At 33.6% G+C, this 62,263-nt stretch overlaps 6 protein-coding genes and 1 non-coding gene across 21 annotated transcripts; 3 read left to right on the top strand and 4 right to left on the bottom strand.

Moving 5' to 3' along the window:
* Positions 1 to 2,309: 2,309 nt before the first annotated feature.
* On the top strand, positions 2,310 to 8,150 carry LOC129886165 (autophagy-related protein 18a). Its single transcript, XM_055960737.1, has 4 exons — positions 2,310 to 3,364; positions 5,374 to 5,581; positions 7,463 to 7,589; positions 7,708 to 8,150. The coding sequence occupies exons 1-4, from the start codon at positions 2,459 to 2,461 to the stop codon at positions 7,796 to 7,798; spliced, it is 1,332 nt and encodes a 443-aa protein (XP_055816712.1). The 5' UTR covers positions 2,310 to 2,458; the 3' UTR covers positions 7,799 to 8,150.
* A 2,551-nt stretch (positions 8,151 to 10,701) lies between these two features.
* LOC129886164 (histone H2A.1) lies at positions 10,702 to 11,486 on the bottom strand. The gene is made up of 2 exons (XM_055960735.1): positions 11,194 to 11,486; positions 10,702 to 11,094 (listed from the first exon to the last, which is right to left on the bottom strand). The coding sequence occupies exons 1-2, from the start codon at positions 11,395 to 11,397 to the stop codon at positions 10,858 to 10,860; spliced, it is 441 nt and encodes a 146-aa protein (XP_055816710.1). The 5' UTR covers positions 11,398 to 11,486; the 3' UTR covers positions 10,702 to 10,857.
* A 3,669-nt stretch (positions 11,487 to 15,155) lies between these two features.
* Positions 15,156 to 29,187, top strand: LOC129886163 (ATP-dependent DNA helicase Q-like SIM). 3 transcript variants are annotated; one of them, XM_055960732.1, is made up of 16 exons: positions 15,156 to 15,338; positions 16,152 to 16,760; positions 16,851 to 17,070; positions 17,166 to 17,276; positions 18,940 to 19,129; positions 19,663 to 20,008; positions 20,817 to 21,043; positions 22,327 to 22,383; positions 23,785 to 23,865; positions 24,120 to 24,183; positions 25,090 to 25,189; positions 25,267 to 25,350; positions 25,833 to 25,920; positions 26,017 to 26,109; positions 26,990 to 27,082; positions 28,669 to 29,187. In XM_055960732.1, the coding sequence occupies exons 2-16, from the start codon at positions 16,184 to 16,186 to the stop codon at positions 28,966 to 28,968; spliced, it is 2,631 nt and encodes an 876-aa protein (XP_055816707.1). In that variant the 5' UTR covers positions 15,156 to 15,338; positions 16,152 to 16,183; the 3' UTR covers positions 28,969 to 29,187. The 3 variants fall into 3 exon arrangements, with proteins under 3 accessions (XP_055816707.1, XP_055816708.1, XP_055816709.1); XM_055960733.1 differs by having other exon boundaries at positions 16,146 to 16,760; XM_055960734.1 differs by lacking the exons at positions 26,990 to 27,082; positions 28,669 to 29,187 and having other exon boundaries at positions 25,833 to 25,924; positions 26,017 to 26,106.
* A 340-nt stretch (positions 29,188 to 29,527) lies between these two features.
* TRNAG-CCC (transfer RNA glycine (anticodon CCC)) lies at positions 29,528 to 29,598 on the top strand. The gene has a single exon. It is a non-coding gene; the product is annotated as a tRNA-Gly (tRNA).
* Positions 29,599 to 43,062: 13,464 nt separating this feature from the next.
* On the bottom strand, positions 43,063 to 43,792 carry LOC129884669 (rapid alkalinization factor). Its single transcript, XM_055958955.1, has one exon. The coding sequence runs from the start codon at positions 43,561 to 43,563 to the stop codon at positions 43,219 to 43,221; it is 345 nt and encodes a 114-aa protein (XP_055814930.1). The 5' UTR covers positions 43,564 to 43,792; the 3' UTR covers positions 43,063 to 43,218.
* Positions 43,793 to 46,843: 3,051 nt separating this feature from the next.
* LOC129886162 (pentatricopeptide repeat-containing protein At5g14770, mitochondrial) lies at positions 46,844 to 53,969 on the bottom strand. Of its 13 annotated transcripts, XM_055960728.1 has the most exons (8): positions 50,651 to 53,969; positions 50,038 to 50,371; positions 49,326 to 49,386; positions 49,078 to 49,248; positions 48,821 to 49,002; positions 48,574 to 48,616; positions 47,993 to 48,045; positions 46,844 to 47,256 (listed from the first exon to the last, which is right to left on the bottom strand). In XM_055960728.1, exon 1 carries the CDS (start codon positions 53,923 to 53,925, stop codon positions 50,818 to 50,820), a length of 3,108 nt encoding a protein of 1,035 aa, XP_055816703.1. In that variant the 5' UTR covers positions 53,926 to 53,969; the 3' UTR covers positions 46,844 to 47,256; positions 47,993 to 48,045; positions 48,574 to 48,616; positions 48,821 to 49,002; positions 49,078 to 49,248; positions 49,326 to 49,386; positions 50,038 to 50,371; positions 50,651 to 50,817. The 13 variants fall into 13 exon arrangements, with proteins under 13 accessions (XP_055816703.1, XP_055816694.1, XP_055816695.1 ...); XM_055960719.1 differs by having other exon boundaries at positions 46,844 to 47,345; positions 47,935 to 48,616; XM_055960720.1 differs by having other exon boundaries at positions 47,935 to 48,616.
* A 1,383-nt stretch (positions 53,970 to 55,352) lies between these two features.
* LOC129884668 (ferritin-like catalase Nec2) lies at positions 55,353 to 56,792 on the bottom strand. Its single transcript, XM_055958954.1, has 3 exons — positions 56,393 to 56,792; positions 56,008 to 56,233; positions 55,353 to 55,937 (listed from the first exon to the last, which is right to left on the bottom strand). The coding sequence occupies exons 1-3, from the start codon at positions 56,743 to 56,745 to the stop codon at positions 55,512 to 55,514; spliced, it is 1,005 nt and encodes a 334-aa protein (XP_055814929.1). The 5' UTR covers positions 56,746 to 56,792; the 3' UTR covers positions 55,353 to 55,511.
* Positions 56,793 to 62,263: the final 5,471 nt, after the last annotated feature.

The following is a 62,263-nucleotide window of genomic DNA, read 5'->3' as shown; positions in this document are numbered from 1 at the left end:
TTATTAGTAATATAATAATATATATTTATATGAGTTGTATATATAACTATATACTTGTATTTTGTTATTTCTTTTCATAAATACCAAATAATGTATCAATACCAAAATATTTTAAAATGCATACCAAATATAATGGCTAATAGCATAATATCGAAATCGTGATATAAAAAATATCATACCAAATATCATAATATTAAAATTACGATGTCAAAAAATTCAATTTCAATATTAATATTCAGTATCTATCATACCATCAAAGACCGATCTATATATATGGATAGAGGTGCCGGCACCTGAACATCTTTGTTGTGCCACTGCTTAAGGATCAAGTTTTAGTGTTACAAACGCTAGTTTGATTTTGGTGAAGCATACTTCGTAAAATAAAGCTTATATTAATTTTGCATCGTTAGGGGAAATTCTGCAAATCTCCTATATTGGTTCCTATTGTGGAACTACTAAAAAATTGATGTTAAAAATTATGGGACAATGTAAAAATGTCAATATATTTATGGAACGCAGTTATAATTTTAAAAAATTATAATAAATCATTATATGTTGTTTTTATAGCAAATTCTTTTTTCGATCTCGCTCGCCTCTCTCCTCCTAATATGTATTCATTTTGATACAAATCAGTTTGTTTTTGTATTTTTTTCTCCAAAAGCTGTGGAAAAAAATATAAAAATATAAATGAGTAACAAACCAAAGTGTACCTACGAATTGTAAGGAAAAATTATTTGATTGAGTGTTTTTTAAAAATTAATTACTGATTTTAACAATATTTTTTATTTATTACCATTTATAGCAATATATAGCAATATTATGATAAATCTACACTTGTATTAAAAGTGAATTATGCATACAATATAAATGTATTATAAGCGTTTTAAAATATATATTATGTTTGTGTAGTAAGAAACTGACATAATGTATTATAATTCTATTAAAGTATGTGATAAATGTATTATCTATCTATAAAATTTGTAATATATATGTTTTATAAATAGTTCTCTGCAATATGTATTAAAACTGTATTATAAATATTCAGTGATTTTTTTTATTGATATAGATGATAAAAATATTTTCTTAATATTGTATATTTATGTAAGTTTCCCGAATTGTAATTAGTGAAATTGTTGCTAAGGAGTCTTATTTAAGGCCTACTATTTGCTCTTTTTTTTTTGAAAGTTTCCCAATAATTAGTGTGTTAGCCCATGGGCTCACAGCCTCACAAGATAACCAAATGGCCCAATTCACAAGCCCGGGAAGATTGGAGTTGCTTAGAAGCTCAATCTTGTTGATTCTAATTTAGAGCCCAGTTTAAAAAAAGTAATTTTTATGTATAAAGTATTTTTAGAACTTTGAATTGCTGAAAGTTATTTTTATAAATAAGAAGTGTTTGGACAAAAGTGCTTATGATATGAATTTTAGGATTAAAAGAATAAAAAAAGATAGTTTGGGAATTTAGTTAAAATATAAGGGATATAAAAGTAATTTCCATGGTCAAAGAAAATAACTTTAAGCACTTTGGAAAAAAAATTAGGAATTCTAACTTTTCATTTTTGACTGACTTTAAGAACTTTATGACTTAAAATCAGCATTAGACAAACACGTTCAAAAGCTAAAAAGGGGCTTTAAGTTGGTTTTGACCAACTTAAAGCCAATCCAAACGGGCTCTTAAAATAATATATACGATGACATAAATAATAGATTGTATTGCTGATGATTAATTTGCATCTAATGCAAATGAAACTTATAAGATAATCTAAACTTGTATTTTCAAACATGCGAACTAATTTTGGAAAATGATCTTTTAAATTTTTAAATGTAAATTTTATTTATCGCAACATTAGATGACAAATATTATCAAATTATGAACCCAAATTTTAAAATACCTTAAAATGGTAAGAGTAAATAAACAAAAGAAAAGCTTATTTGATCATTCCATATATTAATGACACTATTTAATATACGTAAATGGTAATCACTTTTAATGAGTAATTAAGCATTATTTTGATTCATAATTTTAATCCTACAAACAAATATATCGTATAAATTGATCTTGTTATTATTAAAAAAGTAAATAAAAAATAAAAATATCATCCAAATCTATCTCGTAATACATGAAAAGAAGTTTCTTCCCTCGGTAATAAATAGATTAATTAAACTAAAGATTATCTAGAAAATCTTAGAAACTAAAATATAGTGAAAGTTACTTAAAAAAACTGAAGAGGGGCCTTTAAAATTTAATAATCTAATCTAGAAGAAGTAAGACAACAAAAAAGGAACCTTCTGTCCGTAAATTTTCTTCTATCTTACACTTACACCCCCTATCTTTCTTCAATCATTTCATTCTCATCCTCCTTCTATCACCGCCTCTCTCTCTCTCTCTCTCTCTCTCACCCTCTACGCTGTAGCACGCAATTCCTCCGCCATCTGCAGCCGTTCTCCGATCTACCTCATGACCTCTACCCTCCCTTCCTCCTCTCCTTGGCCCGATACAAACCCTTTCGTTTCCCCTCACATGTCGGAAAATTCTCCTCGAACTGATTCCGATGATCGTTCCTCTTTCTCTGACCTGTCCGATATCTCAGCTGCCGTAACTGACGCCGTTGATGATGATCGACGTTCTCAAACCTCGGTTACCTCCCCCACTACTGCCGCCGCCACTAGCGTGAACCCTAGCCCTAATTCTATTTCTCTTCCCGTTGATTCCTCTCCTCCGAATGTCCTCTACCTCTCCTTCAACCAGGATTACGGATGCTTTGCGGCGGGCACCGATCGCGGGTTCCGGATCTACAACTGTGATCCGCTCCGTGAGATTTTCCGCCGCGATTTTACCGGCAATTCTAATGGTGGAGGTGGAATTGGTGTTGTTCAGATGCTTTTTCGGTGCAATATTTTGGCGTTGGTTGGCGGAGGTCCGGAACCTCAGTATCCCTTAAATAAGGTGATGATATGGGATGATCATCAATCTAGGTGCATCGGTGAGCTATCGTTTCGATCCGAGGTGAAATCTGTTAGGCTTAGAAGGGATAGAATTGTGGTTGTATTGGCCCAGAAGATATTTGTTTACAACTTCTCGGATTTGAAACTGTTACATCAGATTGAGACAGTGGCAAACCCCAAGGGTTTGTGTGAGGTGTCACAGGTATCGGGATCAATGGTTCTGGTTTGTCCGGGTCTACAGAAGGGTCAGGTGAGAGTGGAACATTATGCATCTAAGAGGACCAAGTTTATAATGGCACATGACTCGAGGATTGTGTGTTTTGCTCTCACAAATGATGGGAGGTTGCTGGCTACTTCTAGCAGTAAAGGGACTCTTGTCAGAGTGTTCAATACTTTAGATGGATCTTTGGTCCAAGAGGTATACACTTGCTCTGAATTAATGGCCATACTTTGTTGAATGGTTTTGTTTACATGGTTAATATGTTGATGCCAAATTTCCGGTAGAGAAAGTAATCCAAGGTGTATTGGGTATAGGGAAAAATGCTTTTCATGGAAAATGTGTTCCTAAGAAAAAAGTTTTATCTGGATAGTTGTCCGATGTTTGGCTGGGTAATAAAGTATGTGACAAATGGTAATTGTACAACAAAGAGCAGACGGTGTAAGGATAGTGTTTTGGTACTACTTTTAGATACTATAGGTTGACAATAATGTCTTAGTATTATTCAAGCAACTGATGTGAAGTAGGAACTAGGATATTACAAAAGAAAAATGAAGTCCACTTGTACCTTCTTTTGGTGGGTGACAATTTTCACAACGGTAGGAATACATGCAAACATTTTCTACATTTCAAGTAATCAAGGTAGCCAAACATTGAAAAGTTATTTCCAGAAAAGCATTTTCCGTCATACTCCACAGACACCATAAGATTGACGGTGCTTTCTTCCAAATGAACTGCTGCCTCTACATTTCTTACATGGGGATCTCAAGTATTTTTCTTGTAGCCCTTGGACCTCTCATAGGCATGTTTAGTGAACTTAACCTTCTGCAAAGTTTTTAGAAACCATGACATACAGCTAGGGTAGTTTTTCTGGCTAATAAGCTCAACACGTGTGGAGTTTATCCGAAATGGAACTTGACTGGTTTTCCAATAGCTGTCTTATGGGTGCAACATCAGCAAAGATCGTTGAAATGAAACTATTGCGCTCATAAGCCAGATATTGATTGCCTTAACATACATGGGTCTCTTAAGTCTAGATGTTTTGTCCTTTTGTTAGATGGTACTATTGCTTCCCTGTGAATGGTAAGGGCAGTTTTTTGGACTTTGTTAGCTCCCTGATTTTAGTTTAAACTTTACTGTAATGGAGCTTAACATCTTTTGTAACCTTTTGCCCACATAACATCTTCCTGATCCTTTTCAATGATTACTATTTACTTCATCAAAAAAAAAACTTACATGGGATGGTTTTAACTGTCAATACTTTCCCTTTTTCCCTCACGTACCTCCGAAGACTGTAAAGTTACAGTTTTTCTAGGTACTGGTTCTGTTATAGTCTCAGCATGCACCTTGATTCTATCCCTTTGTTTATCAACTACCAGACCTATCAACTGGCAACTAATGTTGTTCTCTGCTAAGTAAAAAGATAAGTGAGGAAGTGGATTAAGGTTGGTATTATTTCAAGGAGTTACTTTTCAATCTCATGATAATTTTATTTTAATGCATGCATATCTTCTAGTTTCTAGATAATCAGTTTTCCTTTTTATTTCTTGTGATGTAAAGATTTCTCTTTACGGTGTCATATTATTTGTAGACTGCTTTACTATATGAATAGAATTACAAAGATGATGTATTTTCTAATTTTCTAGAGAATCAGTTTGCCTTAGTAGCTGCTTGTTTTTGGCAAAACCAAATAATTTGTTCATTGTAAGACTTTCCTGAGATTTGGTGTTTCCATCTTCATATATATGTTTTGATGAAGTTAGCCTATCAAAAAGGACAAGGAAAGTTGCCTCCATGTACTTGAGAAAAATTTGGGCAACTTCACAACCAGTCTACCTAAAAGTATGAAAAAGATGAAAAGTAGGTTGATGTCTTACTTAATGCTAGTTACACAGTATTCATGCATGAATCATCATCAAAATATTAGTATGTCCTTCCAATGCTTATGGTCTCTTCCTCTTTTGAAGAACTAGCAAGTAGCAACTATGTCAAATTATTTGCACTGAGACTGTGCATCAGGCATAAATAATCATTTACATGCATTGCTTATGCCTTCTATTGATACCATTTCACTGAAGATTTTGAATGCCATTTGATTTCCAATGAACGGCCTGGTGTGTTATTGGCTTATTGCTAACAACTGCCACTTTGGAAATGGAATGTAAGCTCTGGTCTTTGATCTTAAGCATGTTTTTTGTTGTTTAATACAGGTCAGGAGAGGCGCAGATAGAGCAGAAATTTATAGCCTTGCTTTTTCTCCAACTGCACAATGGCTAGCTGTTTCCAGTGATAAAGGAACTGTCCATGTGTTCAATCTAAAGGTTGATTCAGCAGCTTTAGGTGTTGATAGACCAAGAGGGGCATCTGAGTCAAATGCTACATCTCCATCAGCTGTGTCTCATCTCTCTTTCATAAGAGGTAATGGCCCTGTTATATTCTTGTCTTTAGTTAGTCGACTCTAAATGCAAATCTTCCCGAGGAAGTGTATGATATTTATAGTATGAAAGGTGAGTTTAGTTATTCAGAGAACTCCATGAAGTGCAAGCATCTGTTTGTTATAATCGCCTACTTTCAGTTAAACTCTTTCACAAACATGCATCAAATTTTCCATAGAGGCCTTCTGTTGCTTCAACTTCCGTGTGTAGCTCTGATATGTTATTATAACATTTTCTAAATTTTGACGCACAGAAAAAAGGGTTAACTTTCCTCCTTAGATACAGGATTGCCACCAGTGATATCAGTTGAACATTTTAATCATAAATGAAGAGAAATATTTGTTTTTGGCCTACAAAAATGAATTGAAGTGTCTCCTTTTATAACATATTAAGGTTTTACGTGACGTGGTTCACTCAATTCAATATTGTATTAGAGTAAGTTGAAATCTTGGGTCTGAGTCTTACTACCACTCGCTTAACAAGAATATATCCACGTTATTGCCACAAAGAAGGAATCAGGTTGCACGTGAGGGGGCATATTGCAGACCTATATATTAACGAAAAGTATCCCCCCTCAAAAAGTTTTTAAGTTATTTGGTTTTCATAAATTAATGGTATGGACTATGGAAAGTATAAAATGAGCAATATTATGTGTAGTAATTCATCATGGAATCTTTCTTGGAAACAATGTGTGGAATCACTCATCCAGCTCTGTTTACTGATTATCTTACTGTTCAGCTCCTCATGGCATATGCTCTTATTAAATTGGAGGAGGAATAGGTGGCTTCAGAATGTTGTTAAAGCTGAATAAAAGAAATATGGATGGGAACTTTTTCCAAGTCTTGGCCTAAAGTTCCCCTTTGGCATCGGAAGGTTGTGTATCTTTGGAATGTGTCCTAAAATCCCTGTAATGATCAGCCAGCTACCTGCCCACTAGAGACTAGGAAATGAAGTTCCTCCTTAGGGTGTGTATGGTATGGAGGAAATTTTCATATTTTCCCATGTTTGGTTGGACAAAATTTTTGGACGGCATTTTCTCTAGGAAAACAAGTTCCTTAAAAAATGAGGAAAATGACTTCCTTAATGGAAGTAGGGAAAACAAGTTCTATCAGTAACATTTTGTGTTTATGGTATCCTCCTCACCCACTCGACGCCCCCAACCCTTGGATGGACGTTCCTTTGTGTCACATGGAACTGTTCACTTAAGTATAGTTCCCTGCATTTACAATTATTAATTCTCTGCTATAGCTGCGATGTTTCAACACAAGGAATTTTTAAGGCAATTTTTAAGAATTGGACAGAAGACACCGATGCTATACCTGTTTGGGTCTAAAATTTGTTCGAACTGGAAATCTGATAGGGGTTGTTGGCCTCAACAGTTGAATCGTGCTGTCTACTAGAAAATGTAGGAATTTGTTGTTTTAAGTATGATCATTTCAAAGAATTTGATGAAAGGTAAGTAATCTGAAAGATAAATAATGCTTAAAAAACCAAGCGTTGCATGAAATTCAGCATATTTGCAACCCTAGAATACAACATCTTTCTTAGTTCGAAGAACTTTCAAATCCTAGAGCTGAAGCGTGTGCAGTTAATTTTGAAACATATTTTGCTGCCGTCATATGGTTCAGATTCTAGGAAGAGGTTCTTGCAATATCAATCTTTTCTTGGTTTATTTTTGAGATGACACTGACTGTAGGTTTCTGTTGAACAGTCTGAATAGGTCCTTCGGTTTTGTAATTTTGTCGCCCAATATACTCGGGACAGAATTTCTTGGAGAAATTGCAAATGAACTAGTTGGAGAGTTTTGTCAGTAATTCAATATTTTAAGCTTATTGACAGACCTTTGTGGTGTTTTTCCATGCAGGTGTGCTACCGAAGTATTTCAGCTCTGAGTGGTCTGTGGCGCAGTTCCGCTTGCAAGAAGGTCTGCAGCACATTGTGGCCTTTGGTCACCAGAAGAATACAGTTGTGATTCTTGGAATGGATGGCAGGTAAGGTTGTCGATGTGTAGTCTTCATGTCTTTTTTTAATGTAGTCCCAACTTTTGTGACAAGTGAATCACATATTTGGAAGTTCAACTATTAATGCTTTGATGAATTGGAAATGCAGTTTCTACCGATGCCAGTATGATGCAGCAACTGGTGGGGAGATGTCCCTGTTGGAACATCATAGTTTCTTGAAGTCTGAGGAGAATTTCTAACTTGGGAAGCTAGCTTGGTGCATGCTACAGTTCTCTTTGCTACCCTATTTCTTGTGTGGCTTTTGTTTTTACTGTATCTATTTATAAATTCGCAGGTGGACATTGGTAATGACTGTAAATATGCATACATCATCCCAAAAAAAAAAAGATGTACATATATAAGATGTGAACAGGTCGACTTTTGTAACAACCTTCTGGCTGTATATAGGTTACTGCTGTGTCATCGTAGAACTGAAGTATTGTTATGGGCATGTCTGTCATCGTAGTGCTGAAGTATCTATTTAGTTATTTGTCTGGCTCCCTACTTCTGTTTTTCTATAAAATCTATGGCCAGTAATGGTTTCTGCCGACAGATCATCGTACACACTTAATTTGACACTTCCTAGAAGTTTAATACAAACATGGAATGTTGACATCAGGGAATGGCTGTTTAATACTACCGTCAATTATATAGTGACTGCCGGTCCAGCGAGTTCCCATTTTTTTATACATCTCAACTATGAAATACCTTCAATTTTCTAGTCTACAATCTCGGAGAAGATGCAAACTTCTTACATTTTAGCCGGAAATAAAGGTAGAGACGTCTATAATCCCAAGGGACTTATTAAACAGGAGAGCTAAAGCCTAGTGAATGAAAATATAGGAAGGTGATGACTAATAATTTTAAACCAAACTGGACTAGCAGTCATGACAGATCTACCAAAAAAGTGCCTCATGTGCTTAGAGGAGCCAACTTTAACAAAATAATAAAATCCATCTCTGAGTGTATACCATACAAATGGCACTCTAGCAGAAATACTAAGCAGGAATTGTTTGGAAAATTGTTCTTCACCTTCTCTGCTTGCAACAAATTAATGAATTGTGTTATTTCTTCTCTTTTTCTCCTTTTAGAATGTACTTGGTGAACACTAACTTATGGCTCTGCAAGGAACTTTGTACCACCTTTATACCACCAACAAGCATCCCATAAAATAAAATTGGATGGAGTTGCTAAAGATGCCTCTAGTGGCAGCCTTTTTTCTGTTTTCACCACTTTGGAAGAGGCACCACCTCTTGTTTCGTCTATCTTGGCAGCTGACCAACGTGGAGAAGCAAAACAAAGATGCATACCAGCTGCATGCATGGTTTCTAATAGCATAGGCTCTAGTAATGCTACAGTCGAACATAGTAATGTCGCTTTTTGCGCTGCTCCAATTACTAACTTTTTGTGTAACAATGACCTATTGGGTCAGGACAGGCAACAAGAGCCCCAGAGTAAGAACCTGGCAATAATCCATGGTCTGATTTACAAGATCAGATTAATGGTCCAAAAGGTGCTAGATAAAGGATCTGCACTTACAGACAAACAAATTGAAGGAGTGCTACAAAAGGGGTCTAGCATAGTTCTTTCATTAATATCTACTCTAACTAGCACATCTATAGCAAAACAGAGATATGGCTGGCACTTCGTGATACAATAGACGTATCTGTACTGCATACTTATACGCTTCCAGACAGATACTTAGACGCATATGAATCTATTTTATACAGGTAGCAAATGGTACTTCTTAATCTAATATGTATATAAGGACAGTTACATACTTACATTGTTCCTCATATTTAGAGTGCAATAGCATCTAATTTCCAAGATATAGAGGAGGACAAATTATTCAAAATAAGCAGCAGTTTAGCTCCTCAATAAGCTTGCCTAGGAAGCAAAAGAAATGCCTCCACAGTTGCATTGGATGCGAAATCTTCTCCAGAGAGAACGTGTTCATTTCCTTTTTGCTGATTGCAATGCTGGTATCTTGTTAAGAAACGAAGGATCCTCCGCAATAAGGTCTTTCAGTAACTCTATTGTAGTTGCATCAAATGAGAAGTTCGTCCCAGGAAATTCATTTCCTGCAAGAAAGCCTTTGTTTCACTAAATTTCATATCTTTAGCTTCATCAAATAACCCTTCACAAAATCCATTGATCATTATATTACTCCATTTGTTATCACATTAGGATGCAAACCTATAAAAATCTTCGTTGTAATCCCCTGCCCCCAACTAAAAAAGATAGAGAGAGAGAAAGAGAGACAATAGCAATACAACAAAGCAACTATAGAACTCACTTCCTGCTGGAACATTCTTTTATCCAGTTAAATATCCCGACAAATAGTTGCTTTTCAACTAAGAAATATATCTCCCCAAACGAGGGATGAAATAAACATCAGAGGGCACTAAGATTCTACAGGGGATAGGCGAAAACAAGATGGTAGTTGCGTAGAGCAATATTATCTGTTATGGTAGTTTGATCATCAAAACTTGCACTTTTTAAGGGGATATCACACCTGGATAGAGGACCACAGAGAAGATGCAAACAATGATAAGGAGGTTGCTAGTGTTAATGGAATGCCCAAGGCCACAACATTGTAACAAGCATTCCTGCAATGGAAGGGAAGGAAGAAATATCAAGGAGCAGATATCACTCTACTCTGTCAAGGAATATTGTGGTTTCATAAAAAGTAACTGATGAGATTGGACTAAATGAAAAACAGCACTCTACTACATTTTGCTGTCTAAATTACACCTTTACTGAGGGTAAACTGAGCAGTGCTAGAAACAACAATGACACACTATTCACCTACAACTGACCTTCCATCGTCAAAAACTCTTCAAAAAAAAATGAAAGAGCAAATTCACATTAATTCTAAGAAAAGCTAAATTGGACATATGAATCCGCTTTGTGTACAAAATTAGAATGTTCACCAAACTATCAAATCAGCATCCATGCCTTTTACTTTTCCATTTACCATGATTTTATGACTTTCGATGTTGTAACCTTGACAAGCCACGGCAATACAGAAGTTTCAGCTATGTGTAAATACTACTACCAAAGCACACAATGATTAGGACAAAAACGAAAAAAGACAGTAAGATAGAAAAAGAGATATTTTCTATTATATTTCCAAGCACATTACACCAAAGTTTTCAAAGCATAACAGAAATCTACGTCCTACTACCAGAAGTACCGATAAACTAGACAAAAGATTGGTGCATATTTAACCGAGCGATTAAACTTCTAAACGATAGCCTTATGCCTTCTTTGGTGACTTTGTTGCCCTGGGTGTAGATGCCTTCTCCTCGGAAGCTGTAGATTTCTTAGGCAACAGAACTGGGTTAATGTTAGGAAGAACACCTCCACTTGCAATGGTAACACCAGCCAACAATTTTCCCAGCTCTTCATCGTTCCTCACTGCCAAAAGCACATGCCTAGGAATGATTCTGGTCTTCTTGTTATCTCTTGCCGCATTTCCAGCCAACTCCAACACCTGTAAAATAAAAACCCCACAAATCAATACAAAATCTACAGAAAATTACGGATCTGAGAAGAAACAAATTAGGTTTATCATTTTATATTATTTTAGTACCTCGGCAGCAAGGTATTCAAGAACAGCAGCTAGATAAATTGGAGCACCAGATCCTACACGCTGGGCATAACGACCCTTCTTCAAGAAACGAGCAATACGACCAACAGGAAACTGAAGACCAGCTTTGATTGATTTGGTTACAGACTTCTTCCTTGGGCCACCCTTTCTTCCTCCGGCACCTTTGGTTGTCTTAGTAGCATCCATTGCTCTGAATTTCTGTGTGAATAAAAAGCTTAAAGAGAAGAAGAAGCTTTGAGTATTTCGATTGAGATTTGAATTGCTGATGAAAGAAATGAATCAAGGAGTTTATTATTTATAGGGAAGATATGAGATTGCCACGCTGGCGATCCGCGTGAGGAGCATCTATTTTTAACGATGCCGATTCATTTCTTTCAATTTGATCTTACGGTTATAAAAAGCTGAAAGGACAGCGATCCTTGGTTAACGCGAATAGCCAATCATTTATTGACACGCATTTGTGTTTAGTTGAGTTAGCAGACTAAGAGATAAAACCGCGCCCGGGGAATTTGAATTTTCCTGAATTTTTATTTGTGCTACTAGTTGCGAATTCGTGAAAACTTTCTTATTCCTAAATAGGATAATTATATTCCTAATAAGCCCTATTCTATCTAGTTACACATTTAATTAAGTAAATCCTAATCAATGATCATGAACTGATCTTCAAGAAAAGCCTCGAAATGTGAATCTAAATCATGAATTAATTTATTTTAGGTGTTTTTAAGTTAAAATAAATTTTAAACCTGTTTTATAATATTTCGATAAAATAAATCAAAATACATAAGTTAAAATTTATAACTTATGACTTTTAGCTTATAAATTCATCCAAACATGCTCCTAACATGTTATGTAAATATCGAACCTAGTTGGTTGTTATAATATTGCTTCTATTTTTATTTATTTAGTCTGACTATTATTATTATTTGATAGATAGTGAATTTATTAACAACATTCAAACAGGTTTTGATAATGAAAAATGAGAACCGGATTTACTTGATGGATGGTGCAGTAGGCCGACGTGGAAAACTGGACAAATCCTTATAGGAGTCAAAAACATAGAAATAAGAAAAGATGGCACAAGATAAATCCTTATACGAGTCAAAAACGCAGAAATAAGGAAATAGGGCACAGTAGGACTCCTATAAGGAGAAGTAATAAAATTAAAGTTACACTTTACTTGAAGGACTCAACTAGGTCCTCAAAAACCAATGTTATAAAAGGAAAAGGCCGCACAAAGAATTACTTGGCTTTGCAAATCCGAAATCGAATTTCTCAAGCAAAAGGCAAGGCAGAGTCCAAGAGCAAAACATCGAAGAAAGAAAAACTAGAGTTGGGTTTTCTTTCTGAAAGATAATTCATGTGTTTGAACTCTACTTAAAAATATTATTGAGTTATAATTTTCTAAGGTAGAAAGTGAGGCTTGTAACAAGAAGTGGGTTTGACTTTCTTGATTATTGAGTTGTAATTTAAAACCGCTCTTTGAAAGTTAATGAAGTTTGGTGGAAATCTTACGTGGTGTAGTTTGTGTTTTTTTTTTCTTGAGCAAGAAGGTTTTCCACAATAAATTTTATGTCTTGTGTTTACTGTTTACGTTCGTATTAATCATTTAAGAACCTGATTTTTGAAATCGTTAGGTGGTATAGATTTCTATAGAATTGAATATCTAATTGAGCAATTTAGCTCATGCCTTTCAAATAGTGGGGGAGAAGAACTTGTTGGTTTACATTATTTAGTTTACTTTACTAAAAAGATTGAAGTATTAACATAGTCTAATATAGTATAATGAAAAGAAAAAAAAATAGATACAACTCAACATAGATGGAACCATCTAATGTCTAAAGCCTCTATCGCAGGAGAGGTGCTAAAACATGTCTCTAGTTATATCTAACATAAGGAATATAAATCTGAATAGAGTTTAATATGAACGTCCTCGGAACATGAGGACTGACAAATACTGTGAAGCTGATAAAAGTCTGTACTAACCATGGATCTAAGGAGAAGTGTCGTGACCTATATTATGAAACAATATGGAAAAGGTATGCGATCGGTATTCGAAATGTACTAATTATGAGAAGAGATGCATAAATATGAGGAAAAATAGCATAATAAGTCTGAAGCATGATAATGCAATGACCAAGCTAAAATATGATAATTAATCTGACGAATCTAAGTTAAAAACATAATACACGATCAATGCAACAATCGCGAGAAAATCATAAGCTTAACAGAACATAAGTGAGAATCATAGGTCTTTTTGAGAGATACTGTTAACCGACATAAATTATGTGAGCTATAACATGAAGTCTAGTGTCTTCCCGTTATCAAAAAGAGATTGTCCTGCTTGCTAGGTAAGGACCATGAACATGATCTATTTGTGGATCCACTAAGTTACTAAGGAATCACGCCTCGACTAACGTGTGACCCTTTCTCCTATGGTGGCGCGTAGTTATGGGACAAAGGGATTGCTACTAAAGAACTCCGTCTCTATTAACGAGTGTACCTTCATCCCAAAGTCTTCTCGGTGTTAAGTAAACTTTCAATGGAATATCATACATAAACATATAGTAGTCTTTGCAAATGGTAAGAATCTAGTAATACCAAGTTCATCCTAACATATTTGAATCATAAGAATAACCCCTTTAACATATCATAATTTCATAACATCTTTATAAAAGACACTTATCTAAAGCATCTAGATCATGATAAACTTTTCATATAAACCATGAAAATCCTTTATGATTAACATATTTCAATTTGAAACAACCTTGTTTTCATAAAAACATACTTGATACTTTATCTAAAAGCATCTTTAAATCACAGTTTATTCAATCATGATGCATCATAATCTCAAAACATAATTTATAATAATGCATAGGTTCATGAGAAAACCATTGAAAACATGTAATTTAGATTGAATCATGCACACTGAGATCAATGAGAATGAATGAACCCAATGCATGCTCATGAAAATCCTAGGTTTTTGGAAGAAATCATAAAGAAAATTTGAAGATTCTTTGGGGGCTCCATGGATGAAAATTCCACACACCACAACTCAAAGATAGCTCTTCAACGGAGACTTGAAGCTCGAAGGACTCTATATTACCTTGGGAGAGAATCGGAGAAGAAGACCTTGAGAGAGTTTTGAAGTTTTTTCAATGAAAGAGAGGGAACGAGGGAATATTGAAAGGTAAAAATAGTTATAGGACTTAGGAATAGTATAGAAACGACATAATTCAGGGATTAAAAGGGTAGAAAACGATTGAAATAACCTCAGAAAATAACGTCCGGAGTAACTATATGGACCCACCTACGAACCATAGGTCCTCCTACGGACTATCCCGATCGTCCGTAGGTCATTTAATGAGACCCCAAAATTCTAGACCAAAACCACGAACCCCTCTACGGTCCGTAGATCTCTCTACGTCCCATAGACCCTTCTCGTCTTGTTGAAGCCCAAAACGTGGGTCATTTAATGAGACCCCAAAATTCTAGACCAAAACCACGAACCCCTCTACGGTCCGTAGATCTCTCTACGTCCCATAGACCCTTCTCGTCTTGTTGAAGCCCAAAACCAACTCTCTAAATTTCAGTCTACGAAACAATTTCTCTGACAATGAAGATTAATTTCACGCGTATTGCCACTAATCTTAAAAGAATTTTGGGAGCGTGACATTCACGTGATACGTCTCTCCCCCCTCTCCCCGTGGTGTTTCAATATGAAAAGATTATAATTCAGAGGTAACACAAAGTCCCATGTATTAGTATAAAAATTACAAAACATATATACTTTAGAGGTGGATTGAATGACGTTTTTTTCAAAATTGAAATCAAATTTAAAACTGAACACACATATTAATTGATTAATCATAAGTAAGCGATATATTGAACACAAATATACATTATTTAACTATGTTTTAATTATAAAAATTTTTAGTAATAAAAAACGCTTGTTATGTACACACAACCAGCAAGAAGATCCACAGTGGATAAATTTCACAATTGATCACTTATACATGGTGGCAAAAATATTTCCCTTGAAACCTTTAATTTAGGCGGGGCAAAGGAGGAGATCCAATTTCCGTTTCTTTGACACTAGGGTTTTCACTCTTCTTCGTCTCCGTAGAAAGGTAATCAACTGCATTGAATCTTTTGTTTATTCAATTCTTGTTGGAAAATCAGCATTGAATCAAGAAAACTGAAATACTTTTCGACCTTAAAAACAGTCAATGTAGCTGTAAACGACTTCTTTTTTCCCATGTTAACAAATTTTCAATTTGTTTCATTGTATTTACATAAGAAATTAAGAACAAATGTTGTTGGAAAAAGTAATACAATTAGTGTAATGGGGAATATCACTTGGCGATAATTGGGAAATTATGTAAATAAAAGGTCTTTTGTGAGAACTTCTTGTTAATTTAATTCTTGATTGAAGTTAGAGAATTATTAGATTATCAGTGTTATTTTTAAGTGATTGCAGCATTGAATAAGGAAAACTGAAACACTTTCTGACATTAAATTTTTTCTTGTTAATTCTATTCTTGATTGAAGTTAGAGAATTATTAGATTATCAGTACACTTTCTGACCTTAAATTTTTCTTGTTAATTCAATTCTTGATTGAAGTTAGAGATTTATTAGATTACCAGTCTTATTTTCAATTGATTGCAGCATTGAATCAGGAAAACTGAGACACTTTCGGACCTTAAATTTTTTCTTGCTGTTCAATTCTTGATTGAAGTTAGAGAATTATTAGATTATCAGTGTTATTTTCAAGTGATTGGAGCATTGAATCAGGAAAACTGAAAAACTTTCCGACCTTAAAAATTAGCGTTGTGTTTGCAAGTCCCCCAAAGCAATCGATGTTCCGAAGTTTTCAATTTGTTTGATTGTAGTTCAATGTGGACTCTCTGACTTTTCTGTGTATGTGTACTCTTAGCTGCAGGCCCGCATCATTCTTGAAACAATTATTACAGTATGGACCCAGACCAAGTTGTTGCTGAATTGGTTGGAATGGGATTTGAGTTTTCTGATATTACCAATGCTGTAGAAGTTGTGGGTCCATCAATTGATAGTGTGATTGATTTTCTACTCGATGATTCTCGAAGAAACACTGCGAGTGCATCAACTAGTAATGCATGTTTCAGCAACCGTGCTGGTACGCTGGGAAAAAGAGGCTCCTCTTCTTCTTCGTGTTCTGCAGGCAAAATACGGCAATCAAGCATAAACGAATTCATTCAATCAGCAGGTAGACCTAAAAGAAGCAAGACAATGAATACGTTGGATATGTCTCAATCAGAAGTCTTGCAAAGAGATACCAGAGATCGAAATGTGCATCCTCCTCTAGAGGATTCTGATCTTCACATTGCAACTGAAAAAGCTGTATTATCATCGTATTGCAAAGATGAAGACATTGGACCAGATTGGCAAAAGAAGGTCAAGAATTTGTTGCAGAAGCACTTTGGATTTTCATTGTTGAAGGATTTTCAGAAAGAAGCTCTGGAGGCTTGGTTAACTCACCAAGACTGTCTTGTTCTTGCAGCAACAGGATCAGGTATTATCCCCTCACACTTTTTTCTTCTTCGCCATTCTCTCCCTTCCAGTAAAATGTGATTTTCGGTGTCTGAGAGTTATGTTTCTGTAGGGAAATCTTTGTGTTTTCAGATTCCAGCATTGCTGACTGGGAAGGTTGTCGTTGTTATATCACCGTTGATTAGCTTGATGCACGATCAGTGTTTGAAGTTAGCAAAACATGGTGTTTCTGCTTGCTTCCTTGGATCTGGTCAAGTTGATCGAAGTGTTGAACAAAAAGCAATGGCAGGCATGTATAGCATCATTTATATATGCCCTGAGACAATTCTAAGGTATTAGCATGTTGATATTTTGAATTGTACTTCAAGGATAGTATTGGCTGTTGTTTGACAGATGAGTTTCCTGTTTTTTTTTTCTTTTCTTTCAGACTCATAAAACCCCTCCAAAGCCTTGCAGAAAGTCGTGGAATCGCTCTATTTGCAGTTGATGAAGTTCATTGTGTTTCTAAGTGGGGTCATGATTTTCGACCAGATTACAGGTTTATATTCTTTTATTTGTTTGATAAATCAAACTGCTATTATTTGGAATTGGTCAAAAATTTTCAGCACTGAGTAAGTCCTTTGATATAGATGAATCCTATAGCCTCTTTTCTTAGAGTGCAAAAAAATAAGAACAAACTTCTTAACCTTCCATACAGTTTACATACCATAAGGACCATGCCAACTACAGTCCTTGCAGAACCGGTCACATTGGGTGTGGGGTGGGGTGGGCTCACCTTCCAAATTCTGGTTCTATGTTTGTTTAGGCACTTGATCATTCAAAAGAATGTTACCACTAACTTTTAGGCTTTAGAGATGACACACACAAACAACAGAAATAACACATAAGCTGCTAAACTACTGTCAAATGCCACGTTTCTTACTTCTTCTGAGTTTGCTAGCGGTAACAACATTATTCGGTGCATCGTCCCAATGAAATGAGAAACTCTAATCGGAACTCATTACAAGAGTGCCAAACAGTCTTTTGGAGTCCACCACTGTCATCAACCACAAATAGGATAACTCTGACCTTCCATTTGGTGTTTCCTCTTCTTTGATTTCACCACATGGAGTTCCCTGAAAATCCAACAGAAATCATTATAGGCTATCAGATAGTGCAACCTTTTGATCTAGGGGTTCAGGGTTCTTGTTTCGATGCTGAAACCCACCTGGGAGGGCCTCATTCTGCTTTTCTTTTCAGCCAGATGATAGTTCTTTCCGTCTACTCTTTCTGTGAAAGAACTCCTTATCATCAGAAGCCAGCGACATAAATATATGTACACATTAAGTAGGGAGGTTAGAGAGATAATTATCAGCATGAGTTTTACCCCACTTTGAACCTAGTCTGTGAAGTAGAGGTAGCAAGGTGGATAAATGTTCCGTAAGTAAGATGTAAATGGTTGCTGCTATTCTATCACAAAAGCTACTTTCACATTTTCTCATTAATCCCCCACCTTTAGCCTGAGGAAGTCACAGACAACCCAATCATTTTGATGAAGCCTGCATCTTAAAATACACAAAGGCGGAAATTGTGAACTTCAGAGAGGCATAAGCACTGCAGAATTATACACCCGAAACTTCCTGATATTCTTTATTATTCTTCAGGAAATAGCAAATGTTCTTGCACTTGAAGCTCAAGGAGCCTCTGTGTTTCTGTTGCTACTGACAAGCAAATATCAACTTTTTTCTCCTCATTAATCTAGCAACACACCATAACAGCTTTCTTAAGTTCCTTGAGTTTTGTTATCATTCTGTTGTGAAGATAGTGCTTGCACCATAGACGTGGTGTTTTGTTAGACCAGGCTATCAAATTACACGCGACTCTAGTATGTCCCATTTATTTCCAGTTGTTTCTCTTATTCAATTACAGGGACTGCTTTACCAGTTGAGCGTAGATATGACACTTAATACATCATGCTTGTTAACTTATAAGAAAATACCAGTATGTCCCATTTATTTCCAGTTGTTTCTCTTATTCAATTACAGGGACTAATTTACCAGTTGAGCGTAGATATGACATTTAATTCATCATGCTTATTAACTTATAAGAAAATACCATGCATATGACTAGACAAACTCTTCAAAGTATATCTCTTATCAACTCTGCTCTAGCCAAGCAAACGCTGCAGGAAAATATTGACACAAATTTTCCATGTATCATAGGCGATTATCTGTTCTGAGAGAGAACTTTAGAATGGATACCATGAAGTTTCTGAAGTTTGACATTCCGATCATGGCACTGACTGCTACTGCCACTACTCGTGTTCGAGAAGACATTCTGCAGTCATTGCACTTGTCAAAGGCGACACAAATTGTTCTCACTTCTTTTTTCCGGCCAAATCTCCGATTTTTAGTAAGTTAATCTACACTGTGCTACGGAATTTTTTTGGTTTGGTATTCCTTGTATGTCCTGCATTTGCATTTGCTGCAATGTTTCATTCTTCTCTTTCTTTCTCTTACTTTTTCCTTAATTTTGTTTGGTGTGTGGGGTGGGGGGATGTTTGAGAACACACTTATTTATTGTTAATAATCCATACACCATTGAATCTTCCATGAAGGTTAATTCTTCAGAGAACTCAATTCTTAAAATTGTGATATTATGTTTGCCAATCAATTACACCCTGTATTCACACTCAAGAACTAAATTACTACTTTCTTTGACTAGTTATGGTATTTAATTTAGATCCTTAATCTTTGTGTCACTTTATTTCTGCTGCATAATACCATGAAAGGGCTATACTGCATACTAATAAAGTTTCCAGTGAGTGTTTTTTAGTTTTATTTTTGCTACAGTATTATTGTGAACAGTAGAAGGATAAAGTCTTCATTCTCTGTACATATGCTGATAGAAATAATGGTAAATCACTTCATTTCTGATGCTTGTAGGTGAAACACTCTAAAACATCATCTTTAGCATCCTACAAGAAGGATTTTCATGACTTGATAAGCATTTATTCCAGAAAAGGAAAGTCTTCCTCAAAAAATAAGTTAATGTCTACAAATCTGGAGAACTCTGAAAGCTCTGATAATGCTTCCAATGTGTGCATGGATGAACATAATGGGATCAATGAGGTTAATGTAGATGATGTTGAGGGGGATGCTGTTTCTGAGAGTGACAATGAAGTATCTTCTCCTGGGAGATATGGTTTAGATTCATTTAAGGATAGACAATTGTCTGTTGAGTATCTGGAAGATGAGTGTGATGTTGTGCAAGATGTTGATGATTTGGATGGTAAAACTCTTCTTTGGGTGAAAAGATCCGTTTTAACTGTACAAATCCAATTTAAGAGAGAATTTGATTGACCCCATCTTCCATGACAGTAAAGATTACACAGCCAATAACTCGATCTGTTACCAAAGTCCAAAAGCCACTGCAGAGACCTTGGAAATTATTTTGTGTAAACATAGAGAATTTTGGAAAATTTTAATAGTAGTTACCTTAGTGTGGATTGAAATAATTCCTTTTGTTTACTTTTGTCGTAGCTGCAGCAGTACTTTTATCTACATTCTAAAGTGTTTTAAGTTTCAATTCACTCACTTGCAACAATCACTGGACAATCTATCGTCACATCGGTGCAAGATTGTTTAGTATGAGATTTCAAGTGTATATAACCTTAGCTTGAGATAGATATGGCTTATCCCTGGTAATTGATAGAAGAAAAAACCTTGCATAATCTTATGTTATGACACAACTCTCTTAATACATGATTAAAAGACCACATAAGATAAAAGTATCTCATCCCACTCTTTCTTGCATTCTCAAACTTGACCTTTTTGTGTCATGGATAGTCTCTTCATTTCTTAAAACCAAATAAGGGAAATACTTTTTGTGGGTTTTCCTTAGCCTCTAACTGGCAATGTTGCAGCTTAAGTAAAGACTTCATCTTCTCGTCCAGGGTACTCTTTAGGGGTTTCCTTAATTTCTCATTTGGCTACCTAGAATGTAAATTTATTATTTTAAATCGTAAGCTTGGTCTTTTACTCCTATAATTTACGTTATGAATTCAAATGAATTATACTGATGTTAATAATTGCTGCAGTTTCTTGTGGTGAATTTAGTGGAAAACTACCGTTGAAAGGTTGTTGTGGTTTTCTGTTGCACAAAACTCCTGATCTGGCCAATGATCCAGAAGAAAGAGCAAAGCTTCGACACAAACCGTTGGAGGACGGACCAACAATAATCTATGCCCCAACTAGGAAAGAAACACTGAGTATATCAAAATTTCTTTCTAAATTTGGGATCAAGGCTGCTGCTTACAATGCTAAGGTTATATATATCCAACCAGTTAAAGTCTATTATATTGCTCTCCCTCTGATTTTGTTGATGTTGAGTTTATTTCGCCACCAAATTATAATTGTTTGAAGGACTTCAGATATTTTTGCATGGCCTCATGATGTAAGAGCATGTCTTTAGGATGCAGAATATTATAGTTGTGAAAGTGGACTAAAGGTGATCATAAGCATGCTGTTCAATTGTTTTGCTTTCATGTAATTTGGTATATCTTGTCACTATGAGGCCGTTTAGATTGGCTTATAAGCTGTTTTCAGCTTTTTTTGAGTGTTTCGCTGGCCAACTTAAAGTCATTTTGTGCTTAAAATAAGCCCCAATAAATAGTTGGGTTTATTTGGATGAACTTATTTTAAGCAGTTTTTAAGTTGAAAACAGCTTATAAGTCAAAAAAAAAGTTGGCCTGCACCTACTTTTTTTTTTTTTTTTACTTATAAGCAGTTTTCAACTTATAAGCTGCTTAAAAATAAGTCAATCCAAACATGCTATATTATATTATGTGGTAGATGTCTTCTTCATTAGAGTCAAGGTCTAAAAATTTCATAGCCCAAGCCTTTCGACATATTGTCCGCTTTTGCTCAACAGACCTTACAAATCGGTCTCTTAGGCTATACCACCATCGAATCTAACATGCGTACCATCCTAACTTATGCTATGTCTTATGTAACACTTCACTCTTTTCTCCCTTTTTGATGTGAGATTTGCCTTAAGTGTCATATGTACCCCTTATTCGGAAGCTTGCTAATCTAGAAACTTGCCGATCCTTTTCGTTGACTCGTCCTCATCAACTCGCCCTCCGTTATGAGTGTCCCGGGAGGGTGCCTCCTTACAACTTAGCATCCTTGCTAATTTGCCCCATCATTGTACTTTGGGAACTTGGCTCTGATGTCATAGTTGGTACAACATAAGACCGTGGCACATATTGTGCGCTTTGGCTTAACAAAACCCACAGATTTCTCATTGACAACACTATCATTGAGCCAAAAAGCGCGCATACCATGTGAACTTGTGCTATGGCTTGTATAGCACTTCTCTCATTTTTCAAACTTTTCAACGTGAGATTTGCCTATGGTGTCATATGTAACCCTTTTTCAGCAGCTTGGCAACATAGAAGCCTTCCAACTCTTTCTCTTTGACCCACCCGCATCAGCCCCCACCCTCCGTCCTGGGCGTTACAAAAAATGATGCTGTTTAGGAGTGAAGTTGCTAGATATACTCTTCCTTGTCGATTGAGCAGTAATGTTTGCTCTTTCTCTTTTCAGTTGCCAAAATCACATCTGAGGCAGGTGCATAGGGAATTTCACGAGAACACTCTGCAGGTAAAACTAAGTGATGTGTTGATAGAGTAATGTTAACAAACATTTTGTATCTTATTTAACAGGTTATTGCATATCTGTAGGTCTTTGATCCTTTGCATTCAATATTCAATATTTTGGAGTGATATGCGCATATTCCTTCATGTTCATGAAGAGGAAATTCATCGTTGAACCTATTGTCCTCATTTTTGTGTGAATCAAGTTTGATCAATCTCTAAATCCTCATATCATATGCTTTATAGGTTATTTATCCGAACTTGGTTCAGTTGAGGATTCATATGCTGAACCTTACTAGTTTGGCATTGAGGCATAGTAGTAGTAGTAGTAGTTGGTTGAATTAGTTTCGGTGTTATTCAATCTCTATACTGTCTGATACAATATACTAATAGATGATTCTATTATAAGATGGTTGAGAGAAGTATTGAAAACACCCCTAAACTCGGTGCGAATTATTAGTTTCATCCCCGAACTATGGATAACTGAACTTTAAATACACCCCCGATCTTGCAACATGAGTGAAATACCCCCTTAAATTCTTGCCAAGTTTAGGAGTGTTTTAAACACTCCTCTCTGCTTTTTATTAAGGGTCCCATGCTTCTACAAGAGTTTGAGATCACTTTCTATGTCATGTGGCAGATGGGGGTGTATCTAAGTTTATTTAGTCAAGTAAAGGGTTGTTTTTAAGCTTGTCAATAGTTCGGGGACGAAACTAATAATTTGCGCCAAGTTTAGGGGTGTTTTCAATACTTCTCTATAAGATGGTTTGTTCATTTAGAATATATTGTGGTATCTGAATCTAGGTTGACTCCAATTATTTAATTCCTACCCAATGCTTATGAAAAGAATTTTTTAAAAATAATTTCTTAGTGAACTTCACTTATAAAAAAGATTCAATTGTTTTCTGAATTGCCCTTTTACATCGTCATTAAATGTTATTGATAAGAGGCCACAAAGACGTCTGCAACATGGAATGATGATCTTACAGTCCTGTTTCACGAATCACGAGTGGTTATCATATCTGGAAACTGTCTTCAAGTCAGGACAGTATGATTTTCCTATTCTATTTTGTTTTGATTGAACTGTCATAAATAAGTCGTAATGATTTGAAAATATTTTCTGTTGTATATTTCTTTTCAACACAGACTATCATTTTTTTTACAATTGTTGATAGTTGGTATAATAAGATGAATCCAGTGCAAAGGTTTTCTGCTAAATCTTTTACCAAGGCCAGTGATTTTTAAGCATGCTGCATGCCTGCATCCACTTTAACTCTTTGATAAAATAGTATCTTCAAGATATCCTGACAGCAGATAGGCAATTTTCTTGAGTTTAAAGTTGTTTACTCACATTTTGGTTTACACTTGTTTATTAATTAATTGAGGCATTGTACTTTCTGGTATTCAGGTAATTGTCGCAACAATTGCCTTTGGGATGGGCATTGACAAGTTGAATGTGCGAAGGATCATCCACTATGGTTGGCCCCAGGTGCAATTATTCAGCTAGATTTCCTTAATATCTTTTGTTTAACTACGTCTGTTTACTCATGTGAATGAACTCTATGGAAATCTGGAGCACCTTCTTATTTTGTCTTTCTTCTTTAGCAATATGATTGTGCATATGTTTATATGTGTAGTTAAGAAGCACTATGTTAAAGGACCTGTTTGAACTATTTTCTTTTAGTTTTCTTTTTGTTACTATTTCAGTTATGCTTCTTGGTCAAGCTATTGTAACCTTTACAGAGTCTGGAGGCTTATTATCAAGAGGCTGGTCGAGCTGGTCGGGATGGAAAAGTAGCAGAGTGTGGTCAGTTAATTTGATTCTTTTTTATCTGTGGTTTATTTGTCATAATCTTGAGAAGAATCATTCTACTTTAAAGTGAACAAAATGTTATCCACTGGTTCATCATTTGTAGTAATGTTTGGGATTGTGAGATGAGCAATTTCCCAACTGATGCACGAGATCAGTTTCTCGGAGAAAAATAACCTAGAATGGGCCTTAAAGCAGTGCTGTTTTTAGCAAAACTGGAAGTTCTATGATAGAATTCAAAGGCTAAGTACATAATTCCTTTGAATACTTAAATATTGTGAATTTGTAGTGATGGAAAACGGTTATGAAACCTCTTAATTCTAATCTAACATGGATTCTAATTTGACGTCCACAGAAATTTTGGCATAATTACATTTCATTGTTTCACCTTTTCTAGTCTGTTTGACATTTTTATGAAGTGTTTGACTTCAAAAGCTTAGGAGCTTATCCTAGAATCATATAAAAAAAATGCCAAACATCATAGGGTCAAAATGGTTCTCATTACAAAAAGTTAAATGAATGTATGACAAAGTGTCTTCTTGAAGGTACTTAGTTTAGAAAGAAAAGTAGACATAATAATGACACAGGTAACGATTAAGGAAGAAGTTGATGATAGGATTTTAGTGCACTTACTAGGAAAATAGATATGGTGAAAAGAAATCTGACATTGTCAAAGTATTACTATATGAATAGCTTTGGTGATAAGGAATCTCATGCCTTCTCCTTGGTTTAGCAGAGTTTAACATCCAGTGCATAAAGTTTGGTTTTGATACACTTACACCAAATGCTCTCTTATTCAACTTAAACTATTCAGAAGAGTCATGTTTATCTGGTAGATCTGAGACATTGGCTTCCAAGAGGCACTACATGTATTTTTAAGCTGTTTGATTTCTTGTGAAACAGTTCTGTATGCAAACTTGTCAAGAACACCAACGCTTCTACCAAGTCAAAGAAGTGAGGAGCAGACAAAACAAGCATATAAGATGTTATCTGATTGCTTCAGGTTGTAAGATAATCATTAATTGAACGACTTAAATTAGTACTTTGGTTTCCATCTTATGTGTTGGTTATGTTCAACAGATATGGAATGAACACTTCTTGCTGTAGAGCCAAGTCACTTGTGGAGTACTTTGGCGAGCACTTTCTTTTGGAGAAATGTCTTGTGTATGTCAAGACACACTGGCTATTGTGCTTTCTTTTTTCTTCCTTACAAGCTGCTTCATGTCAAGGATGTGTGCTTGTGCTTTTCTGTTAGATTTCTTCCACTTTCCCTCTCGGGGTGGGTGTGGAGGCAAAGAATGTCCACATCACTGTTAATGAGCTATTAGTTTGTTTCTAATATTTGATTCCTCTTAAGTTAGTCTCTAAATTGAGGTTTCAGGTACTCGTTTTATCACAGAACATGCCACATAAAAGAGATTCATTTGTAGCAGTTTGAAGTTAAATGACTTCCTATGCATGTAAAGATGTGCCAAATGCATCCCATTGCTAATATCTTTTTCAATTCATGCTTACTGATGTTTGCCTTTATCTTCTGAGTAAAGTTAATTTTTGCTCAAGAAACTGCATGTTTATCATAGGTTTTTCTTACTTGCAATGAGTTCACTTTCTTAGTTTATGTCATCTACCTGGTACATAATGCTCAGGTGTGATATATGCATCAAAGGACCACCTGAAAAACAGAATTTAAAGGCTGAGGCGATGATCTTCTTGCAAGTTGTTGCTACTCATTGTGTGAGTACGTCTGCCATCTTACATTTGCTTGCGCTCCTTTGTACTTTGTCATCTCATTTTGGCATTGCTGGTCATTGTTAATCCTTTCTGGCGCAGAGAAATTTTGCAGACATCTCCTATGGTGGTTATGAAGGGAGACTTGGTGAGAGGCCAAACATCAAGGCTTTAGTCAGCAGAATAAGGGAACAGGTACTTGTTCTGCTTAGTGCCCTCTCTTTCTCTCTCCCTCTTATCCCTTGCTATTTGCTAGTTTGATGTGCATTCCCCATTGAAAATTCTCAGTGAAGGCCCTTTAAGAAAGCATGTCTACCAAGGGATATGGCAAAGAATCTACAAATTTTCTTTCAATTTGAATGAGCTTCTTGTTACCAGTTATTTTTCATGCACTGCCAATAGAGTTCTCTGGAGATATATCATGTTTGTAATTTGGATTGCTCTCGAAGAGCTTTCTTCAAAATCCTTTTTGACATCAATCATATGTTGGGATGCTTATAATAATCTGCAATTCCCGTCTTTTGGTGTAAAGCTACTGGTCATACTGAAAATAGCTTCAACTTGTCGAGCAGCTGTCCTACAGCTACATGTTACTCCTACTCTAATAAGTTTGTGTTTGAATTTTGCTCATCTCCGAAGTGCCACTTTTCTTTTAGAGAAAACATTGTCTATCCGCTGTGCATTAATTCTGGTATGCTATACCTCTTTAAAATTACTCATTTTGTAGAAAGTACCTTTAAGTTACTCATTTTGTAGAAAGTACCTTTAAGTTACCCGTTTTGTAGAAAGTACCTTTAAGTTACTCATTATTCTTGTAAATTCTTGTACTTATTGAGAATGATATTTATATCTACTTTTGGATCCAATCTTTCCACTAGCATATAACGTCAACTCCACTCTTCTATTTTGTGTTCAACTAATGCAAGAGAATTACCAGATATTTCTTTTATTTAAATTGATCTTTTTTGTTGTTTTCCAACACTTTTACAACATTGTTGCTAAGACTCTTTTGTATTTATCTTTTCCTATTGCAACTCTAATCTTGTCATTTTGTCTTCTGTGTATTTTGTTGTAGTATCAACAATTTAGTGCAAGTGACCTCTTGTGGTGGAGAGGTCTTGCGCGACTGTTGGAAGTTGAAGGATTTATTAGGGAGGGAGATGACATGGTAAGCTTTCTGCATAGTAACCTTAGTTATTTCATATAAGGTTTTACGACTAAGTTTTGGCACTATGTTTCTCAAATCCATCCAATCTTTGTTTGCTTTTATGATATCCTTCTCATTTTATACTTTACTGTATTATGGATTAAGTTAGTCATGCTGTTCTCGGTGCTGAAAACTAGGATCTTAGCAACATGTACGACGTGGCAGGGAGTGGAAACAAATACTTGAAATCCTTTCTAATTTGCTATTATTGGTCTAATGATGGTTCTGTTAGTATATTCTATTTTTGTAAGTCAATAAGTTTCAAATCAAGTTGGTGTCAAAAAATAGTACCCTTATGTACGCATTATATATATTGCGCTCAATTTTTATTAAATACAAGATGCTCATTGAATGCAAGATGCGTGCATGACTTTGCTGGAGTCATACATTATCTTCCACCCAGTTTGACCAACTATCTATACAATACGCTATTTTTCTGTCATACCAAAAATACAAGTGAAATAGAAAAAATCTTCTAATACTTTCTCCGTCATTCTCACTATTATGAAACATTCTCCTATTTGTACCTATTCCGTCCATTCCATATTTGTCTTTCATGTTGCCTTCCTTTCATTGCCTATCCTCTCTAATACGTAATTGTTTCCTCCACTGTCTGTGATAATACCCAACAGATGTTAAGAAATGAGAATGCAACACTCCGTAGTTGTAAAGCCAACCTGTGATGCAACAAAAGATGATTACTCTTCTCCAGATTCTTTGCACATACAACGCCAGCTCACAAATATCCTCCTCTTTCTTGTGTTGTCCGCTGTTAAAATTGCATCTCGCACTGCACACCAAACAAAGGAAGTTGCTTCGGAAATTTGGTGTTCCAAGCCTTTTCCCACTTATTGCTATTATTATCTCCCATTTCTGACAACTCTAGATGATAGGTTTCAACGGTACTTAGCATCCACCCCCTCCATGTCAGTTTATCCTCATCCTTGGTTGGATAATTATACATTTTCTGAAAATGAAGGTAGTATTGTTATTATAATTTGAAATGTCCTAGATACGGGTTTTTTGAAAATTAAGAAAAGAGGTCAAGGGTTTTGGGACAAAGCAAAAAGAAAATAGATGATTTTAATGGAATAGACGGTGTTATGATAAGATTATCTTAGCAGACAGTTTCAAACTACTGTAACTTTCCTGGGAGACAAGACATATAATTCCCTTTTGCTTTGTTCATACTATATTTGAGATTTGCTTGTTTTATCCATCTGTTTCTGCTTGATGGAGAATGAGGAAAGATAGAACTAGTCAAACGCGTGAAAGTTTGATTTTAAAAACAGCTGTTGTTTCTTTAGAACTATGGTTTCTTGACAATATTGGTATAATAATGCCTATTAGAAATAGTAATTGTTATGCTTTCCTGCATCTCTGGCTGTATAGTTTCTTCTGGAAGGGTGGATATAGGTTTTCATTTGGTGCCTTATGTTCCACTTTCTTTATGTTATGTTGCCTCTAAAATCTATCTTGAACTGGTGGTATGTTTGTATGTTGTTATTTTCAATGCTATGGATGATCATTTATGGCGAATGTTACAGACCCGTGTGCAGATAAAATACCCAGAAGTAACAGAACGTGGAAGGCAGTTCCTGAGTTGTGAAACAGAGCAGCCATTTCATGTTTATCCTGAAGCAGATATGTTGCTGTCTATGAGAAGCCCCAAGTCCTTTTCCAGTTTTGCTGAATGGGGAAAAGGGTGGGCTGATCCCGAGATCCGTCACCAACGTTTGCAAAGAAAACGAACTTGGAAATCTCCAAGAAAACGAAAATCACGTAAACGTCAGCCTGATTCTAATACAGTTCGAGGAAGATTGACTGCCAAGCTATCAAAAAAGTGACACAAATGTGAACTATTGAACTGGTTAAAAAGACTTCGACGCTAGTGAGGATTGAGACAAATCAGCCATTATTTATTCGTCCATTATGTTCTGGTTGTGATTGATGGATCCTTTTAAGATGTCATGTTTGTTTTTGTTTATTTTTAATCTGAATTTAGTCCCAACCCTGTTAATATAACAATAGTATAGCCAATGTAATTTCATACGTGGGATCTGGTATAGGCAACCTTGCCCCTACTTTGTGAAGAGATGCATTCTGACTTGAAATGCACGAGGCCCTGAAGCAAAGATCATAAAGAAAGAGACGGGCTGAGAAAGTGTTAACAAAAATACAAAGGATCTCAAGCTTTTAAACATATATTATAACAACAATACCCAATATCCCAAAGTGGATTATGGAGAGACTGAGAAAGTTGTGTACGCAGATTTACCCTAATTTGAGAAGGAAGCTTATAAAGTCTTTAGGATTGGAAATCAATGACTTAGGAATAAAAGATGTGTTAGCCTTCTTATTATTGTTTTGAGTATTATATAAACTATAACGTACGTTCTACAAGGAGCGCATCTGGTGTAGTGGTATCATAGTACCCTCCCACGGTACTGACCGGGGTTCGATTCCCCGGATGCGCAATGTTTTAATCATTTTGCCTTAATTCCTTTTCCAGTTTACTGCTCCCAGAATCTTTCTTTTCCTTTAAACTTTTACATTCCACTTCCAAAAATGTCATATTCCCATCAAATTCTACCACATAAACAGGTTCTGCATAAAGGAATATAATTCAATACAAGCAAGTGATATGAAGTCATGCCAATATTCAAAGCAAAGAATCAATACCCTTTTACTTCAACAACTCTTGGTACTTTAGGTAAATTCTCAATAGAGCCTCAATGTTTTTTAAAAACATCACTTATGCAATTATAGGCTTCACATCATCATTCTTGCTTTACTTGCCAATTTTGAGGAAAAGTCAGAACAAACAAATAGCAGCAGAGAAATTGAAGGTAATAACAGAAGCATTAGAACAAGCTGAGGAGAGAGTTTTAAGGTATGAAGAAAGACACGACAGGATACTTAACCAAATATGTTCACATTACATTGTAAGTCGAGAAATAGTAGAAGCACTTGCTGATGCTCGAGAAGCGATGAATGAAGCACTAGAATTTGCAATTATTCTCAGAAATTTGCAGCTAGAAGTTATCAGATTGTACCCTGATGATTATGTAAGTGCTTCAAGCCCTGTTTGGTTACTTGGAAAATCAACAAGACAAAGGAACAACAATAATTAGAGTAAGATCTATGTTGTTCCACTCTTTTTCTTGATTACTAAATGGATACTATTTCCTTTCATCTCTAACCAAAAGATTTTCAATTATCCTTTTCTTTACATTGATATCTTTCTAAATTTTTGGCAAAAAGCAGGCAACTTTTTTAATTCGTGACTATCATATCGTCGTACCAGCATCCTACTATGCTAGTAGGAATGTTCGCAATATCAACATCAACAACAATAATAGTTACTTTACTACGTCCCAATTTCCAAACAAGTTGAATTGGCTATGTGAATATATGCTTCTTCATTTGTATTCGCAACAAAGGAGATTGTTTTTTTAAGGGGGGGGGGGGGTGGATGTAAAATAATAAAGAAAGAAAAGAAAAATATATACCATGAAAACTTTTCTAAGTAGGCGAAATTATCCTTAATCGAGAGGAAAATAAAAGTTCCATGTTTTCAAAGAATTTTTTTTGGGGGTTATATATAATTTAATATTGTTTTGTGCAAAAATGTGAATTATTTCTCCATAAAGGTGCAAATAAATTTTGTTAAACTTTCAATAAATAAATGTGATATTCTCAACATTATTAATAATTGCAAACATTTAAGCCTAATTTATTTGTACTTGATGGAAATCATTGAACAAATTTTAATTATTAAGTGTATTTTTTAAATATTATAATCACTTAATTATATGGATAAATTAGAATGATTAAGATATGCAACAAAGTCTTATTATAATTAAGATGTTCATTCAAATAATTTTTTTTAACAAATATGACAGTTCACTAATTTCATTCATACACCACTATCGCCCATCATTATCCTCTATCGTCATTGCCGCAATTATTATCAAATGTCACCACCCACAACATGCATCATTATCATCTACAACAATCATTGTTGACAAGTACTACAATTAGTTGTCACCACTTATAATTATCACCACCAACAACTAAGCACTACCAACAATCACCATTATATATTGCTAACAACCGTCGTGATTCACTATTACCATTAGTAATTATTATCATCTGCCACAACTATCATCCATCACTATCAACTATCACATTCAATCACAATTAATCACTACTGTCAACCACTATCACTATTAGTTACTACCTCATAACCATTATTACTACCATCAATTGCTATATAATTTATTAATCATGATTAAGACTTATTTTTAATTTATTAAATCTCAGTCATTGACTTTAAATATTAAATATTGATATGTGTCTCTTATTTAAATAAGAACTTGAAAAAATGGAGAGAATAGAAATAGAGAGAAACCAAATCCGAAGTTATGTTCCCTATTTAGTGGAAAATGTTCTCCTTAAAAATACATTTTAGCATAGATCTAATACATGCTCTTCTTTGTATTTCTTGATTACTGAATGGATACTATTTCCTTTCATCTCAAACCAATAGATTTCCAATAATCCGTTTCTTTACATTGAAACCTTTGTAAATTTTGACAATAGCAGGCAATTTTTCTAATATGTGACTATCATATCTAAGGGTGGCAAATCAAACCCAACCCGTCCAACTCAATTCAACTTGTTTAAGTTTGGGTTGGTTATTGAACCGCTCATTCATTAGTTAAATCTATTTCAACCCATAAAAAATTGGGTTGATATATAATCCAAATTGACTAATGAGAAATCTTGTTAAAATATTTTTCAATTTGATATGTTATATATAGCCATAATAAGGATTTTTTTTATTAGGTACTAAAATAGTTTAAAAGAACAAATAAAATAATTAGGCTTAGTAAAAATTAAGTTGGATTGGGTCTTGACACGTTATATAATTCATTACCTAACCCATTTTTACCCAACCCATTTTGACCCAAACTAATTTGGGTTGGATTAGATCTTGACTCAATTATTGTCTTAACCCATTATGATCCGTCTAAACTTGACCAACCCGCCCAATTTCAACCCCTAATCATATCCTGGTACTAGCATGCTAGTAGGGGTGTTCACAATATCAACATGAACAACAAGATGGAAGTTGGAACTTAGAGGGCCTTTCCATTTACATCCCGGAAAATATTCAACATCTCATCAAAAGCCACATCTTTCCCTTTCAAATCTACCTCAATGACTCCCTGTACTCGTTCCTCACCCACAATGGGAGGTTCTCTACCAAGTCTGCCTATCACCACATCTCCACCAAATCCAGAAACCACGTTGAGCTCAACCACAAGGAGTTTACCTGGATTTGGAAAATAAAAACACCCAACAAAATCAAAACCTTCCTCTGGCTCTTTCACCACAACAGGCTTCCTACAATCCTCTCCCTTCACAACAGAGGGCTAAACATCAACCCTAACTGCCACTACTGTAGTCATCCTAGAGAAGACACTACCCACATCTTCTTTCAGTGTAGGAATGCAACAAACTTCTGGAATATCCAGAACAAGAACTTTAATGCCATCTTATCTTGGGATACCCTAATTCCCATCTGCCTCTGGAACCTATGGCTCACTAGGAATAACAACCTCTTCAACGGCAAAAAAGAGAAGACTAATACGAGCAATGTCATTAGTAGAGACATTGAATACCAACTAATGATAGTCCAGAAGATCGATAAAAGAAATGCCAAAGCTGTTATTCAGGTTAAATGGGATCCTCCCAACATAAGATCCCATAAACTGAACATTGATGGTGCTGTGACCAGCAATCCTGGTATGGAAGGTATTGGGAGGGTCTTCAAAGATCATGGGGAAACTGGGTCCTTGGATTTATAGAGAGAACTCCCCTCACAAATCCCACCCTAGCCGAGCTCCAAGCCCTTAAGAGAGGCCTCGTGTTAAGTATTGAGAACAATCTCATCCCTTTAGTAGTCAACATGGACTCTACTGACATTATAAACATGCTTTCCAATGGCCATTTACTTTATGACAATATAATCATGGAGTGCGGGTACTTAATGCAACAATTGAGCAATCCAAGGATGGATCAAACATTCAGGAAACAGAACAGGGTTGTTGATGCCCTGACAAAGAAAGGGCTATGTATGAATGTTTTTGATGTTCCAACGATCTTTGAAGTTCCTCCAGTGTGTGTCCAAGAAGCTCTGCAGGCAGACATTATTAGAACTACTTTTGCTTGGTCAATTAATGTTGGAAACACTTTATTCCAGGGCCGGAATGTGGTCCAACATAACTCTACTGTTACGCAACCCTCTACTGGCCAGGGGAGACGTTACCTAAACTATGTTATAATATTATTATATCTTTTAGACAAAAAACAAACAAACATGAACAACACTAACAAAATTACTTTACTACGTCTCAATTTCCAAACAAATTGAATTGGCTATATGAATACACACTTCTTTATTTAAGCTAGTATTATATCACCGTCAAGGGGTATTCACAACTCACAACAAAATAAGTTACAAATTTCAAGGGGAACAAGAAAATAGTATAAAGAAAGAAAAGAGAAATATATACCATGAAAACTTTCTAAGTTTGCGAAGTCATCCTTAATGGAGAGTAAAAATAAAAGTTCCATTTGTTCAAAGAATAAAATTGGGGGGGTTATATGTAATCTAAGGTTGTTTTGTGCACAAATGTGAATTAAGTTTCTCCAAATACGTTCAAATTAAGTTTGTTCCTACTCCCAACACAAAAGAGTCCGCTGTAGCACTGGCAATTCCATAAGGCTAAAGGAATCCGGGTTCAAATCCCGGCAGCGGAATTTTTTAATACATTTTGTGTAACATTATCTTTTTCAAACTTTCAATAAATAAATGTGACATTATCAACTTATTAACAATTGCAAACATTTGAGGTCGATTTGAAGGTCATTATTTAGATCTTATTAAGTGTATTTTTTTAACATTACAATCACTTAATTAATAATATGAGCGGATTTGAATGATTAAAATATGTAATAAAGTCTTAATATTAATAAGATATTCACCAATTTCATGCATATAAAATTATTGTCATCGCCCATCATTATCAATTATCGTCATTATCAACTATCACCACCTTCAACAACCATCATCATCCACAATGGTAATTAGTATAATCGATTGTTACCACTATTAGCCACCTTTTACAGTCATTATCATCAGTCATTAAGCACCGCTGACAATTATCACTAATAGTTACCAAAATAACGATAGTTAGAAATTTCTGTGAGAAAAAAGGTTATTTTGTGCACAAATGAATTAACTTTCTTTAAACAGTACAAGTATATTTTGTTTCCATTTGAAATGAAAAAGTCCGCTGTAACACTGGCAATTCCAACTTTATTATACTAATTCAGGTTCAAATCGTGGCGGCGGAAATAATTTTTTGATACAAATTTTCCCCTTATCATTTGTGTAACATTTTTTTTTCAAACTATCAATAATTAAATGTGACATTCTAAACATTATTGATAATTGTAAACATTTAAGTCTGATTTGGATAAAAAATTATCCAATCAAGTGTTTACGCTGAATCAATAGATGCATCTCATGTCATGTGTATAAATACACAATAACATTACTTAATCGTGGTTACTAGCTTAATGTATATATATTCACTCCATTAATTACTTAACTATAGCAAGTTACATCAGTTTGGTGTAAACGCTCGACGAGGTGAAAATCATCATTTAAATCGTAATCATTAAGTGTAATTTTTTGATATATGTTACAATCACTTAATAATACGAACAAATATCACTTAATAATATGAACAAATCTGAAGGATTAAGATATGTAACATAGTTTTAGAGTTTGTTTGACATTGTTGCTAAAAACTGTTTATTTTTAGAAGAATTTTTTAAAAATAACTTTTCAGAAAAGTGCTTTTGAAAGAAAATAAATTTGTGTTTGGCTATATCATTTGAAAAGTGTTTTTGATAAACATATTGTGTTTGACTAATCTTTCTTAAAAAGTGTTTTCGAAAAAGGGCCAAATATACCCCTGTACTATTGGAATAGTTTAAATATACCACTCGTTATACTTTTGGGCTAAATATACCCCTCCTGTTTTACTTTTGGTTCAAATATACCCCTCTCATTATACTTTGGTATAAATTTTGCCCTTAATTTTAATGGAAGAACACTTGAAAAGCTCAAAATTAAATAATTCATTCCAATTTTAAATATCTGATTTTTTTATGAATAAATAAAATTTTTAAGTACTACTTTGAGTTGTTTTTTTTCTTAGAAATGACAATACAGAATGTGTTGCATAATTTTAAGTACTAATACATGACATTTCTAAGTACTAATTTGAGTTTTTTTTCCTTACAAAATGATAAGACAGAAAATGCTGCAAAATTTTAAAAAATTTACTAACATCTCTTATTAATGTAGCTATATTAATAAGATATAAAATATAGATGCAAAATTCCTTTATCCAAGGAATACACTGCTAGCGTTTCAAAATTTATCAAATGTTATTCAAAATATTGATTAAACAGCATACGTAAATTACAATATAATCATCATAGCAATCAAATAGTTATAATAATCAAAAATGTAAACTTCCGTTGAACTTTTTTTTTTTTACTGAAGTGATACAACTCACCTTTTTAATTTTTAAAACATAAATAACTTTTGAGAAAAAAAACAAATGAAGATTAAGGGTTATATTTAAAATTGGGAATGCGTTATTTAATTTTGAGTTTTTCAAGTGTTCTTCTGTTAAAATTAAGGGTGAATTTGTACCAAAGTATAATGAGAGGGGTATATTTGAACCAAAAGTATAACCCAATGGGTATATTTAGCTTGAAAGTATAACGAGGAATATATTTAAACTATTTTCAATAGTATAGGGATATATTTGACCCTTTTTTAAAGTGTTTTTGAGAATCAAATTACGAAAAATGATAAGTATATGTGTAATGTTATAGTTTATTCAATCCAAAGAAAAACTTTGAGGTCATGTGTAATGTTATAGTAATTATATGTCTTTAGAGAGGAGCATTGAAAAAACTCTTGAACTTGATGCAAATGATTAGTTTCGTTTACGAACTATTGATAGTATTAAAAATATTTCTCTACTTGACTAACTAAACTTAGATACACCCCGATCTACCACATGACATATCAAGTGGTCTCAAACTCTTGTGGGAGCACATGCCTCTTAATAAAAACCTGAGAGAAGTGTTGAATACACCCCTATATTTGCCGAGAATTAAGAAATGTATTTCACTCATGTTACAAGATCGGAAGTGTATTTAAGTTCAGTTAATCAAGTAAATGAGTATTTTTAAGGCTTTTAATAGTTTGGGATGAAACTAATAATTCACACCGAATTTAGGTGTGTTTTCAATAGTTCTCTTTATGTCTTTAATAAAATAAGTAAATTTTGTTCTCCAATTAAACGTTCCGCTGTAGCACTGGCAATTCCCCCTGACCATAGTGACGGTCACTTGGAATCCGGGTTCAAACCCCGGCAGCGGAAAAGTTTTTTTGATAATTTTTCCTTTTATTATTTAAATTACTTTTTATTTCCATAATATATCACGAAAAAAATAGGTAATAAATGAAAGAAAGTTTTGCTAAGGAATAACAATTTTTGGGATAAAATAATTTTGTACTTATCTGTTTGATTGAAAGATTATGCAATTAACAATTTTGAAATGATGTATATTATGATTATGATATTATTTTAAAATCAGTCTCAATGTGAAATCAAGGGATTAGCAAAATATCAAAATAATAAATATGTCTTTCTATAGTACTGGTTAAAATTGTACAGGTACCTTACCTAGAAAAGAAAATTTAAGATGACGATTTTCAAAAAACAAGTAGAACAATCCACAAAAAAGACTGAATCTTGAAAATCTAATCAACCAGAATAGGCACGAATGACCATTTCTATGGTGGACAAGTCATTGTATTAAAAGTTATTCGGCTAAATTTGGTTATTTGGGGATTTCCTTTCATGCAGGGGTATGAGTGTAAAATTTATTAACGGTAAGGGTATCAATAGCTTAAAAATCTAATTAAGGGTAAAGCCAACTAATAAAAGAAAATTGAGGGATATTTTTGACCTTTTCCCCTATTCTTAATTAATATTTCTCTTCGTCCATTTTAAATGTCGTTTAATCTTTTTTAAATCCCATTAAGAAAAACAATGAATACAAGTTACCGAGTTACCCTTGGTGTAGATGCTTTTTGAGAATTGAGATCTTTATTTGTCCACAATACTTGTCCAATATATGAAATCAAGAGATAATTTTAATTTAGTTCCTAATTTATCCTTATTATTAATTAGTAGTCATTTTCTTATTACATTTTTAAGACATTGTATTTATTATATTTAAAGGATAATCTGGTAAAATTATCCTTCTATTTATAGTTTCTTAAGAATTGTGCAAAGTCAATAGTGGACAAATATTATTGAACGAAGAAAGTATTTAAAAGAACTACTTTAATATTATGGGTTTATTTGAAAACAATTGTTAACTTTAATTTTGAATTCCTTACGTGACAATTATTTTAGAATAAATTTTTTGATCTAAAGCGACATTTAAAATGAAATGTTGGGAGTAATATCTTTTGGTTAAGAACATATAAAGAGCTCTTATTATAAGAGTTCTCTTATGAATTCTATTCTAGATAATATTTTATGGAAGTTGAAATAAAAGCAATGTAAGTAGGAAGATATTTTTATTTTGAAAAATAAGTAGAATGAATGGCATTGGTAGTTGAAATGGACCTTTCATTAACAACCAACAAGCTTCATAAAGAAAACTAATAATGGAAAGACAAAACAAATCTAGTTTTAAAGATATATATGATACTTTTGTTGTATGTTTTTGAGTAAAATCATTGAGTAAATGGACTGCATGTGAAGACTTTGAAGAACATGAAAATCAAAATAAAAGGGGGAAAATAAAGCCACCAAATGCCATTCACCTTAATCTTTTTCTCGATCAACGTGAGTTGTGGTATAGTGATGAGACTATTTTACCTTTAATTAGGAGTCTCGGGTTCGAGCCCTGGGAATAGAAAAAAATCTGTTGGGAACGCCACCCCCGAATACGTCATTTAGTGCGCGATTCAAATTTAATTAGGCAGAGCTCCACGAGCTCCGGACACCAATGAAAAAAAAAGAATCTTTTTCTTAAATTGTTAACTTGAAATGAGACTGTCATGATTGTATCAAACCCTACTCACACTCACACCTTATGTTGGAAGATTTTTTGTGTTGGAAAAATCTCTTCAGTACAATAATGTAACATTTTGCGATTTCAATATTTAGTGAAAAGATTGGTAAATTAACTTTTAACTTTGGTTAAATTTGCTCCTTTAGTCATTTTGACTATTATTATAATTCTAGAACATTGTCGGTAGAGATAATTTCTTCAAAGTAGGAGAATTGACATAGTGATGGGCAGGCTCTTATTTGTTTGATAATTGTTACTCCCCCCGTTTCATGTAACTATTTGAAAAGTCAATTTTTTTCAATATAATATTCTTATTTTTAAAAAAAAATAAATCATTAGATCTGTTAATTGTAATACTTTTTCTGCAATTTTATAAATATGTAAATTTTATTTAACAAGATTTAAAGATTTTTGGGAAATTTGTATCATTAGACAGTGTATTTAGCCATCTTTTACCATTAATAATAATTACTTAAAAGAAAACCTCAATAGGGATATGTACAAGCAAAGAGGCTAGGCCTTACTTTACTAATCATCCAATCCTAATATGACATAACGAACTTCTACTAATTAACAAGCATGAAGTAAATAAGAGTTAGAAAAAAACTAGATAAATATTCTATGATCATCACAGAGTTTATAATACACTCTAGGATGATATTACAAATGAGGATGGTTAAGTAATGCAAAAATATAAAAGTCAAGAAGAAAGTTGAGTTATCAACCTCAAATTTGCGTTTACAAATGTATGAACTAATGTTGTCCGTCTAAATTAACCTAACTATTTTCCTCGTCTTCTTTAAATCACTCCAACAACATTTGATAGTTCATCACCTTCATGATTTTGATGAATTTTGTTTATTAAGTCGTTGATAATGTTATATGATTGTGCTTTGTCAGTCGCATCAATAGGTGCATGCCTTGGAACAAACTCCAGTCATCTTATCATCCCACCTATTTTTTCTTCCATGATTTTTTTTGTTATTCTATTGTAGTTAGGGGTGCTCACGGTTCGGTTTGGATCGGTTTTTAATTAAAAAATAACCAAACCAATTGAGTCGGTTTTTCAAATTGTCAAATCAAACCAAACCAAACGATATCGGTTTTTACTATTCGGTTTTTGTCGGTTCTTATCGGTTTTTTCGGTTTTTTCGGTTTTTGTCGGTTTTTAAAATACCTTATAGTCACTATTTGAATAAACAGAAAATAAATTTCAAAAGTATTTTCTTATTATAAATTTCATTGTAGCCAGTAGCTACTAGCCAAGATTGACGCATACATGTTTAATAATAGAGAATGACTCACCTAAAGTTTTACTATTTGTAATTGTGAGTAGCTTTTCTGTGTATGAAGTCTATATATTTTTTTTTTTTACTTTATTTAGTATAATTCAAAAGAATGGCCCAAGATCAAAAATATAAAAAATCAATATAAATTGTATTTTTTTCATAAAAAAATTAAAATACACACACATATATATACAAATTTAATTTTTAAAATATGTATATATAAAGTCGGTTTGGTTCGGTTTTTTCGGTTTTTTTTAGACTTGAAATCAAAACCAAACCAAATATAGTCAGTTTTTAAATTTAAAAACCAAACCAAATCAAACCAAATAAATGTCGGTTTTTTTTTCCGGTTTGGTTTGGTTATCGGTTTGGTTCGGTTTTTTGATTTTTCGTGTTCAGCCCTAATTGTAGTCTAGGATAAATATTTGAAGAATCTATACCCAAGTTCATAGAAAAATTAAGTGTTTTTGACCCTCGTACTCCAAACTAGGGGTGTGCAACCTAATTTCAATTTAACCGATAAAATTGAATAGATTTTTTAATATTAATTTATTGGTATCAAGTATTAAGTTAACGGATTTTAAACAATTTTATAATTTTTTTATTAAACTATCATTTTGATTTCCAATTTTTAAATAATTAATGATTAAATCGATAACTTAATAAAATTATATTAAAATAATCTTCTTATCTTTAATTATATATCTAGCAGTGAGCAATCGATCATTTGTACAATTGTACTGCAGAGTGGAATGCTAAAGTTAGTTGCAAAACTTATTCTGAGCTTTCTCCATTTGGACAACCTAATCTATTTCATTACTATCAATATTGTCAATTGTTTCATTGTTATTTGCTTTATATCATTATCGCTAATCACGTATAACAAATAATTTAATATTAACAATTTTATTATTTGATCATTTCAATCGGCATATTCTTGAGCAATGCTAATAAATTTAATTATACCAATTTAAGAATAAATTAACTATTGTATAAATATTTCAATCTCTTTGATGCATTTATTTTCACCAAGAAAACATGTAACAAAAATAAGGGAAGAGGAATACTTTTCTAAGTTTGCCAATTTATCTTAATTGGAGAGGAAAAATAAAAGATCGATTTGTTCAAAGAAAAACCTTGGAGGTTATAAATGTAATTTAAGGTTTTTCCGGTCACGATCAAATATATTTTGCTTCCATTTTTATTTTTTATTTTTTAAAGGAGTCCGTTATTGCACCGGCAATTCCATCTTGAAAGTAGGAATTCGGGTTCGAACCTGACAGCGGAACAATCTTTAAGAGTTGAGCAGAGGATGTCCCTTCGTGTCGTCATCGCTAGGTGTTGTGATTGACAACATTATCGGACAAATATTTCTTTTTTCAAAAGACACCATGTCTATTCTGAACAGATGAGTCTGTTCTGAACATGTGAGTTCGCAGTTATTATTGGCTATAAGTAGAGCGGCTTCTTCTCAATTTTCTGCATCAAATTTCTTCTTTCTGCATACATTTTTTTTATAAATAAAGTAGTCTTTGTATGATTTCATTACTGACTTTTGAGTTCGCTAAAATTATTGAAGTTTGAGATGCCGCTACTTTTATAACATGTATATTCGTTTTGTCCTAATAGAAAATACTTCAAAACCTCAGGTACAGTTAGGATCTTAAGGACACAAAGTGAATTATGTGGTCTCAGATATTTGTTTATTACATTTAAACTTTTTGTTTTTCTTTATTCTTCTTATATTATTATTGATCACAGTACCCATTATTGACTATTACAAATATTTAGGTCTTATTTGCTTGCACTTACGAAGATTTTAATTTTAATTTTTCAAATTTCAATTATCTTGTTAAATGAGTTTTAAAAGTCCATCTAAGATCTAACACAATAATTAAAGATTGCAAGCTGTTTTGCTTTTTTGTCACTTGATTTAGTTTGTTTGAGCTCTATTCTTTTATGATTTTTGATCAAATCTTGTTTCAGTTAAACAAGAGTCGAAGATGGTGTATGTATGAACAAATAAATAAAAAAATGAAGAAAAAAAGAAAAATTAGAGGGACATTCTTTTATCGGTACCGATAAACATCCTGATTACATAAATTATGACAAAATGAGTAGAAGGATATTATTGCTAAAACTAAAAAATGGAGAGCTTCTACAGGGGAAATGTAAACTTCATGGGCGGTTTTGCAATTTTTGTAATAATACTCAATTGCTTTGTACTGTAATATACTGTGTTGTCTGTCTAATTGGAGATAAAAAAACATAGGTGAATAATTTATTTTTAATGTAACATGATAAGAAACAGAGCATCAAAGTGTAGTTATAGACTTATGGTTGTCGTCCTTGTGGATCACCACTATTATTCACTATTTACCAAAAGTAAAGAGCTTTAATCAAAACTTGAGAAAATTTATGGCCAAATATACATGAAACTTCACCAAAACTTAAAAAAAATTGTGGCCAAACTTCACTCAAAAATTATTTTTCACAAATATTTAGAAATTTGGGGCCAAACCGCATCTAAAATTGTGATTACAGATTTTCCAAGAAAAGTGAGAATAGGATGGGTGAGTAGTCACGCAAACTCAATTTTGCTTGTCATACAAAAAGAATATTTCCATCTTCATTTCCTCAACACAAAATCAATTCTTGATGTATAACAATTATATTCAATAGAAACCCTCATTAAGTTTCCTACATCAATATGAGAAAAATATTGTTAACTCATGTTCAAATTACAATAATTTTTACTTAGTTCTAGATAATTCAGATTTATCTCTCATCTTTGACTTTATACCAAAAGGAAAATAGAAAATTAGCTTAGGAAACTTATATTTTATTTTCTTAAATTGAAAGGAATCTAATTCAAATCTTCATCAAACCTTTCCCCCCATTTGAGAATTCTTTTATTCTATCAAAAAAACCATTGCAAGTATTCTTTATTTCTCATCTTTTGACTTGAAAAAAAACTGTGTAAACAGGAAAAAAAAAACAAATCAAAATGATGGTCCACACAAAGAGACTTTCATCTGTACACACCATCACCATGACCAATGAAAAGCTGGAAATTGAAACACAAAGCATCCAAAAGTTCTTTGAATCATTTTTACTAGTTCAAATTATTAACAAATCAAATCAAACAACAGTCAACATCAAACAGTCCCCTGTAGTAAGAAGAAGACAACAAAATTTCAAATCCAGATCTGGAAAAAAACTCAGAAATTCTAATAAATTTTCATTCAGTATCAACAACAAATAACCGAGGCAAAATAACAAACAAGTATCAACAGTATGTTAAATTGAATTATTGACAGACAAATTCAGTTTACTATATAAGCTGTATGATATAGAAACACCATGAAAAAAATGAAAAAAATAATTAAAAAAAGAGAGTTTATGACAACAATCAATACCCATTAAGACCATCTCCTCATTCGTATACCAAACAACCCCATTTCCAAAAGAAGAAAATAAAAATAAAAATTCAATATACCAAGAGAAATACATTTGTTTTTTGGATCTTGAGGAAGAAGAAGAGAAATAGAGAACCTAGCTCCTGCAACGAGTAATAGCACTGCATCCACGAGAGTAAGGATTTGCCTGAGCACCAGGTTTGCAGTTGTAGTAAGAAGCTCCACGGCGAGAACACGGCACACTGTTCTTCTGCAGCGCACCATAGCTGATGTACTTTTTGGTTGCTAAAATACGCCTGTTTGACTCACTGTCAAGCGCAAACTCCTCTTCTTCAGCCATGCACTCAGCAATACTCCCCTTGCATTCACCAGATCTCGCCGGCATAATCCAATCGTAGCTTCCACTGTCGCCGGCGGCCGCCATTGAAATGAAAAAAGCTCCAACAAGAACACAAACAATCAAATACGAAGGAACTCCCATTTTTTTCCTTGAATTGAAAAAAAAATGACGAGAAATCAAAAATCCCTTTTGCTAATTCTTTTCGATTATGCTTCGAACGGCTGGATTTTGGTATCTTCTCTCTGTATTTTCGCTGTTAAAACTTTGTTAATTTCTGCAAATTCTGAAGAAGACAAATTCTAATGGGCAAGGCCAGTTGTATTATAAGTAGAGGTGCTTGTTTATCTACCCCTAATACTTGACTTTATTACCAAATTACCAGGTGAGATTAGAAGACTTTGATACTTTGGTTTTATTGGGTGTCCACTAACTTTTAATTTCAACGCGGAATATTTGTGAGATTTATTTTATTTTTTATAAAAATCAACATTTTATACATACATCAGATAAATAATTGGTGAAGTAGCTATCAAATATTGAGAAAATTCCAATCACGTATTGAGTTTGACAATGTCCATTAAAAAACATGTTTGCATAAAATAATTGATATATTGTGATGTTTTTTTTCCGTGGACCAAAGAGGATTAGCTTGTTAGATCAATTTCTAAGAAATTATAAGTGCTTATATTTTATAAAAAAAAAAGGAGCTATTTTAGAGAGTTTAATATGTTTATCTATTTAAATAGTACTAATTGTAAAGTAAATTTTTATATACTTTTTCTATTTGTAGTTTGGCGCCCAAAAAGTCGCCTTTATAATACAAGTTGCTTTTATAATACTGGTAAAGGTGATTTTCGAATAGTTTAGGAAGCAAAAAATGTTACATATCATTTAAAATTTTTGTTTAACAAAAAATGTTTTAAAAAATATATGGAGATTGTGAGGTAACTATATGTTGAAAAAAATTAATACAAATCATGGATAGGATTTGACATCGTTCAATAATTTACAAAGTTAATATAAATACTTTGTCTAATGTGTGGTTACTTTTGTCATTAAAAAGGATTAGAATGAAAATTAGTCTTTTGTTAATATGCGTACCACTACTTAGTATGTAATTCGATTTGGTTGCACATCAATACAGACACTCACTTTTAACATTAATTTGATAATTTGAAATAGTATTTGATCAAACACTTGAAATCTCTTGCTAAAATAATTTATAGTAGAAAACTACTTCTCTATTTTTTAATTGGGGGTCTTAGAATTTTAGAGTACATTCTTGATAAATTAAAAAAAAAAAGTGAATGAAGGACACCTATTTTAAACAATGACATATTTCCCTTATTACTTTGAATTATACACGAAGAAGTGAAAGTTATGATTTTTAATAGTAAATTTGGAAAAATATACCTCTTTTGCACTTTCTTTTAGTTTAGTGGAACTAATACAAATAAATTTATATATTTAACTTAACCTAATTTAAATAGAGTGACAAATATTAGATTAATTGATATTGTACTTAAAACAAAGAGTAAAGATATATAAATATCACGGAAACTTAAAAATGTGCTATTATTACGAAAATTAGCCATGACTACGAGGAATGTATATGATCATTCCTTAAATAGAACAAACAAAAATGATTGAAAATGATATAAAGTTGATCGTAATAAATATTATTATGATAACATTATCTCTAGGAAAAAAAAAGGATAAGAAAAAAAGATTGAAGGGCAGAATGAACTTTTGACAAGGTTAGGTAGTGGCAAGTATTGTAATAAGTAGGAAATAAGATGTCCAAATTGAGTAGAAAACGAAAAGATATTCAGTTGACTGAGTTGTACATTGCTCACGTAGTAGGAAGAGAAAAAATATGGGGAGACAAGAATAGTAGCGCGGTCTACTTCCCTCCCAAAATACTTGTTACGTTTTGCTTTGTGAAAATAAAATTACATGAATTATAATCAAAATGTTATGATAAATATTTTTCTTTAATCAAATTCATATGAAAGGAATTTTAAGTTCTCATAAAGCTAAATATGACAAGTAGGACGAAAAGGTTAATATTTTATTAAAAATAAAAAAGAGTTAATTGTATAATTTTATTTTATTTTAAAAAAAGAAGACGGCAGGAGCTAGTCCGTCCAATAATTTTGTCAACCGAAACACGTTTTTGCTTTCCTCCTCTATCTATCCTATCTGCCGAATGCCTTTTGTGTCCAACTCATTTCTGTCACCGTTACAGATTCGCCGTTATCATAAAATTTAATTAAAGATGTATTTTATTAAAAATATTTTAAAATTCTAAATGAAATCATTACATATTATTTATGTAATCATTTAATACTAAAAAAAAAGCATAAGAAAGAAGTAATAAACTAAAACATAGGAAGTAGTACAACAACAATAACATATCCTAACTCCAGTGAAATTTTACGAATAGGGTGTGGATAGAATAAAATGTAGACAAATTTTAGTGCTACTTTATGAAAATAGAAAGACTATTTCGAAATACTCCAATTTAAATATAGCATATCCAAATATTTAGAATAAGAAAATATAGCAACTAACAAAAAAAGTAATGCAAATTTTATAAGAAAATAAAAATATAAAATAATACGATAATTAAAATATTTATATGACAAACTATATTATAATTAATAATACAGATAATACAACGACAAACAAGAAGAAGCATAAAAAGAGAGAAAGTAGTAACGGCGTCAAATGGGTTTGAAAAGTTATGTTAAGAGTATGTATCCGTTGTGTAGAGTAGTTTAGTATATTAGTCTATGTGGGGCCATGTAACAGATCACAGGATGGGTCGGTGTGTGCGCGTCCCTAAACTAACTCTTTCCTCAAAGGCCAAAGCCAGCTGTATCTCTCAATAAATTACTCAAAAATGCACCAACATAACTATTTTAATCATAAAACTAATTAAATAGACATATTAGTAGTACCTTTTATTAAAGGAAATTCATAATTTTTTCTTTTTTTATATATAAGCTGCTTTGATAACTTCTTTCTTCCCCCCACCATTGATAATGCTACGTTGGTTGAACTATTTCCTACAACGATATATTGTAATAACAGAAAATAGAATTATCGTCCCAAATACTTGTTAATTTATAAAATTATAATCCAAAAAATCATTTTACCCTTTTCATTTATGAGTTCTAAAAGAACGTGTAAAGGAGAAAGTCAACAACTAATATGAGACGGAGTAAGTAGTATATAAGTAATTCATAGAGTATATTTCCAAGTTTACCTGATTTCTAGATGCCTAGACTAGAGGATACCAAATTCCCTTTACCTTAATTAAGAGTAGTTGTAATTTTTAATAGAGAGTTGAATGACATCCTGTCATGTAAGCAATTGTCCTAAGGATCATGCTAATGTGAACTACATCACACCAAAATTAGCTCAACATATAAGAAGGAACCATTTAAAGTCCTAAAAATTCATGGGATGATGTTACTTAGGAAACAACTGTTCTACAAAAAGAAAACATTGCTTTATAGGGAATGTCCAAAGATTGCAGGACCTCTGAAATTCTTCTCTCTTTACAGATGGTAATTGGTATGAAGACTACAACTCTTGAAGATGGGAGAGCACTCAACATCTTCAAGAAACCTTCATCATCTATTAATAAAATGCTATACCCTGAGCTGTATAATAAATAAAGGCACGACTAGTTGTGTGCTGAGAACGAGTCCAAGCAAACTTAACTGATGCCACCAGTGTAAGAGTTGATTCCACCCATGATATAATTACATTAGCTGGACGCCACAAAACTGAGTTGCAGAAACCAAATGTTGTTTCAAGCTCCACCTGATACAGAAAGTCTGGTAGGTAAAATGCTGGAAATATTGAAGAAGCAATAACCGGTTGGATTTATAAACAATGTGGACAATCCATAGCTGCAAAATTCAAATGCAACTTGAGAGAGACACAATGAACACCTATGCTAGAATACAAGTTCAATGTTGTGTCACTATTAGCAACCCATAAATTTCCAATTTTTTTATTTATACCACAACAGCAGGCATAATAGCAATCCATAAGGTTCAATTTTCAGCCAATATTATTGAACTCAGAGAATGGACAACAAAAGTATAGTCCATTCATAAACACACAAAATGAGCCTAACAAGGTTTATACCAATCACAGAAATGTTTCTGCACCGTTTTAAGCATTAACGGTATAACTAAAAACACTCTCACTCAAGCATACCTCAATTTAAGAAAACATGCGTCCATATAGAAATTTAAGAAACCATACAATATCTGAGATACAGAAAGAAGGTATCACAAGGCTGGATCTTGATGCTAGATGCTTTCTTTACAACATTAGCCGACTTCAGTGCAATTTTAACTCTGGGCTAGGCAGCATAGTTCCAATGTGGAACATAAACTGATCATCCAATTTTGATAAATAAACAGGAAAAAAAGGGAGTCTCATATTGCAACTTCCTTAGGAATAAAAAGCACTTTTGTAATTAGTGCATACCATTTTAATTTCATTTCTTCAATAAGCTATAGAGGAAAATACAAACTGTTGTTCGTACTCTGGATGACGTTCTCCATGTTGACCTTCTTCAGCTCGTGCTATGGCACTCTTCTACAGTTTTGTTGAATAAACATATGTCACATACTTAAAGAAAAACAAAAGGCAATTTCCGTCGTTTACCTAAGAAAAATGCCACAAAAGCCATTCATCTCATCTTTGGTGATGATGACTAAAAGGACAATTGAAAAAATCACAAGGACAGCCCAAAAAACTATCAGCACCCCCAAATAATAAAGGCAAAAATTTGAATCCTTTGCAGAAACATGCCAAACTAATCCTACATGCCTTTTGCTCCTCTTCTTCATCCTCATCCTCCTCCTTATTGTCCTCTTGTTCACCATCATCATCATCTTCTTCTATATCTTCAAGTCCATCCCTTTCAAGAGCCTCCATAAACCATGTAACAGGAAGGGAGATGATTTTGTCCTAAATTATCGAGTTGCTATCGAAGCCCCAAATTGAAACATCAAATTCACTCCTTCAATATGGCACCATATGAGCACATAGAAGCTCTTGACTAGATTGAATGACATATGGACATCAAGGAAATCCAAAGATAAGAAGAAACGAGCAACTGACCCAATGTCGTATTTTCTCCCATTAGATTCTGGAGGTCTTCAGCCTGTCAAGTTACATTTGACATATATTATGAAATCAGGTCAAGAACATTCTGAATCACCTACAGAGTAATTGAAAAAAATAAAAGCTATGTTGCTCCAACTCTTCAGAAATATAGACAGGTCTGTGTCGAATCCTCCAAAAGTAGTGCATTTTTGGAGGATCCGATATGGGTAAGGCAACATAGCATAAAAGTTGTTGAACCTACAACATCTTCATTATTGTCATCATCATCTTTGCCAATCTGTGGAGGATTAAAGGTATTGAAAAAGCTTTTGCAGATACCGGTCCAAATTATGGGTTTAGCATCTTTTGACCCCTTCTTTGAATTCCCTTTTAGGATCTTGTGAGTCAAGCCTTTACCTGGATAGTACCATTCAAATGTCGGTCCTACAAGACATCCCACATCAAATGAACAAACAAGAATAGGATCATATGATATAAAACCAAGAAGTTAAAACCTACCCTAAGGCCTTCTCTGATATATGCTCATCATCATCAATCATATGATAGGTTTAGTGAAGACAGGATTCTTGAGAAAAGGTTATGTATCAAAGAGAAGTGAAACTTAAAACCCTTTAGATAACCACTTGACATCTTGAGGTAATTCAAAGTGTCTTCATCATGCTGTAGGATCTAAATAAGAGTCATTTACACTCAGTTAAATGATTGGTAATTCAAACCACAAAATATTGACATGATTTGCTATTTACCTCCTCTACGCATATATCATTAGTCTTCATTGCAGTCCGCCAAGAAGTTGTAAACATCTCTCTGCACCAAAATTTCACACCAATAACAAAGTTAAAGCCTACCAATCAATATGCACGGATGAAAGAAAATATCCAATAAATAACTTTAACCATTTCAGTCTTTTCATGCTTGCCCTCATGGGAATTGGGAGATTCATTAACACCCTACACTTCGACAACCCCATTCATTAGTGTAAAGTTATGGTAGTAGGGCCTAACCAACCCCAAAAGCTAGTTCGTGAGGGGAGGATTGCCCTAGGCCATATAAGCAAACTACCAGTCCATTCCCCAACCAATGTGGGACTGCAACCAACTCTAACATCCCCTTCACGTCTAAACCTGACAGGAACGTGGACCGGGAAACCAAACGTGGAAGCACTTGCATCTGATACCATGCAAAGATATGACACTTGGGCATAACTCAACCCCAAAAGCTAGCTCGTGAGGAAAGGATTGCCCAAGTCCATATAATCAAACCACCAGTCCATTTTCCAACCAATGTGGGACTGTATAACCCACTCTGATTACATATTTGTGCAACATAGCCGCAAAATTATAAAACATAGAAGGACAGCCAAACTGTATGCCATTTTTTTCCGTTTTGAACGGAAAGAGCTAATTTCAACTCCAATAAGCGGACATGGAACAAACAATTAAAAGATATTCTTCTTACCACCGTATTCAATGGTTCATACAGGTTCTGGCATTTAGCTTCAAGTGCAGACTTTTCCTCGAAACTTTGCTTCAAGCTCTCATCATGTTGGCTCTATATTTAGAAAAATCATGTCAAGTCTTTGTCTTCCTTTTACAAGAGGAGCAATTAAAATTGACTCAAGCATATCATATAATTGACCCGACTAGTTTGGTCCTTGGGGATTGAAGCATCATTGTTGTCATTACTCATTAGCACTTTTTCTGCATACCAAATTACCCCATATTCCCCAATGAACCGTCATATTTCTGCTGTAGGTTGTCACAAGTTGTGTGGGAAATTAAAAAAAGAAAACCTACACCAACAAATATCTTTTGTCATTCTATGATCAAAACCAATAATCTTAGAAACTTGAAAGACTTCTCTTTACAGCATCTACATGATATAGGATTGATGATCTTGTATAGTTGGTGAATTTACAGCTCTAAAAATAATTATTGTAAATGGATTGCATTAAGGGAAAAGCTTATTTCTTGTAGGCAATAAAATGTAAGACATTTTGACTTCCTATACAATTGAGTAGAAGAAATGAGGTGGAAACAAAAACAAAAAAACACGCGAAAGAAAAACTTACGAAAATTCTTGAAAAGCATATATAAATGTCCTGATTTTTCTTCAGGTCCTTTGCTTTGTTTGTTTCTTCTCATCTGCTCAGTTCTCTCATTCACATCACTTAACCTGATGTTTCAAGAGAGACACCAAAAAAATAATAGAAATTCCATCCTCTTATTTTTTCAAGAATCAACTCTGCTTTGTCTTGCGCCATCTGCTCAACCACCATTCTGTATCATTTTCTCCCGATTTTGAAAAACTGGGATTGATATAACAAAGGGTGGTTTCTTTTGGAGTGAAACCTTTATCTTTCATCTCTTCAAGTAACTTTCTAACCTCACTCCGGCATGACAGTCTCAATGACCTTTCAAGCTCTGGCCTTTTTGATAGCTTGCACCATCCAACTAGAAGTATGTCATATGTTGAAGAATTTGGTATTACCCCTCTGACTTGCATCTCGTGCATTAGTTCCTGGGCCTGTCTCATATTTCCCGCCTTTGCAAAGTCAAAGATGAGTACATTATAGGTACTAGTGCGAGGAACGAAACCTTTTGTAATCATCTCACAGTAATGTTTGATGGATTCCTTTTTATTTCCAATTTTCCCATGGCCAGAGACTAAAATGTCATATGTATTAGCATTAGGGACAAAACCCCTTCCCTTCATTTCATTGAACAAATCAGCTGCTTCATTCATCAGTCCAACAGCTGACAGAGATGCTAACATAGTGTTGTATGTTCCAACATTAGGAGGAATTCCTTCAGCCAGCATCTCAGAATATGTTGCAAAAACCTTTTGAAATTGGTAACTTTTGCAATATCCACGAATGAAGGCATTATAAGTGGTCGTATCAGCTGAAAATCCTCTTTCTCTCATATTTTCTAGAACTGACGTTGCCTTTCTGGTCATCCCTAGCTTGCATAAAACAGCAATAAGAGTGTTGTGAACAGTCTGATCAAGCTTAAGTCCCATGCCTACAAGCCGCTCATGCATTCTCAGGATTATATCTGCTCTTCTATGGCCTGAAGCAGCATCGAGAACAATTTTGTGAATAGCTGGTGAAGGACAAAAACCAATTGTCACGACTTCCGTTAACAAATCCATTGCTTTTTCGATATCACCTACTTCACAAAGTCCTTTCACCAATATATTACAAGTGATTGAATTAGGCATCATCCCGCAGCTCTTCATTTCAACCCAGAGTTTGAAAGCACTTTCCAGCTTCCCCTCTTTGCAGTAAGCATCAATTAAAGAATTGAAAGTTTGAATATCTGGAACTAGACCAAATTTCCTAATTTCAGCATAAACAGACTGTACCTCATACTGACCAATTCCCAATAAACCGTTAAGCAGTACATTGCATGCTATTGTGTCAAAGCATATTTTTTTCTCTTTCATCTCTTCGACCAATTGAAGAGCATCTGACTCCTTCCCTCTTTTAAAGAGTCCATCCATCAATGATGTGTAATTAACATTATCGGGTGACAAACCCTTAGATACCATATCCATAAAAATGGCCTCCGCTTCATCCATTTTACCCAGTTTTTTCAAATTATTCACAAATGTATCTAACAAGAATTCATTTTCCTCAACACCATTCGACTGCATTTCCTCATACAGAGCAAGTGCCATATCATGTTTACCAGCCTTAAAGCAGCCATCAATCAGGGTATTGTATGTGAAAACATTAGGACTAACATTTATGCTTACCATTTTCCTCATTATTTCAATAGCTGCATCAACCATTCCCTTTTTGGCATAACCATTAATTACAGAAGAGAATGTGACGACATTTGGTAAAACACCTTTCTGTTCCATTTGTTGCAGTAAAATCTCTACACTCTTTAAGTCACCAGATTTGCAGTGCCCATCAACTAATGCAGTATAGGTAATATGATTTGGAGTTATGTTAGACTTCAAGAGTGTCTGAAACATGTCTTTTGCCTCCCTGGATTTTCCAACTTTAAAAAGCCCATTTATCAAAGAGGTAAACAAGACGACATCGAAAGACACCCCTCTAATCACTATTTGACTTTGGAAGTTAGCAGCAACTTTTTCAGCCCTATTTTTGTACAAGTGATGAATAAAAATAGAGTATGTCACATGATTAGGATCCACACCCACTTTTCTCATCTCATCAAGAAGTAATTTGGCCTCATGCAACCGCCCACATTTACAAAGGCCATATATAAGGGAATTATAAGTAACAATGTCATGGAAGAAGCCACGCCTTGTCATTTCTTCATATGTTGCAAATGCTTTCTCAAACTGAAACCACTTAACATATTTACTAATCAATGTGGTGTATGTAATAATATTTGGTTCTAAAGCCAAGTCTCCAACTACCAGGCTCTTATTTTCACCATCAGCAGAGTCATGTTTTTCTTCATCACTGATATAACTAACATCTATATTTCCAAAAGAGTCCAAGAGCTCATCCATGATACAATTTGCAGCATCAAAGTCTCCCATTATGCTGAAACCATTAATCAGAGTATTATATGTAACTATGTCAGGTGATAAACCTTCTCTTTTCATCCTCTCCATTATCTCAAAACAACCACTCATCTCAACAGCCTTACAATATCCATGAATCAGAGTGTTAAAACCGACAACATCTTTACAAAAGCCCCTATGTTTATCACTCATCATTTCCATCACCAATTCTGCATTATACATAAGACCCTTATCACAAAACCCCTTAATTAATATATTACAAGTGATAGTGTCAATGAAAATACCATTCTTCAACATATCAGACACCAATCCAAAACCCATTTCCACAAACCCAATTCTGCAGAACCCCCATATCAAAGTGTTATAAGTAACGGTGTCACTTTCGTTCTCTCTAAGTAATTCAAGCGCTTTTTCAAGTTTTCCAACTTTGCAAAGCGAATGCAAGACTATATTGCGAGTAACCACATTAGGTTCCACTCCACAAGAAAGCATATCAGAATAAAGGATAATTACCTGATCAACCAAACCTGCAGAATTGAAATGATGCAAGAGACGGTTCCAAGAAGGAAGGTCGGGGACAAGATTGTAATTTCTCATTGAAGAGAACGTTTCCGTGGCTCTAGAAAGGCGATGGCATCGAAGGAATAGATGGACAAGTGTGCAGAAAAACGAGGTGTAGAGACTTTTCTTTCGATCAGTTAGGATTGGCGTAGCAGTGGGCGCTGCCGATGAAGAGAATGGGAGGCATATTCTGAGCTGTAATGAAATAGCAACGGAGAGCATAGAGTGGCTCTTTGTCCTGCCTATCAACTGTTTGAGGAAATGCCGCTGTGAGTTCATTGTCTCGCAGTCGCCACAATTCCCCTAGAGCCGGCACTTTCCCCGCTCTGTCCTACTAAGTAGTAGTTTTAGCTTAATTTTGACATATATTTGACTATATTAATTTATCTTCAAACTTGTTCATATATTTTATTAATTACTAAAAGAACAAAGATTTTAATTCAAAATAAAATTAATTTAAATTCAGTTCATATAATTCAATTTAAAATTTATTGCAATTAAAGTAGATACATCTTTAGATAGATTGGAATTTAAGGGAATTACAAATTTGTTAGGAAATTAACAATATTGATTTTGTTTGAATGAATTTTATATTTTATTTTTTGGTTTGGCTCCACGTTTAAAGAAAATCTATTTTCTTTTTTTTGAAAAAACTTAATTATTATTTCTCTCCGATATCAAAGGAATCAACTTACATTACACAATATTCTATTAAGTGTGCAAGAATATCAGCTTGTTGTATTATTGCATTAGACTTTGATAGGAGATTAGTCTTATTTGACTATCTATCAAATAAATATTATTATCGGGTATCCAGTGTTTCAAATATGTGAATGGACAACAACATGAAAAGACTAAATATGTGAATTGAATTTCAAAACAATAATACTTAAGAGCTTTAACCTGGTTCTCATTTTTATTTATTTATAATAATTAGTCTTTTTTTCATCAGTTAAATATAACTATTAAACAGAATAAAGTAAAAGTATATCAAATGCAATATACCCCTGATGTTACTAGTAAATGAGTTATAGTGAAGAGCAACATACACTTTGAGAGATGTACTTAGGATGACTGCTTATAATCGAGAAAGATGTACGAAACATACATTTGTGTTTGTTATTTTTGACATTACTAAAAGCAAATGCATGTAAATAACTTTCCGAACTTCTATTCTATTTTTTTTTTGAAAAATTACGCAAATATATACTAGTTAATTAGCTAACATAACTATAGTTGCTGCCATGTGACCAGGAGGTCACGGGTTCAAGCCTTGGAAACAACCTCTGGCAGAAATGCAAGGCAAGGCTGCGTACAATAGACCCTTGTGGTCAGGCCCTTCCCCGGACCCCGCGCATAACGGGAACTTTAGTGCACCGGGCAAAAAAAAAAAAACTATAGATTGAATTAATTATGGCTCGCGGCTAACATCTGGTTGTAATTATAGTTTGAGTTTCGTATAATTCGCGCGATTTATACAAATATTGTGCGTCAATCGAATTGTATAGCGAAATATACCAGCACTACAAATTGTATGTCGAATTATACAAACATTGTGCATGAATTGTATAGTGATATACAAACGTTATACAAAAACTGTGAATTGTTGCGCGAATTATACAAACATTGCTATAACTATAGCTACGAATTGTAATTAACAAACTATAGTTATGAAGCATAATTAAGGTATTTTTTAAGTGGCTATATGCGAAAATTTCCCCTTTTTTATTACACATAGAAGTCAAGCGTAAGGAGAAATGTGCGTGAGAATTACTAGACATAGAATCAAACCTTCACTAACAAAATGAAAGTTCAGTTAGTCAACCAACGGAACAATTAATATTCCTCTAATTTTTAAAACTTAATTAGTTTTTCTTTTTTAATTTTTTTGTTGCAGCCTTTTTTAAATTGCCGCACTCTAGTTTTAACAATTTTTTAGCAATGTTGCCATTAGCACCACCAGGAAAGAACCCGCCAAGAGCATGTTCACTACCAGTGTTATACATAATCCGTAGAATCTCTTCCGGAGTCCGCCACTGAGAGAGCGAATCGAAATCAGCAGATAAAATGTTTGTTATTGTCCGATTCTCCGCACCAAGTTGCCATGGCACGAACAAACCTTCATCTTTAGTACCACACATTGCCAAACGGTTTCTTAAATTGGAGATGTGGATTGTGAACTCTGCCACAGTGTGTCTGTAAGGATATACTACTCTTCCAGCTCTTTCGTAAAGGTACATTCTGATTATTGCGTCTTGTCCTGATTCAACCCCTAATAGTCCTGCCAAAAGCTGCACAAGAAATACAATTTTAAATTACGTTACAATGTTATTTATACTATGTTACACAATATGTACTTACCCTTTTTGTTTCATAGCCTTGGATGAGGGGATTTGTACCAACATAGCCAACCAATGCAGCATATGGCAGTGCATAGCAAGACAACATGAAATTGAGACTATCCCTATAAGGATCAAATGGGGGTTGCAGTTTGTAACCAAATGCTTCATCAAATAGATGTGCAAAGTGTCTAGCACTTAGATCCATCAAAGGTCTTGGGAGACCACCTACTTTAGATTTAAGTGCCCTGCAATTATCCAAAAACAGAATCTTAGAATATGTAAAACAGAACAAATTAGTTATACTTTTTGGACCGTTGCATTTAGTTATTGTTTGAGTGACCTGATAAGTAATTTTTTAAAATATATTGTTAGTGTATATAAATTAAATTCGGATAAGAACGGACCTGAGATGGCCAACTTCTTGCATGGCAAACTCATTGATGATGTTCCTTGTAAAAAAATCAAGATTTGCTTTGTGGACGCCAATTGGGGGAGGCCCTCCCATGACTAATTCTGGTGCTATAATATCAAGACCATAACCATGTGTAGCCCACAAGAAATATTCAGCTTCCAAAAACTCTAAATTCTCAGAGAATTGCAACAAGTCAATATCTTCTTTGCTTACTGGGAGTCCAAGCTTTGGAGTTACTGTTGGACAAAGAAGATCTTGAGAAAGGGAGATGCAGAACAACTTGCTTGACAACAGAATCATGAATATTAAAAAATAGGGAGGTGAAGTAATTGATATTATAGGCATCTTTAGAGTTTCTTTTTTTTTTGTTAGTTAATTAAGTTGTAATGAAGATTAAGAGAGGAGTTTATAGAGATATATACTATGTATTATGGCATACTTTATACCTAATTTTAGGCAATGTGATTTGGATTTCTTACAATGAACACCTAATTAGTGACTAACCAGAACAATGTAAAGTTTCTATGCCTTAACTAGACTCTACCTGCCTCCAACCTATAATCATAAATAAGAAGATACACCAACAAAATTGAAGAAAGATAAATTAAGCCTGGAAACTAAACAGCCCTCAACCCCAACCCCTTAAAAAAAATAGGAAACATGGAATTGCAAGAAGGGTTTGAAAAAACAGAGAAAAAGTTGGTTTATTAAGCTAAAAACATCATTTATTTAGCAACAGAGGGATTATCTTCTTTGATCATTACAATTATTTTAAGAATTCTATTCTATTTGTACACAAACTTTTTTTATGATTAACATGATTAAAAGAAAATCAAATAGTTGATAAACTTAAAAAATCTTCTAAGCCGAATGAATATTTTGCTTGACAAGCCCATAAAATCCCCATTACAGCAACCTTCATATTTCATCTTTAGAGAGCAAATCCAATTTCCTTACTATTAGAGCATTAACCATGGCCAAGAAAAATTGTCTTGTTACTTCTGTCATTTGCATTTTCCTACTTGTCAGCTTAGCTTTTGCAAGTGAAAAATCTGATTTCATCCTCACATGATGAAACTAGTGCTACTGCACTAGCTAAGGGACTAGATAGGATATCTACTTTCCATGGATTCAATATCCCCGTCCCTGGCTATTTCCTCATCTATGGCCATTCCTTTCACCCTCCAACGCCTGCTGGTGGTTTCCATCCTCATCCATGGCCATTCGTTTTTCCTCCAATTCCCACTGGTGTCTTTCGTCCTAAGTTTCCTTATCCACGGGCTTAACGTTATCCATGGTCATTCGTGCATCCACCAGTTCATCTCCACCTAAAGGAGACGATTATCACGACCTTGACCCAGCATGAGTGGCACTAACACTAACCATTCAGTGGGAGAACCAAAACTAAACAAACTAGAATATATCTCTATAGATCAAAGCATACATTTAAGAGTGAAAATATCTAAAAAATATAGTTTAAAAACTGAGTTTCATAAATTTAGGAAATTATCAAACAAAATGCGAAAATTACTTTCTAGAACCTGAAAGTCATTGTACCAAAAACTCTCTAGCTAAAGATCTAAGATAAGGGATGCAACCCTGAAAGAATAACTATAAAATAAGAGTCTAAAAGTCTTAGTCCGAGATTGAAAGGACTAAGAACTAGAATGAATCAACGATCTTCTATCTGAGGTCTCTCAACAGCCACTTAAATATGTCATGTACTCAACATAAAAAGAGCAAGTGCACTATCAGTATACAACCACAATGTACTGGTAGGATCGCGTGGCCATTTCCAGTAAATGAAATATGAACAAGAACTACAACATAATAAGGCAACAATATATATGATCATATCACAGTTATGTCAAGTCTTAAATCATTATACATGTAAACATATAATCACAATTCAACAATCAACAATGGTCCTCTCATGGAACTCATACCCAAACTGTTAATATACCGGCATAGTACTCGTTCCAATAATTGGTGTATCGGCATGGTACCCTATCCCAATGTACCGGCATGGTACCAGATCCAACATGAATTCACACATCACAATTAAAAATTAAATTAGGAGTGTAGTTTGACTGATATATCACTGATTAATTCTTTAATCTTTATCTATTTACATGTTTCTTAATTCTAGAATAATTAATGATAAGAGTAAAGTTGGAAAAATAATTAATTCTCTCTTGAGTTTTAAAATTGACAAGTATTTAGGAACAACTATATTTAGAATAATGACAACTAAAAAGAAACAAATAGAGTATTTTTGATTTCTTGTTAAAATTTTAAATTTTAAATTCTCCTAGTTTCCATTTATCTCGCATTTTATGTGTTAGAGAATTAAAGAGATTATTTTCAAGCAAACGAATAGTCACACTATTATATATATTCTTGATCATTACACTTAGTTTAAGAGTTCTATTTGTACACAAATAGTTCATTTACGATAACACGATTAGAAGAAATTCAAATAGTTGATAAACTTGGAAACTCTCCTAAGGCAAATGAATCTCTTGCTTGACAACCGTATATACTACACCACCAATGTTTATATTTCATTTTAAGACACTTTCTTTACTTACTAAAGATGGCCACGAAAAATTGCATTGTTACTTTTCTGATTTACATTTTCCTACTTATCAACTTAGGTTTTGCAAGTGCTACTAGACAAGTTAAGGGACTAAATAGCTTCTATCCAATATGGATTCATCCTCATCCATGGTTACTTCCTCGTCCATGGCCATTCGTTCATCCTCCAATGCCTGCTCGCGGTTTCCATCCTCATCCATGGCCATTATATTCATGCATCCACCAATTCCGGAAACAATGAAAGGAAGAATTAAGAATATTCACTAATGAAAACAAGTGTTGGATCAATATCTAATTGATCACATATTTGTTTCTAGGTTAATTAATGTCTTTAAGATTAATTCATTGTTCTAGTGTACTTAATTTTGTTTCTATTATTCTTTGATTTGACTTAAAATCTGAATTGCTTTATTTTTATAGGAATTGTTCTCCGCTTTCTTTTATTCAATTCCTCTCCTCTCAATTTATGTGACATTTTTCATGTTAGAATAATGTTCGCAACCTAAATCATATTAGACCTATATCTATACAAAATTAAAATTTGATATTTAAAATCTATATAAAAAATATTTTAATTTGTAATTATTTTCATGTCAATATGATTATAAAAAATATTTTACAATGTGATCAAAGTTCAATTTTTTTTAATAGCTTTAGAAAATGCAAACTTTAGCTATTTCAACGGTGAGACTAGTAAAATCAAAAGTTTTTAATAGTAGAACTTGAACTAAACTACTCAAATCTTTATAGTAATAAATAATGTTTTTATATTAGCATCCAAGGTAATTATAAAAAAACACATACTTACATCCTATTAATCTGAATTGTTATAAATAATCGTTATAAATTAATATTACTATCTAAATGACAATACTACAATAAAAACAATAATTATGAAAAAACAACTTTTTTCTTTTAAGCCATTAATTTTATTGAAAAAGATCACTTAATTATGAAAACGGACCCAACTAAATTACCTAACTAGCAAATAAGAGCTGATTTTCATCCATAATGTCTCACAGTTTGCAGCGGTCAATAACTCTACAATATGTTATCACAGTGGTTTTCAAAGCCTTCCTGAAATAAGTCAGGTGGTTTTCAATACCTCCACAATAATGCATGCTGCTATTTGTTTGTAGCATTTTTTAACTGCCGTTATATATTAGCGGAGGTTAAAAAACCCGCAATCTATTCGTTTACTATGTTAAAACACCAGCAATATATTTATTTAATGTGATTATATGTTTAAATATTGTATTAGTATTATCGAAGAAGGGACAGATATACTCTTATACTATTAGAAATAGATTAAATATATCATTTGTTATACTTTCGGATCAAATATACCTCTTCCGTTATACTTTTAGATCAAATATAGCACTATCATTATATTTTGACACAAATTTACCTTTAATTTTAATGAATGGTCAAGAAATCATATGTAAAAGTAAAAAATACCAATTACGGTTGTATAAGTATAATCAATGTATAACATTTACGATTATAAATTAGCACGCAAAGCACCAATAATATTAAAAGCTTTTAGAGTGAGGAGAGAGAAAAAACATGGAAGCCATTTGCCACAACAAAAGTAATTGAAACATAATGTGAAAATTTCCAATTTTAACTTATGTTGCTGACAAGTAACACTAGGTTAGCATGGCTAATAAGTCAATATTGTCAAAAGCAATAAACTAATTATTTTCTACGACTTTTCAGATTATAAAAACTTTTAGTTTAACTAACATTTTACTCTTTTATTTTTGATGTTTTATTTAAAAATAATTTCAAACTATCTTTTTAAAAACAAAGCCAAAGATGGAGATAAGGAGGGGGGGGGGGAGTGAAAGCTTTACTTTCTAGTTTCAGAAGTTTCTTCGTTACTTTCTAAGATTTTTTCATTTGCTTTTATCTTATTTTTATTTGTTAAGCTTTGTAGGAATTTGAGCTAAATTTGGGCTACTCATACGGTCATATAAATTAAAAAGAAAAAAAAAACAAAGCTCCTAACTTCCGTTTCACACCTTATTTGTTGTTCCTCCTTTTTTAATAAACAAATACCTTTAAATTGATTTTTTTTTACAGAAAAATTAATAATATTATTAGTCATGAAATTAAAAAACAACAACTTGTAGTAGTATTTTTTTCTTAAACTAACACATCAATAGGTAAGAGTTTATTTATCCATTTTCTATGAAATACTCTAATCCACAATCTACAATTATCAGTATTTAAATAAATAATGAGACAGACGACCGCATATTAGAAATTGATACAAAATGGATTTCACTCTATATAGTTCGACGTCAAGGAACAATCATGCCATTAAATGATGATTCTTCTGCAAGTAGCAAAAATTCAATCTTTTTTCAACCTTGTCAGTATATCAAATCTAGATATTTTAATAAGAAAATTTATGCAATTTTGAACTTGGGTTGTCTTTCAAAAAGCATATATTATTTAAGAGAAAAGTTTTAAAAATATCTTTAAATTTTTATTTATTAGTTAATTTTATTTTTACTGTTAAAATCAAATTATTTTTACGCTTGCTATTACCAAACTTAACAAATATACCCCTCAATTGAACGATTTCTCCCAAATTAACTTAAACTACCCAATTTAAATTAAAATTACTCAATTCTCTTTTTTAACTCAAATCGACCCACTAAACTAAATAAACCCATAAGTAACTAAATCCCAAAATCAATTTATCTTCGTCTCCTTCCTCGGAAACACCATGCCTCGTCTGTCCCAATTTATCCGGTCCTTCTTCATCTCCTTCCTCTATGGAAACCCATAACAGAGGAGGATCCACAATTTTTCCTCCAAGAGAATCTTCTTAGGTCATCCAAAAAGTTGCTGTTGATTCGAACTTTGTTTTGCAATCTGCACTAGAATCGTTCCCGTTGTTCCTGCCGGAAAGGAGCTCGTTTTGACCTTATATGTTTCCTTTTGCAATCATTTGTGTACTATTGTTGGTTCGTAGCTCCTATCATTTGTGTATTGTTGTTAATTTTCCCCGGTAGTTCTTCTCTGGGTTTGAAGTTCTTGTTCGAGTCAAAGCCAATATTCGGCTGAATCTTTGTGATGCACCATAAGAAGCTCTTTAGGTTGTTGAATCAGAAATGACTTATTTTTGTACTATTTATTACAGGCAAAAATTTGACATAAATCCAATGAAAAATTAAAAAAATTACAGTGAAATGTAGGATTAAATAGATGACTAGGAAGCCTTCGGCTTACTGGAAAGGAAGTGTACAATTAG

Source organism: Solanum dulcamara, chromosome 4 (assembly GCF_947179165.1).
Source record: "Solanum dulcamara chromosome 4, daSolDulc1.2, whole genome shotgun sequence".
Lineage (NCBI taxonomy): Eukaryota > Viridiplantae > Streptophyta > Magnoliopsida > Solanales > Solanaceae > Solanum > Solanum dulcamara.
Note: the sequence above shows the minus strand (reverse complement) of the source record. Positions and strands in the feature narration are given on the sequence as shown.

What these genes read in the sequence shown, in the direction of transcription:
- LOC129884668 (XM_055958954.1), bottom strand. Translation starts at nt 56,745, where the DNA reads ATGCCTATAATATCAATTACTTCACCTCCCTATTTTTTAATATTCATG. An exon ending in CAAGAAGTTGGCCATCTCAG is followed by an intron (nt 56,234 to 56,392) that starts GTCCGTTCTTAT and finishes GGATAATTGCAG; the next exon opens with GGCACTTAAATCTAAAGTAG. An exon ending in AAGGCTATGAAACAAAAAGG is followed by an intron (nt 55,938 to 56,007) that starts GTAAGTACATAT and finishes TTTCTTGTGCAG; the next exon opens with CTTTTGGCAGGACTATTAGG.
- LOC129886162 (XM_055960718.1), bottom strand. Translation starts at nt 53,925, where the DNA reads ATGAACTCACAGCGGCATTTCCTCAAACAGTTGATAGGCAGGACAAAG.
- LOC129886165 (XM_055960737.1), top strand. Translation starts at nt 2,459, where the DNA reads ATGACCTCTACCCTCCCTTCCTCCTCTCCTTGGCCCGATACAAACCCT. An exon ending in ATGGATCTTTGGTCCAAGAG is followed by an intron (nt 3,365 to 5,373) that starts GTATACACTTGC and finishes TGTTTAATACAG; the next exon opens with GTCAGGAGAGGCGCAGATAG. An exon ending in ATTCTTGGAATGGATGGCAG is followed by an intron (nt 7,590 to 7,707) that starts GTAAGGTTGTCG and finishes TTGGAAATGCAG; the next exon opens with TTTCTACCGATGCCAGTATG.
- LOC129884669 (XM_055958955.1), bottom strand. Translation starts at nt 43,563, where the DNA reads ATGGGAGTTCCTTCGTATTTGATTGTTTGTGTTCTTGTTGGAGCTTTT.
- LOC129886163 (XM_055960732.1), top strand. Translation starts at nt 16,184, where the DNA reads ATGGACCCAGACCAAGTTGTTGCTGAATTGGTTGGAATGGGATTTGAG. An exon ending in AGATGTTGATGATTTGGATG is followed by an intron (nt 20,009 to 20,816) that starts GTAAAACTCTTC and finishes TAATTGCTGCAG; the next exon opens with TTTCTTGTGGTGAATTTAGT. An exon ending in CTGCTGCTTACAATGCTAAG is followed by an intron (nt 21,044 to 22,326) that starts GTTATATATATC and finishes TTCTCTTTTCAG; the next exon opens with TTGCCAAAATCACATCTGAG.
- LOC129886164 (XM_055960735.1), bottom strand. Translation starts at nt 11,397, where the DNA reads ATGGATGCTACTAAGACAACCAAAGGTGCCGGAGGAAGAAAGGGTGGC. An exon ending in TTGAATACCTTGCTGCCGAG is followed by an intron (nt 11,095 to 11,193) that starts GTACTAAAATAA and finishes TTTATTTTACAG; the next exon opens with GTGTTGGAGTTGGCTGGAAA.